Source organism: Manis javanica, chromosome 10 (assembly GCF_040802235.1).
Source record: "Manis javanica isolate MJ-LG chromosome 10, MJ_LKY, whole genome shotgun sequence".
NCBI lineage: Eukaryota > Metazoa > Chordata > Mammalia > Pholidota > Manidae > Manis > Manis javanica.
Window position 1 is genome coordinate 44663176 of NC_133165.1, and position 62965 is coordinate 44726140.

Genomic DNA, 62965 nt, shown 5'->3' on the forward strand with positions numbered 1-62965 from the left:
TAAAATGGAAGTCCTTTTGGCCAGGATCCTCATCTGACCCTAAACTACTTGATGATGTAATTGTAATTGGCCTACTGCTAGGCTACTGCTTCCACACCCTAGGCAATGAGTTATTATTGACTGAGTCACTATATAAAGAGCTCTGCCCAGTCCTCTGGGTAGAGGCAGAGACAGAGTTGGATTACAGACCCGCAAACTGCTGGATGCAGACATCAATCTAGTGTTCAATCTACAGCCAAGAGAATAAAGCCAGGCATAAAACCTTTTACCCCAAGAACGTTCCATTGTCATTCCTTGGTCTCACTTAATCCATAGTGAACTTGCTCAGGCCTGAAACCCTCAGACAAGACAATGCCCCTTCTCAAGTTGGGTGGGACAACACTGAGGTGTGAGTTCTCCTCTATCTCCCAGAACTGCCCAGTGGGGTTACACTCTAGGGGCTCACGGTGATGCCTCTGTTGATAATACACCATTTACTGGCTGCTTGCCCTTTCCCAGTTCACATCCCTCCCCTTTGGTATTTTCTGGGGCCACTCTTAAATAAACCTCTTTCATTCAAATTCTCATCTTGGGGTTGCTTCTGAGGGTACCCAAAGTTCTAGCAATATATCCTATGAATTACCCTTACACATATGCAAAAATGACATATTATCAATTTATTAATTCACCATTGTTTGTGAATGGTTGAAAATAATATATCAAAAGAAGAGAGATTAAATACATTATGATCCATCCACATGACAGAACAGTATGGAGTTGTATAAAAGAATGAAAAGTACTTTATGTCTTGATATGAAATAATCTGAGCAATACTATTTTTAAAAAAGCAAGATGTAGAACAGTATAAATAACATGCTAGTTAGCCTTTGTGTTAAAAAGCTTGTGTTTATGTGTGTGTGCACAGGCCTGTATTTTTGTGAAGGAGACCTACAAACATAGCCTTGACTGCCCTTTAAGTGGGACTTGAATGGCTGAGGGGACCAAGAGGGAAAGAAGACTTTTCACCACTTATCCTTCCTTGCACATCTTCAGATTTTTGGACTACGGACAGGTTTACCCATTCAAAAAAATAAAAGTAACAAAGTAGTAAGTAAATGAATAGATAAAGGGATATATGCCATTGCTCATCAGATCTTTGTAGCTCTAGCGTGGAATGGGTTGAACAGGCTGACCAGATATTGGTTTCAGCACATCTCCTCTCTGTGCTCCTGGCCCGACTGCACAGGCTCCCACAGGTCTGCATGCTCATCCACACAAGGAGGCCTCACTTCCTTCAGCAGTGGGAGGATCTGTTCCATTTCCCTTTACGTTCACCCATAAGAGCTGCCATCACCTCTGTCCCAGCCCAAGAAGTTCTCTTCTGCCTGAGAAGTTGTGCTGAAGGCACCTGTCCCCATGCAAGAGACATCTGCTTCACATATACAACTCACACAGTCATGAACATGCTGCGCACACACATGTGAATGGAAACCAACGCAGGTCTTCCTGAGTGAAACATCACCACTCCAGTCTCCTAAGAGACACATCCATCCAGCAGTCTGGAGACTTGCATGCTGGTCTAACCAAAGTCCTGCTTGAGGCAGGAGAGGCCACCCAGCAAGGAAGGAGCCACTAATGGGGTGAGGCAGCTTCAGGACCAGCTTCACTCATCATGTCCTTGTACTGCCGTTTGAAGAAGCCGAGCTGTGGGGGCAGAGACAGAGGAGTTAGGGACACTGAAGTCAGGGGTGCAAGTGAGAGCCATGCAGACCAGGAGGGGCAGAGGGACTAAAAGTCATGAATAATGAGGCAGAGCATAAAGAGACCTGTGGAAAGTGCAGCAGGGAGGAAGACAGCATCAATATTGGGCCAGGAAAGAAATATAAAATAGAAGGAGAAGCACTACTTCTTGTATGGTGGTCACCCTGTACCAGGGGACACTCTCAGGACACTACACATATTAACTCAATTAACTTCACAAAATGATATTTATATTTTCATTTTACAGCTGAATAAACTGAGACTCTCACTTGCTCGAGGCCACAACAGCTGGCAGCACTGGGGGCAGCCAACTCAGTTAGAAGAAGCCAAGAAGCAGCGAGGGTGAGGGAGCAGTGGGAAGAGGGCCTCAAGGTAATACCTTGTACAGTCCGGCGGCAATAAGAGCCAGGAGCACCAGCCCCCCGACTGAGCTGCCCACTATAAGCGGTACAGGGTCATGCACTTCCAGCAGCTCCACTCTGGTCTCTGTCTGAGGCAGAAAGGGTGGGTGCATCAGGAGAGATAGACTCTGGGTTTCTGCAGGTTCCCCAATCACACCTTGTGCCATCCCAGAATCCAAAATAACACCTCCCAATGCCCCCCAACCCCTGCCTTCAATAATCCCTCTGCATCTGACATGGATACCTGGGCCCTCAGAAATGCCCCCTGTTCTGGCAGCAGGGCAAACTTTGACTCATCAAACAAGATCTCCGCCACGCTCACAACCTGAAGGTGGTTAGGCAAAGTCTGTGGGAGAGAGAGAGGATGGGAGCTGGACCTGTGGGTCCCCAAAGTTTCACGTTTGTGCCCAGCTGAGCCTCAGACCCACACATACCTTAATATACCAGTCAAATGAGAGATTGCCTTTGAGAGTGACAGAGACTTTTTCCAGGATGTTAAAGAATGAGATGTCACACTTGATTCTCTGGCATACAGCAACAGAGCAGTTCTGGGGAAGGGAGGAGAGATGACTAAGGAAGCTGGGGCAGAAACACATATGCATTCAGCCTTCTCAGTCAAGAGACAGTCTCTGGCACCAATGAGGGGCAGTGCTGGACCTGTTTGTGGCCCTGAGGCCAGGGTTAGGCTTATTCTCACCAACACTGGGGTCTTCTTAAGCTCCTCCAGGAAGTTAGGTTTGGGGGGATCCCTCTTCTCAGAGTGGCACATACTGGAGAGGTTCTAAGGAAAGAGAGACACTGAGCAGAGAGAGAGACAAGGGATCCAAGGTTCTCAAGGAGGCGGTGTGGATCCAGGAAACAGTCAGAAATGGCTCCAAAGTCAATCAGAGGAAATAGAATTTAGGAAAGACAGGGACTGTGGAAGGAAGAGTTGGGCCAACTCCTCAGGGGCACCTGGGCTTACCTTGGAGGAAGTGACCTCCAGGTTGTCCCACACAGCAACCTGGTTCAGCTGGATGGGGACCCAGAAGACCACAGTGACAGGAAGGCTCCTCTGCCCCAAGTTGTTGAACTGCACAGTGAGGGGAGGAGGCAGATATCAGGCTTCTGGCCTTTCTGCCCCCACCAGAAACTAGACTCAGCCTCCCCTCTCTCAACAGCCAAGTGCACCTCCAAAAGGCATTACAGACCCAAGAATTCTCCCTCTCAACTCTTCTGTGAGGCAGTAGAGTGTAGCAGCTAAACCACATTCAAGAGTCAGACAGACTGGTCCTATGCAGAGGCTCTTCCTCTTACTAGTAGTGAGACCATGTGCAGGTTTTGTTAACCTATAAGTCCTAGTTTCTTTATCTGTAAACTGGGAATAACCATAGTACCTCCATCACAGAGTCATTATGAGGATAAAATGAATTTGTTATGCATGTGTGTGTACAAACATATGTATGTGCATGCTTATATCTGGACAGAGTTAGAGTGAGCTTAGAACAGAGCCTGGCACATAGAAGTCACCTGATGCATTTCTCTCATCATTATTTCTGCATTCCAATTACACTGATTTCCCTCCCAGCCTCCTTCCCAGCTCCCCACCTGATACTGATGCTCTATAATGTGGCTGGTCTTCTCTGAGGCTGTGAAGTTGAGATATTTGGTGGAGACCTCTTGGCTGATGGGAGAAAGAAGAAGGCACAGTGGTGACAGAACATCACAGGTGTCTGGGAAAGGATGTCAGGTTAAGTGTGTAAGGGTGAACAGCACATGGGTAATGCAGCCCTGAGAGGGTGCGAGTGGGATGGTGTGCAGTGAGTGATGTGTGTCAGACACACAGTATGTGCCAGTTTGGGCCACACACGCTCACAAATACATACCCATGCACACCTGTCCTCAGACACACACATAGGCACACATGTGTACAGACTCATACACAGAGATACACAGTGGGCCATGCCCAGCCCAGTGGTGAAGGCAGAGCAAAACCCTAGAAGCCAGCACCTGGTGACCACCAAGTAGATAGCATATTTCACAGGCAGCTCCAGCTGGAACTCAGTTTTGTTGGTCCTGGGCATGTTGTTCTCACTAAAGGGAAACAGAGCTCTGGTCAGCTCTTAAGAACTGAGAATCAGGCTTGCCTTCTTCTCCTTCTCCCTTTCCCTCACGCTCTACCTCCAACCAACCACAAAGTCCTGTCCTCTGCATCCCAAACACCACTGTGCTCTACCCCTTGCCCCTACCTAGCAGAGGCCCATCCCTACTCACCTGGACATTGGCAGTACCTTCTTATCACTGGTCCCCTGAATTCAAAACCACTCCTACCCCAATCCCCAGCCTCTTGGGGAGTAATCCTTCTGCATGCAAATATGATCATCTTACTCCCAGGTTAAATTGAAAATTTCCTAATAGCACCCATAAGTCATTTTATGACACAGCCCACATTTAACCAACTCCTTAAATCCTGCATTATGTGCTTAAAGCACACTTAAACACAACCTGTTCTTTCCATTTGGTACACACTTCCTTCTGTCTGTCTTCATGGCTACCCTCAATTCCTGTCTTTGCTTGGCTAACTCAGCCTGAATATATCTTCTTCAAGAATCTTCTCCAAACAGCAAGCTCCCAAGAACACTGGTCATCATTCATTTCATACTGTATTGTAATCACCAGCTTTCCTGTCTATCTTTGCCATTAAATTATAACTTCTATGAGGACAGGAACCATGTCTGTCTTATCCATTGCTGTCCCACCAGCACTGGGCACAATGCCTGGTATAGTGACTGCTCAGTCAGTATTTGTCATTCAAATGATAGATGAATGAATGAGCTGAGCTGAAGTGAAGACCAGTGGGGAGAAGGTCCCACTGGTTGAAGAAGGGGTTGGGGCCTCAGAGGGGAGGATGCCTGGGGGAGTCCAGGCATAGCACACCTGGTCACACTGGCCTTGAGGAGCAGTCTGTTCCCAAGGGAAGCATCAGAGCCCACATCAAATGTGATATTAAAGGTGACCTGGAGTTGGAGAAAGGAGACAGTGACAAGAATAGGAGAGAAGAAACAATCCAACTGTTCATCAACTGAAGAATGGATAAACAAAATGTGGTGCATCACACAACAAAATATTGTTCAGCAGTAAATAGGAATGAAGTACTAGTACATGCTGCAAACATGGATGACCCTTGAAAAACATTATGCTTAGTCAAAATACCCAATCACAAAAGACCACATATTGTATGACTTCATTCATATGAAATGTCCAGAATAGGCGAATCTAGAGATAGAAAGATTAGTGGTTGCCTAGGGTGAGGAGAGAGGAAGGACTGGGTCTGATGGCTGAGGGGAGCAGGGTCTTTTCTTGGGGTCTCAAATATTCTAAAATTTGTCATGGTGGTGGATATGCACAACTTGGTGAACATACGAAAGGCCATGGAATTGTATTCTTAAAATGGGTGAATTGTATGGTATGTGAGTTATACTTCACTAACGCTGGTTTTCAAAAAAGGAACCACTACTTTTAAAACAGAAGATGAATTCAGGAGAAGACAAAGGAGTAAAGGAGAGGAGGAGTCAGCAGCCTGACCTCTGAGTTGTTTGGGAAGATAGGGTGGTTTATGCTGCAGCTGCTGATCTTCAAGTCCCCAGACCCATTGGTGGGGATGCCAGACTCACAGGTCAGGCGCCAGAATCGCCCTGTGCGTTGGTTCTGGAAGGCAAGTGAGGCAGTGTGGTAATGTCACTTACCAACCTGATGGGGAAAACCAAGTCAGACAGAGCCTGTGGAGGAGTTGGCTACCTGGGCCTCTGATACCCTTCGATAGGACATGTCAGGTGGGTGGAAGAAGTTGACGTGAGTCCAGTAGGAGTCCTCACCCTCATTTCTCACTGTCAGTGTCACGTTGAAGTCCCGGGGACCACCCACCACCAGGGTGTCCAGGCTGTAGGAGGAACAAGTCAGGCTGTGAGATGCTGAGGGCCTCCCTTAGGCAAGTCTGCTTTGGTGGGAAGGAGGCCTGGACACTTGGAGAGAGCAGACAGTGGATGGGACAAACAGACAAAACTCCAAAGCAGCTGCTCTCTATTAGGCTTCCTCAGGAGCCAGGAGAAGTGCAGAGCACCAGGCTGTGGTGCAGGTTTGGAGGTCACAACAAGGAAAAGAAACTCACCTCATAAGACTGAAAGTGATGCTGAGGTCATCCTGGCAAATGCCATCACTACCACAATTCTGTTCAAAGGGAAACTACAAAAAAATAAAATATGATAAATGAAAGGAAATAATGAAGTGATATGAAATGAAACAATAAAATATTGAAATAAAATTATACGAAATGAAATTAAATGAGCTTCAACAATCTTGGCCTCTGGTTCCTTCCATACCCCCATAGGGCCCCACCTCCAGGACTCACCGAGGCTGTGAAGAGTCTCTGAGCATCCACAGCCAGCACTGGCCGGAGGTTCCCATAAGAGGCCAAGGGCTTCCCCACCAGAGAGAAGTTGAGAAGCAGGACAATGGGAGTCACTGAGTCCTCTACACAATACTGAGTAATGAGAGGGTAGGTTAGGGTTCTTCCCTGCTTAGCTTCCCAAACCCATCCCAGTCTTAAAGGATCCAGGAGTGTGGCCATCCCCTGCTCACCAATAACCGTAGCTTCAGGATCTCACACTTCTGACTCAGCCCCAAGGTCTGTGTCTGTCTGCTTGTGCTGTTCTTTGTCTCATCAAAGAAGACCCGGGGATGTAGGAAACTTGGGTCCAGAGCCAGGTCATAGGTGATAATGCTCTGGATTTCTCCTGAAGGAGCAGGGTAGCATAGTAGTGAGGAGCTCAGCTTTGGAGTCATATAGGTAGGAATATGCAGCCCAGCTCTGCTGCTCTCCAGCTATACAACTTTGGGCATGTTATCTGACCTCTTTGAGTCTTAATTCTTTATTTTTAAACCAAGGATAATAATTGCTCCTTTCCAGCTGTGAAAATGAAATAGTGTCTATAAAGCAGTTGACACAGTGCCTGCTGCATATGTACTCAAAAAATAGTAGCTATTCTGTTACATAGTAGGAAATCAAGTCTATTTTTCTAGCTTCCTTTAACTCTTTTCTCTTTGTCTTTGCTCTTAAGTTACTTGTGCCTTGGTTGGTACAATGCATAAGATTATATATGTTAGTATAATGTACTATGGCATGATTTCCTCTATATTTATCCTGCTTTGATTTAGTAGAGAATCTTGATGTTTTTCATCAGTTTTTGAAAATTCTTTACCACCATTTCTTTAACTGTTGCTTATTTTCTATTTTCTCTCCTTCTTTTGGAACTCCAGTTACATATTATACTTCTTTTACCATGTCCCATATATCTCTTATGATTAAAAAAAATTTTTTTTCATCCTTTGTTTCTCTGTATATGTTAATCTTGGTACTTTCAATTGATTTACCTTTCAGTTTGCTAATTCTGTCTTCTGCTAATGTGCTATTAAATCTATTTATTGTATTCTTAATTTCAGTCTGTATTCTTCAGTATTAGAGTTTCCATTTGATTTGATTTATGAATTCCAGGTCTTTTCTGAAGTTCTCCATCATTTACCTTTTTCTTGAAGATATTAATTGTCATTAATTTTTAAATTCCTATCTAATAACTCTAATTTACAAATTAGAAAATTCCTATCTAATAACTCCATTTATGGATCACCTATGGGTCTCCTTCTATTGTCTATTGTTTCCCTTAGTTGCTGGTCTCATGGAACTTGTCCCAATAGAAAGACCAAGGTTTAACAAGGCCCCTCTCAAAACTTTCTATCCCTCGCATTGGGAAGCTGCTGAACTTCTGCTCAACTCTTTAACTCTCCAGTTTCTGTCTTCTACTGAGTTTCTTGAAGTATTGACATGAACATGCATGGCCTTGGAGTCAACCAATGACTTGGTTGGAATTTTGTATATGGATTTGGGGGTACCTTCTCTGCAGTTCTCTAATCTCCAAGACTTTGTAGAGAATTGTTCTCTAGCTACTCCAAATCTGACTGCCCCAAACTCTGACTGCTGTCTCCTCAGCCCAGTAAGATTGCTAGAAACCTAATTTTATTCCCTCCCCCATTTGTCTCTAGTACCACCATTAGTATTCCCCATGCCAAGCACAATAACACTCTGAGAATAGAGACAAAGGAGGAAGTCAGGTTAGTTGTGATAAAATGCATGTCTGAATGCTTTGTGAATTTGTGTGGGGCCCTTGATTCTCTGTGGAGCTGAGAGAGTAAGGGAGTGCCACATGTTCACTTCTCTTGGGGGAGTTTGCTGGTCCTCCCCACCTAGTAGGGGAATTGCCTGCTCATTCCAGCCAAGCTTGGAGAAGGCTGTCAGAGTCTGTTAGAACTTTGCTCTGGACTACCAGAGGCAACAAAGACTGGGTTGGGCCAACCATCAACATCCCCAGTCATTTAACCTCTTGACACATACCCACCTACCCTCACCTTCCCTCAGCCGGTCCCGTGTGTTCTTGCGAACACGAAAGCAGATGTTGACCTCTCCAACATTCTGGCCTCTCACCACTTGCTCACGACACTCAAACACATTCCTTGCCACTTCCCTGGGTGTGAACTCCATGGTCACTTCAACTTTTAGCACAGGCTGGGACCTGTTAAGGACACCAGAGGGCCATTAAGGGCATTCAGACAGCAAAGCCCCTCCTTTCAGGGGAGACAGCTGGTGTGCTCCAAAAGAGGTTCTCACCTGAGCAGCAGTGCATGTCCCTGGGCCCCTACAGCCAGGTCCACCAGTCCATCCATTGTGAGGTCCTGGCCCCCACTCAGTGACTGACCAAAATACTGGAGACTGGGGGATAGCTGAGAGCCTGAAATCCTCTGAGGGTAGAAAAGAGAAGAGGAGAAAGGGAGTGGGAAGGAATAGGGAAATGTGTAACTCAATCACTCAGTGACCCAAAGGAGAAATTGTCTGGGCTCCACTCAAGTCTCATGTCTGGCAACTTCTTCAGGAATTAGGACAACTATTACACAAAACCTTGAGATGATACACAAAGTTTTCGTTAATTACCTGAGTTTTCAAGGGAGAACAAAAGTTTTTATAGGAAAGAACTGACATAGCATATTATTTGACTCAGCTGAATCTCATTTACATGGTCAGGATAATGTAAACACTGAATATCTATCTAACCAAAATTCTCATTTAAATACAAGGATGGAGGGGTGGGATGGAAGGCAGGTAATTATGTGGCAAGAGAGGTCTGAAAAAGAGCTCAGTCCTTACCAATCCAAGTGGGAAGTCAATGCTAGAACAAAAATCTAGAAGGAGCAAAATAATCATACCATTGGAAGCATGGAGAATCATTGAAAGAGCTGATAGTGGTTTCCTCAAGAGCAGGAAGAATGAAGAGGAAAATCACAGTGTGGGTGTGAAATTATTGTTTTTCATAATCAGCCTTTAAGAATGATTTTGACTCTTGATATGCAAGAGTAACACTGAAAGAATAACAGCCAAATAAATTTTAGAAGTACTTAATGCCACTGAACTGCATATTTAAAAATAATTAAGATGGTGAATTTTATGTCAGGTATATTTTATCATATTTTTTAAGTGACTTTATCAATGAAAAGGAAGGATAAGGAAGCATGGAATGTCAAAAATGTGCTATATCTCAATCTAGGTAATGCTTTTCTTTGGGTTCACATGAGGGACTTCATCACTTAAGATTTGTATTTCAAAATTAGGTATAATGTGGTAGTTTGGAGAGTCACAGCATATTTGCTTGTCCAAACACTTGACTACATCTAGCCCCATTCACAGGAAAAAGCAAGTAAAAAAATGCAAACAATAAGATAGCAAGTTTTTTTTGCATTTTTTTAATTCCAAAGTCTGTGGCATGTATGTATGTATGTATATGTGTATGTAAGTATGTACATGTGTATGTGGTGTGTGTGTGTGTGTGTATACATATAAAGTACCCTCCCCTTACCCTTCTTTCCCTTTGCAAGGTGAGTTAGGTACAGATAAGGGGAGGGAACTAGGGCTTTCACTTTTTATTTTAGATTTATAAATTATTCAAGCATGTAAAGCTTTTATAATAAAAAGAAAGTAAAACCAGAGCCTTCAAGTCCCATTTGCACAGAGAAACAACAGAAGCCAATTATAATACTTACACAATTGTGGAAAGAGGCTCTGAGAAACAGAGAGAAGTGGGTAAGGCAGTGAATGTATAACAAGTACTGGGGCCTACACACTTTCCCATTTATATGAACTTCTAGAATGGGCAAAACTAACTTATGGTGGAAAATAATTCCAATTCTGGAGAACAGTAATTTCCTCTGGAATGGAGTAGAGTCATAAATTGGGAAGGGGCAGGAGGGAACTTTCTGGAATGATGATGATGTTCTGTATCTTGAAGGACTGCAGGTTACCCAGGTGTATGCATTTGTCAAAATTCATTGAATGGCTAAGGATTTGTGCATTTCCTGCCTGTAAATTTTCTTTAAAATAACAGTAATAAAATACTGAATTCTAGTTAATGACATACATGCTGAAGTATTTAGGGGAGAAGTGAATTGATATTGCAACTTACATTGATATGCATTTGAAAAAATAAGATGGCCTGACGGACAGAAAAAAGGGTAAAAAAGAATAGATATGTGAGAGTGTAAATAGAGACAAATGATCACTATAGGTTCTAAATTGTAATATATGGGTGCTCAGTGTACAATTCTTTCAAATTTGCTGTAAATTTGAAGGTTTTCTAAAAAAAATTTGGGAAAACCTCTACTAATGCTTGGGGTCCTGACCCCAAACCGATTAAATCAGAACCCCTTAACAGAGGCCAAGCACATGTGTTTTTTACAATCTTCAGGTGATTTTAATGTTTGGTAGGGTTGAACCTCTGGCAGGGGTGATGACAACAGAGAGAGGAAGGGCACAAGAGAAATGTGAAGTTAGAAAAATTTGGAGACCAGAAGCTAGAAGAATGATGGCCTCAGCTGGCTGTGGTGAGAGAAAACCAGACTGTGGGGTTCCCTCCAGAGAGTGGGCTCCATTTGGCAGGGAACAGAGAGCCATTTTAGAGAAGAAACCAGTTGTGGTGACCAGAATTTTGAGTGACTAACCATCAGGATGGGCTATATCAAGTATTGCCAGGACCCAGTGCTAAAAAAAAAAAATATAGGACCCCTTACTCAAAAACTATTAAGAATTTCAAGATAGCAAGAGCAGAGCATTAAAACAAACACAGAGCACAAGTCACAAGTCATAAGACATGCAATCCTGGTAGCGAGACCAGCCATAGAGGTTTTCTGAGATGTAAGACTTTCAGTACTGAGACCAGACAGATGTGTGCAAACCAGACTATTGGTCACCCTACCAAGACTGAGATTGAGAAGAAAGAAATGCCTACCTTCCAACACTTCTGGCTTGCATTTACCACCTCTAAGCCTTAATTTCCTTATATGTAAAGTGGTAGTGATGATGCCCCCATGCACCTCTTATATTTCTGGTTTTTGAAGGTTCTGAAAAGGAGTACTGAGGGACTAGATCTGGCAGCTGTGGGAATGCTGAACTAGAAAGGGACAGATCAAGAAAAGTGCTACTGTTGTGACAGAGACAATACCTGGGCCTCACCTGGCTGTGGGAGGTGTTGATGCCCACTTCTGCAGTTCCATGAAATATGTAGACAGCACCCCTGTTCTCCTGCTCTCCTGGGGCCCCGATGGCCACGTCCGTCAGCTTGTCCCCATTCACATCCCCCAGCACTGTCAGGGCTGCCCCAAAGCGGCCCCAGGGCTGGCCCTGCACCCCATGGAGAACAGCCTCACACTGCCACCTAGCCCTCTGCAGAACAAAACCAGTATCAGGCCCTAACCTGGTCAGCCCGCACCCCACACCCAAACCCCACCCCACACCCAGCCCTCACCCAGCCCAGGCCCCATCAGGCACTCACCCCACGAGGCAAGGGGCACACAGACACCTGGCCTCCCCGGGTCGGCTCATAGTAATGGGGAGCCCCAATTAGGACCAGGTCAGAACTGCCATCTTTGTCCATGTCCACGGAACAGAGGGAGGCCCCGAAGTAGGAGCCAATCTACAAGAGATGAGGTCAGGATCACATATCTCTTCCCACCTAAAGCAGAGTGTGGGGTTTTCTCTCTGTGAAGAAAAATCATGCCTGCTGGGGAAAGCCCTTTGTAGAGGATGTGTTCCTCTATGATTCATGATAAATTCTTGTTTGAATGTGCTGCCATCTGCAGAAGCATATTATAGAGTTGGGCAATGGCTGAGGATTTGCCCCATATAGTGTTCTAGGGAGATGATTAAGGTATCAAAGAAGTTGGATTGGAAATAGCCTAGAAGAGCAGACATGATATCCTTTCAATATATTGGAATTTTTTAAGGAGGTAAAAAATCAAAGTTGGCAATCTGGCTAATAAGGAATCAACTTGCTTGGATTAAAAATAACTATTGGTACAGGAATTTTTGCATAATATTGGGAAATAATGTCTATCATTTAAAAGAATTTTAAAAGCATGCTAAAAAAATATGTTCAATATCAATACGTAGAACTCATTCACAGGATTCATCCATTCATTTACTCATTCATTCAACAAAGAAGGGTTTGCTATTTGCCGAGCATGAGACTGGGTAATATAGACAATGCCTTCCAAGGCTCTCAGAACAGCAGGGTGGAGCAGAGAGGAAGAGCAACAGATAAACAGGCAGAAGCATATGATAAGCCACAAGCTGGGGCAAGTTCTAGGAAGGAAAAGTGCAGGGGACATTAAGACATGACTCACTGCTATATGATTTCTGCCCCATGCACCACTGAGGGAGGCCTCTGATAGCCCAATAGAGGCATTTAAGCTTCATCCCAAAGTCAATGGGATTTTTTTGTTTCTAGGTCAAGTTTATTGGGGTATAATTTACATATAATAAAATTCAACCTTTTTAGTGTAGTTCTACAAGTTTTGATGAACACATAAAGTCATGTAACCACCACCAGTCAAGATATAAAAGTTTCTATAGTTTTAGAACACCCCCAAAATATTCCCTCATGCACCACTGTAACCAACCTCTTCCCTCAATAATCAGCCCCCTAGCAACTACTGATCTGTTTCTATCCCTACAGTTTTGCCTTTTCCAGAATTTTACATAAATAGAATTATATAGTATGTAGCCTTCTTTCACTACAGTTCTGGCTTCTTTCACTTAGAACAATGCATTTAAGATTCATCCATGTTGTTGCATGTATAAGAAATCCTTTCTATTTTATTTCTCATTAGATTGTATGGATATACCAGTTTGTATATCCATTCTCCAGTTCAGGGACATGTGGGTTGTTTCTAGTTTGGGGTAATTATGGATAAGGCCACTAGAAACATTCACATGTATATTTTTATTGAATATCTATTTTTATTTCTCTTAGGTAAATACCTAAAAGTGGGCTTACTGGTATTGAGCTTTGTAAAATATTGACAAACTGTTTTCCAAAGTAGGCATGCCATTTTCCATTCTGACAGCAGTATATGAGAGTTTTAGTTGCTACACTTCTTTGCCAATACTTGATATTGCCAGTTTATTTTCTTTCTGCATTAACCATTCTAATAGGTATACAGTAGTATCTCATTGTGGTTTTAATTTGCATTTTTCTATGATTAATGACATGGAGCATGTTTTCACATGCTTATTTTCCATCCATATACATTCTTTGGTGAAGTGTCTGTTAAAGTATTTTACTTATTTTGAACTGATATTTTGGCTTCTTACTGTTGAGTTTTGAGAATCATTTATATTATCTGGATATAAGTCCTTTGTCAGACATGTAATTTAAAAGAAAGAAGGAAAATTTGCAAATACTTCCTCCCAATTTGTAACTTTTCCATTCATTCTCTTAAGAGTGTCTTTCACAGAGCAAAAACTTTTTCATTTTGATGAAGTCTTATTTATAAGATTTTTCCTTTATGCATCAGACTTCAGTGTTATATCTGAGAACTTTTTGCCTAATACAAGATCACAAAGATTTTCTCCTATGTTTTCTTCCACAAGAATTATAGTTTAAGATTTTACATTTAGCTCTATGTTTTATTTTGAATTAATCTTAATACGGTACAAGACATGGGTAGAGGTTTGGTTTTGTTTCATTTTAGCTTATTATTAAAGATGTCCAGTTGTTCTAACACCATTGAACTCTCCATTGAATTGTCTTTGTGCCTTTACTGAAAATCAGTTGACCATATATGCACAGGGTGAGCACCTATTTCAGGCCTCTTCTTTTCCACTACCTGCATGTCTATCCTTTTGCCGATACCATACTATCCTGATTACTATAATTTTGTAGTAAGTCTTAAAATCAGGAAGTGTATGAATCCTCTACTAAATAGCTACTGGTATTTAAGTTCTCTTTCAAAACTGTTTTGGATATTCTACTTTCTTTGATTTTCCATATAAATCTTACAATCAGCTTGTCAGTTCTACAAAATAATTGGATTGTGCTGAATCTATAGATCAACTTTGGAAGAATTTTGTAATTTTCAGCACACAGATATTGTGCACATTTTGTTAGCTTTATGCCTAAGGATTTCATGGTCTTTGGTGCTATTGTAATGGTACTTTTTAAATTTAATTTTCCAAATTTTCATTGGTAATATAGAAATACAACTAATTTTTCAGCAGTAGACTCATAGACACTGAGAAGTGACTAATGGTTATCAAGGGAGAGGGGTTGGGGTGGGTGGATGCAGATGGTGAAGGGTATAAAGAGGCACAGTAATTTGCAATCACAATATAAGCTGGTCATGGGGACAGTAGAACAATGTGAAGAATATAGTCAATGATTCTGGGACATCTTTCTATGTTGATAGAAACCACACTAGAGGGGATGAGAATTTAATAATATGGGTAACTATTGAGCCTTTGTGTTGTACATTTGAAATGAATATAAGATTGTATATCGATGATACTTCAATTTAAAAAAAGAAATACAACTGATTTTTATAGTTATCTTGCATCCTGAGAACTTACTTTTTTTTTGTATGTATTGTATGCTTTTTTGTAGATTCTTTTGGATTTTACAAGTTTTATTTTTTCCTTTCCACCATGTATGCTTTTTTTTTTCATGCCTTTCTGTAGTGGCTACATCTTCCAGTACAATATTGAATAGAAATTATGAAAGCAGGTATTCTTGCCTTATTTCCAATTTTAGGAGAAAAACATCCTCTTTAAAATATGATGTTAGCTGCATATTTTTTTGTAAATGGTCTTTCCCAGGTTGAAGTTCTCTTTTGCTCCTAGTTTGCTGAGAACTAAACATCAGGAAAGATGTAATATTTTGCCAAATTTTTTTCTGTATCTATTAAGATGATTACACTTTTCTTCTCTAGTCTGTTTTTATGGTGAATTACATGATTGTTTTTTTTTCCAGAATAGCTTTTTTAATTGATATAAAATTTACCTAACATAAAATTCACCTTTTATACTTTAATAAATATATTTTTTAGTAGATTCACAATTTTGCATAACTATCACCACTAATCAGAACATTTCCACCACTCCAAAAAGAAACCTTATCTCCCTTAATAGTCATTCTGAATTTCCCTCTCCCTCCAGTCCCTGGCAACCACTAATTCACTTTCTGGCTCTCTGGATTTGTCTAATCTGGACATTTCAGATGAATAGAATCCTACAATATGTGGCCTTTTGTGACTGGCCATAAAGTTTTCAAGGCTTCGGGTAGGTCCAAGATGCTGATATAGAAAGAGCCTGCCCTGTACACACCAAATCTATACCTATACACAAAGCAATTCATCCTGAGAAAGTACTGAAGCCTGAGTGAATGCCTTCTTCACAAAATGGGATTAAAAAAAAAGGCTACTTAAAAAAATGGCAGGAGAGAGGAAGACATGGTAATGGAGGGAGCCCCACCCCCAGTGTGGCCCTGTTGTAGGAAAGGATGTTACTAAGCTCCTGGAGTACAGATTCACATACCTTGGGGCACAGACAAAAAGCTGGGAGGTAGATGGTTTAAAGCTGACCATGACTATAATTGAAGACAGTTGATTTTCAGAACTGAAGCACCCGCCAGTAGCAGGTGAATAGCTGGAACTCTCTCCAAGACAAGAGGTGCTAGTGAGCTCCATTGTTCACGTTCCCTGAGACGTTGCTAGTGTGGACAGGGTGAGCACCATTATTTACATTCCCCTGACACTGCTGGTACAGATGGGAACAGGGTGCGCACCATTGTTTATGTTTCCCCCAGACACTGCTAGTGCAGACAGTAGCAGGTGCACTCAGTTTGTTTATGTTTCTCCCAGACACTGCTAGTGCAGTCAGTAGCAGGTGCACGCACATTGTTTTTGTTCCCCATGAACATTTACAGTGTGGACAGAGCAGGGTCAGGATGAACACACCAGCTCAAGACTTGACAGAGGCAGCCTCCCAGCCCATGACCACATCCAAAAGATCCAGACTGATTACTGGTAATGAAATTGAATTTGTAAAAAAAAAAAAAAACTTTCAACAAACAAATGTCCAAAACCAGACAGTTTCACAGGAGAATTATACCAAATATTTAAAGAAAAGTTAATACTTATCCTTCTCAAATTGTTCTAAAAAATTAAAGAGTAAGAAAGCTTCTAAAAGCATCCTATGAGGCCAGCATCACCTTGATACCAAAACCAGAAAGACACTACAAAATAAAATAAAATTACAGGCCAATATCCCTGGTGAACATAGATGCAAAAGTCTTCAACAAAATATGAGCAAACTTATTAAAAAATATATTAAAAGGATCATTCATCATGACCAAGTGTGATTTATTCCAGGGATGAAAGGATGTCTCAATATCCATAAATCAATAAAGGTCATACACCACATTGGAAGGATATGGTCATCGCAATACATGCTGAAAAAGAATTTGACAAAATTAACACCTATTCATACTAAAAACTCTTAACAAAGTGGGTGTAGAGGGAACATACTGAAAACTTTTCCTTTAAAATCAGAAACAAGACAAGGGTTCCTGCCCTTATCACTTTTATTCAATATAGTACTGGTAATCCTAGCCACAGCAATCAGACAAGAAAAAGGAATAAAAGGTATCTAAGTTGGAAAGGAAGAAGCAAAATTATCACTATTTGCAGATGATATGATAATATATACAGAAAACACTAAAGACTCCAGAAAAAAACTATTAGAATTAATAAATGAATTCAGTAAAACTGCAGGATACAATATCAATATACAGAAATCTGTTGCATTCCTATACCAACAGCAAACTAACAGAAAAATGAGGAAATTAATCCCATTTTTAATTGTATCAAAAAGGATAAAATACATGGAATAGGTCAAACCAAGGAGGTGAAAGACCTGTACGATGAAAACTATAAGACATTTTTTATTGAAGTATCATTGATATACAATCTTAGTTTCAAGTATACATCACAGAAGTTCAACAGCTACCCATACTATTAAATCCTCACCCCAATAATGCAGTTACTACCTGTCAACACAAGAAGATGTTACAGATCATTGGCTATATTCTCCATGATGTGACCAACTATATTATGATTGAGAATTTTTATGCCTTTATATCTCCCTCCCTCCCTGATGGTAACCTCCAGTCATTTCTTGGTGCCTCTGAGTCTGCTGCTGTTTTGTTCATTTTTGTTTTGTTTTTTTTTTAGATTCCATGAATAAGTGAAATTCTATGGCATTTGTCTTTCTCTACATGGCTTATTTCACTCATTATAATATGCCCTAGGTCCACTAATGTTGTTGCAAATGGCAGAATTTCTTTCTGTTTTATGGCTGTATAATATTCCATTGTGTATATGTACCACATCTTCTTTATACATTTATCTATTGATGGACACTTTGGTTGCTTTCATATCTTGGCTATTATAAGAAATGTGGCAATAACATAGGGGTTCATATAAATTTTGAATCAGATATTTTGTTTTATTTGGGTAAAATCCTAGAAGTAGACTCACTGGGTCATATGGCACTTCTACTTTCAGTTTTTTGAGGAACCTCCATACTGCTTTCCATAGAGGCTACACCAATTGACATTTCTACCAACAGTGGAGGAGGGTTCCCTTTTCTCCACAGCCTTGTCAACACTTGTTATTTCTTGTCTTTTGGATAGTGACCATTCTAACTGATGAAAGGTAATATCTCATTGTGGTTTTGATTTGCATTTCCCTGATGATTGGAAATGTGGGATATCTTTTCATTTGCCTGTTAGCCAGTTGAATCTCTTCTTTGGAAAAAATGTCCAGGTCCTCCACACATTTTTTAAATCAGGTTTTTTATTTGTTGGTGTTGAGTCATATGAGTTCTTTATATATTTTGGATGCTAACCCCTTTTGAATAAATAGTTTACAAATATATTCTCCCATATTGAAGGTTGCCTTTTTGTTCAGTTGATGGTGTCTTTTGCTGTACAGAAGCTTTTAGCTTAATGTATTCCCACTTGTTATTTTTTTTATTTTGCTTCCCTTGCCCAAAGAGGTGTGTCCAGGAAAAAATTGCTCATGCTTATGTTCAAGAGATTTTTGCCAATATTTTCTTCTAAGAGCTTTATGGTTTCATGTCTTACATTCAGGCTTTAATCCATTCTGAATTCATTTTTCTATATATAGAGAGATAGTAATTCAGTTTCATTCTCCTGCATGTAGCTGTCCAATTCTCCCAACACCAGTAATTGAAGAGGGTGGCTTTTCCCCATCATATATCCATGGCTCCTTTATCATACATTAACTAGCCATATATCCGTGGGTTTATATCTGAGCTCTCTATTTTGTACCATTGATCTACATGTCTATTCTAGTGCCAGACCATACCATTTTGATTACTATAGCTTTGTAGTATAGTTTGAAGTCAGGGAACCTAATACCCCCAGCATAGTTCTTTCTCATGATCGCTTTGACTGTTTTGGATCTTTTGTAGTTCCATATAAATTTTAGGATTATTTGCTGTAGCTCATTGAAAAACGTCATTAGTATTTTGATAGGAATTGCATTGAATCTGTAAATTGCTGTGGGGAGGATAGCCATATTGACAATATTATCCTCCAATCCATGAACATGAGACAAATTTCCATTTATTGATGTCTTCTTTAATTTATCTCATCAATATCTTACAGTTTTCAGAGTACAGATCTTTCACCTCCTTGGCTAGGTTTATTTCTAGGTATTTAATGCTTTTTGATGCAATTATAAATGGAATTGTTTTCCTGATTTCTCTTTCTGTGAGTTCACTGAATCCAGTCATTAGTTCTAAGTTTTTGGTAGAGTCTTTAGGGTTTCTGTATATAGAATCATGTCATCTGCAAATAGTGACAGTTTTGCTTCAACCTTACCAATTTGGATGCCTTTTATTTGTTTATCTTGTCTGATTGCCATAGTTAGGACCCCCAGTACTATGCTGAATAAAAGTAATAAGAGTGGACATCTTTATCTTGTTCCTGATCTTAGAGGAAAAGCTTTCAGATTTTTGCCATTGAACATGATGTTAACTGTGGGTTTTTCATATATGACCTTTATTATGTTGGAGTACTTTCCCTCTATGCCCACTTTGTTGGGAGATTTTATCATAAATGTATGGTGAATTTTGTCAAATGCTTTTTCAGCATCTATTGAGATGATTGTGTAGTTATTATACTTCTTTTTGTTAATGTGATGTATGACATTGATTGATTTATGAATATCATGCATCCCTGGTATAAATCCCACTTGGTCATGATGAATGAAGCATTTTTAAAATTTGGTTTGCTAATATCTTATTAAGGATTTTTGCATCTATGTTCATCAGGGATACTGGTCTAGAATTCTCTCTTTTTTTTGTAGTATCTCTCTGGTCTTACTTAGAGGGTTGCTGGCCTCATAGGATGAGTTTGGAAGTATTCCCTCCTCTTCAACATTTTGGAACACTTTAAGAAGGATGGGTATTAGCTCTTCTTTAAATGTTTGGTAAAATTCAGCTATGACCCCATCTGGTACTGGGTTTTGTTTGTTGGGAGTTTTTTTTATTACCAGTTCAATTTCGTTGCTGGCAATTGGTCTGTGCAGATTTTCTGTTTCTTTCTGGGTCAGTCTTGGAAGGTTATACTTTTCTAGGAATTTGTCCATTTCTTCTAGGTTGTCCAATTTATTGGCACATAATATTTAATAAAATTCTCTAATAATTCTTTGTATTTCTGTGGTATCTGTTATGACTATTACTTTTTTGTTTCTGATTTGATTATTTGTGTACTCACTCTTCTTGATAAGTCTGGCTAGGAGGTTGCTAGTTCTTAGTTTTGTTTATTTTTTCTATTACTTTATTCTTCCCTATTTTATTTAATTCTGATCTTATCTTTATTATGTCCCTCCTTCCACTAACTTTGGGTTTCATTTGTTCTTCATTTACTAGTTTCTTTAATTGTCAGTTTAGACTGTTTATTGGGATTAATCTTGCATCTTGAAGTAGACCTGTATTGTTATGTACTTGCCTGTGTACTCTTAGAACTGCTTTTGCAGCATACAACAAAATTTGAACTATCATATTTTCATTTTAATATGTCTCCATGTATTGCTTGATTTCTACTTTGATTTGTTCATTGGTCCATTGATTATTTAGAAGCATGGTGTTTAGCCTCCATGTGTTTGTAGGCATTTTCATTTTCTTCATGTAATTTGTTTTTAGTTTCATATCATTGTTGTCTGAGGAGTTGCTTGATGTAATTTCAATCTTTTTTGAATTTATGAGTCGCTTTTTGTGGCCCAATATGTGGCCTATCCTGGAGAATGCTCCATGTACACTTAAGAAAAATGTGTATCCTGCTGCTTTGGGGTGGATGTTCTATATGTATCTATTAAGTGCTTATGGTCTAATGTGTTGTTCAGTGCTTCTGTTTCTTTATTTATTTTCTGTCTGGTTTATCTGTCTCTGGATGTAAATAGTATGTTAAAGTCTCCTCATATGAATGAGTTGCAGTCTATTTCCCCCTTTAATTCTGTTTTATATATTTTGGTGCTCCTTTGTTGAGTGCATAGATATTTACCATGGTTATATATCCTCTTGTTGGACTGAGCCCTTTATCATTATGTAATGTCTTTCTTTGTCTCTTGCTACTTTCTTTGTTTTGAACTCTATTTTATTTGATACAAATACTGCATTACTCCTGCTTTTTTCTCCTTATTATTTGCATGAAATATCCTTTTCCATCCCTTCACTTTCACTCTGTGAATGTCTGGGTCTGAAATGAGTTTCTTGTAGGCAGCAGATAGATGGGTCTTGTTTTTTTACCCATTCTGCCACTCTATATTTTTTGATTGGTGCATTCAGTCTATTTACATTTATGGGAATTTTTGATAGGTACATACTTATTGCCATTTTATTAATTGTTTTCTGATTGTTTTTATAGTTCCTCTCTATTCCTTTCTTCCTCTCTTATACTCTTCTCCTGTTATTTGATGGTTTTCTTTAGTGATGTGATTAGATTTCTCTTTTTTAATTTTTTGTGTATCTAATATAGGCTTTAAGTTTGTGGTTACCATAAGGTTCAAGGATTGCTTTCTAACTATGTAACAGACTATATTAACTTGATGATTGCTCTATTTCAAGCACAACCTAAAAGTACTTCTTTTCTTTTCTTCTTCCTCCTCTGCATTTTATGTATCATGTCATAATCTCCATTTTTTGTGTATCCCTTGACTGATTTTGTGTATTATTGGTTTTACTACTATTGTTTTGTTTTGTTCTAATTTCATACTTGCTTGGTAAGTAATTGGTCTACTACCTTTACTGAGAGATTATTTTCACTGGTGAAAACCATTTAGGCTTAAGAACATTTCCATCTACAGAAGTCTCTTTAATATATCCTATAATGCTGGTTTACTGGTTGTAAATTCCTTCAGCCTTTGTTTATCTGGGAAAGTTTTAATCTCTGATTCAAATTTGAATGATAATCTTGCTGGGTAGAGGATTCTTAGTTGAAGGTCCTTCTGTTTTAGTACACTAAATATATGATTCCACTCCCTTCTGACCCAAAAAGTTTCTGCTGAGAAGTCTGCTGATAGCTTGATGGGGTTTCCCTTATAAGTAATCTTTTTTCTCTTACTGGCTGCTTTCAATACCCTCTCCTTATCCTTAATCTTTGTCCTTTTAATTGTCACATGGCTTGGTGTTGTCTTCCTGGGATTCCTTTTGTTAGGGGCTTTCTCACTTCCAGGACCAGGGTGTCTATTTCATTTCCCAGATTAGGGAAGGTTTCAGCAATTATTTCTTCAAAGAGACTTTCTACCTGGTTGACTCTCTATTCCCTTCTGGCACCCCATTATGCATACATTGTTTTGTTTGGAGTTGTCACACAACTATCTTAGCAGTCTTTTATTCCTAGAGATTCTTTCTTCTCTCTGTTCCTCAGCTTCATTGTTTTCCTCTTCTCTAATTTCCATCTCATTGATTGTCTCCTCTACTTGTGGCAGTCTATTTTTCATTCCCTCCATTGTATATTTCATTTCAGTTTCTGCAGTCCTCAGCTCTTAGTGGCTCTTTTTCAGCTTTTCTATCTTTGTTGAAGTCCTTCCGGGATCATCTGTGCTTTCCATAGATCAGTGAACATATTTATGACTATTACATTGAAATCTTTATGAAGAAGATTGGTGATATCCATTTAATTTAGCCCTTTCTCTGGTATTTTATCCTGTACTTTTATTTAGAACACATTCTTCTGCCTCCTCATTTTGTCAGGGTTTCTGCTTTCTTCCTTTTTATTAGATATATCTGCTATGCTTCCTCGTCTAGAGTGTAATGGCTTATGAAGAAGGCATCCTGTGGTACCCAGAAACTTCAGACTCTTTACTCTCCAATGCCAGTTCTCTTTTGCAGTGGAATCATAGTTGCTGTTGGTGGGCTATGGGCAGGGCTGCCTTTCTGACTGTCTGCCAGCAGTGGTATATCTCAGTCCCCTGTGGATAGCAGTTCACTTCAACCAGCTCTTTGTGAGTTGAGTGGAGATGTTTCTGCTAGGATCATTGTGGGCAGAGTAGCCCTCCACCTGCCTTACATAAATGGTAATGGTAGTACAGCTGGGCTAAAAGGGTGGGTGGGGCAGTTGGGCAGCTCTGGGGCAGGCTTGCGGTAATTGGGCACTCAGTTGCGCAGTTCTACAACATGGTGGCAGGGTGCCCTATGGCAGAGCACGTGGCCACAGGGCATGTGGTTGCATGGCAGCAGGTCATGCAAATGTGCAGCACCATGTGGGCAGCCCACAAGGAAAAAGGAGTGCTTGGAGATGGTTCCCAGAGGTACATCCCCAGTTGGACTGAGATAGAGCTGAGAAAAATGAGAAAGTCTCCCTCTGCCTGCCAGGCAGCAAAGTTTGACACTGCTGGGCTTAGAGGGCTGGGCAGATGGTCAGGTGAGCAGGAAGGTGTGCAAAGAAGCACCTTGGGGCGGAGCCACCTGTTAAGAGAATGTAGTGTTTGGGGCTCCCACAAGGGCCCAAACTGTTGGGCTGAGGAAGGGCTAAGGAAGTGTCATCCACCTGCCCTTTTTCCTGTGGAGAGAGCTTTGTCCAACCCTCACCCCTCTAGCACCCTTCCCACTGTTGGTAAATCTTTCAAACTGCTGTCTTTCTTTTGGGTCTCAGCAGGACCAATGGAATGTTCCTGTCCTCCACAAGTGGCTGGGTTCTCAGCCTCTCAGAGTGCTCCAACTCTCTCCAGTGTCCAGCCCCATTAATCACCAAAGCCCAGTGCAATGTGAACTTGTGTTCCCAGAGCAGATCTCCACAGCCAGTTGTGCAGAGTTCCTGACCACTTATTTCCTGATCACTCCATTCCTCTTCCTCCCATTTGTGGAATGGAATTGGGGAAGAACTTGAGTCCTGATTGATCATGGTTCTGCCACTTTACCCTTCTCTGTGTGGTCTTCTCTTCTTCCCCAGGTGTAGGCAGTCTGTTCTGAAGTCTTCAGGTTGTTTGCAGAGTTATTTGTATTTGCTGTAGGTGCTTCCTTGGTGTGGGGGGATGAGGTTTCCATCTTGCCTTCCTACTCTGCCATCTTGTTCCCCCACCCCCAAAACTATAAGACATTGAGGAAAGAAATTGAAAAATGAATGGAAAGCTTTTCCATGTTCATATATAGGAATAATTAATATTGTCAAAATGGCCATACTGCCCAAAGCAATTTACAGATTCAGTGCAACCCCCATCAAAATGCCAGTGGCATTTTTCACTGAACTACAGCAACTCATCCTAAAATTTCTATGGAACCACAAAATACCCCAAATGGCCCAATCTTGAGAAAGGAGAAAAAAGCTGGGCTATCATGCTCCCTATTTTCAAACTACACTACAAAGCTACAGTAATTCAAAATAGTGTGGTTATGGTACAAGAACAGATACACAGACCAATGGAACAAAAGAAAGAGCCCAGAAATAAACCACATATACATGGTTAATTAATATGTGACAAAGGAGGCAAGAATATACAATGGGGAAAAGACAGCCTCTTAGGTAAAAGGTGTTGGAAAAACTAGACAGATACATACAAAAGAATGAAACTGGATCAGTCTTACAATATACACAAAAAGAAGCTCAAAATGGATTAAAGATCTAAATATAAGACATGAAACCATAAAATTCCTAGAAGAAAACATAGGCAGTAAATGCTTGAACATCAGCATTAGTATTTTTCTCTGGACGAGTCTCCCAGGCAGGGGAAACAAAAGCAAAAATATACAAGTGAGACTACATCAAACTAAAAACCGTCTGCACAGCAAAGGAAACCATCAACAAAATGAAATGGCAATGTGTATGATATAATATATTTTCAAATAATATATTTAATAAGGGCTAATATCCAAAATACAGAAAGAACTTATGTAACTCAACATCAAAATAAATAATAATCTGATTAAATAATGGGCAGAGGACCTGAATAGACATTTTTCCAAAGAAGACGTGCAGATGGCCAACAGATACGTGAAATGCTTAACATCTCTAATCATCAGGGAAATGCAAATCAAAACCACAATTAGGTATCACCTCTCACCAGTCAGAATGTCTCCTATCCAAAAAACAAGAAATAACAAGGGTTGGCAAAGATGTGGAGAAAAGGAAACCCTCATACATTGCTGGTGGGATTTCAAACTGGTGCAACCAGTATGGAAAGCAGTGTGTAGGTTTCTCAAAAACCTAAAAATAGAAATACCATATGATCCAGCAATTCTACATCTAGGAATTTGCCTGAAGAAAACAAAATCACTAATCTGAAATTACTATGCACTCCTATGTTTATCACAGCATTTTTTAGAATAGCCAAAATATAGAAGCAACCTAAATGTCCATCAATAGATAAACGGATAAAAATTAATGTTTTAGAGTCCATGAATAAGTGAAATTCTATGGCATTTGTCTTTCTCTACCTGGCTTATTTCACTCATCATAATATGCACTAGGTCGAATAAATGTTGTTGCAAAAATATACAAGCGAGACTACATCAAACTTGTTCAACCATTAAAAATAATGAAATACCCATTTGTGACAAATTGGAGAGACCATGAGGGCATTACACTAAATTAAATAAGTTGAACAGAGAAAGGCAATTAGCATATGATTTCTCTTATATGTGGATTCTAAAAAACAAAACAAATGAACAAACAAACAATATTGACATATAAACACAAAGAACAGACTGGTGGTTGCCACAGGGGATGGGTTGTGGGGGTGGATGAACTACATGAGGGGGGAACAAAACTTGTAAGAATGTTTTATATCTTGATTTGGGTGCTTTTTACATGAGTATATATAGACATGTCAAAATTCATCAAGTTGTACACTAAGATTCATGAATTTTATTGTATGTACCTCAATATAAAAACATTTAAAAGAAATTAAAGGAGATACCCATAAATGGAAACACATCCTGTGCTCATGGATAAGAAGAATTAATATTGTTAAAATGGCCATCCTGCCTAATGCAATCTACAGATTCAATGCAATCCCTATCAAAATACCAGCCAACAGCATTCTTCAACGAACTAGAGCAAATAGTTCTAAAATTCATATGGAACCATAAAAAACCCTGAATAGCCAAAACAATTCTGAGAAGGAAGGATAAAGCTGGGGGGATTATGCTCCAAGACTTCAAGCTCTACTACAAAGCCACAGTAATCAAAACCATTTGGTATTGGCACAAGAACAGACCCATAGACTAATAGAGCAGACTAGAGAGCCTAGATATAAACCCGAGCATATATAGTCAATTAATATATGACAAAGGAGCCATGGACATACAATGGGGAAAAGACAGCCTCTTCAACAGCTGGCATTGGCAAAACTAGACAGCTACATGCAAGAGAATGAAACTGGATTATTGTCTAACCTCATACACAAAAGTAAACTCAAAATGGATCAAAGACCCGAATGTAAGTCATGAAACCATAAAGCTCTTAGAGGAAAACATAGGCAAAAATCTCTTGAATATAAACATGAGCAACTTTTTCCTTGAACGCATCTCCTTGGGCAAGGGAAACAAAATAAAAAATGAAATGGGGCTATGTTATGCTAAAAAGCTTCTGTACAGCAAAGGACACTATCAGCAGAACAAAAAGGCATCCTACAGTATGGGAGAATATACTTATAAATGACATATCTGACAAGGAGTTAACATCAAAAATATATAAAGAACTCACACACCTCAACACTCAAAAAGCAAATACCCTATTAAAAAATGAACAGAGGATATTAACAGACAGTTCTTCAAAGAAGAAATTCAAATGGCCAACAGGCACATGAAAAGATGCTCCACATCACTAAAATATCAGGGAAATGCAAATTAAAACCATAATGAGATATCACCTCACACCAGTTAGGATGGTCAACAGAGAAAAGACAAACAACAAATGTTGGCAAGGATGTGGAGAAAGGGGAACCCTCCTACACTGCTGGTGGGAATGTAAATTTGTTCAACCATTGTGGACAGCAGTGCGGAGGTTCCTCAGAAAGCTCAAAATAGAAATACCATTTGACCCAGGAATTTCACTCCTAGGAATTTACACTAAGAATGCAGCAGCCCAGTTTCAAAAAGACATATGCACTCCTATGTTTATCGCAGCACTATTTACGATAGCCAAGAAATGGAAGCAACCTAAGTGTCCATCAGTAGATGAATGGATAAAGAAGATGTGGTACATATACAGAACGGAATATTATTCAGCCACAGAAGAAAACAAATCCTACCATTTGCAACATGGATGGAGCTAGAGGGTATTATGCTCAGTGAAATAAGCCAGGTGGAGAAAGACAAGTATCAAATGATTTCACTCATCTGTGGAGCATAAGAACAAAGAAAAACTGAAGGAACAAAACAGCAGCAGAATCACAGAACCCAAGAATGGACTAACAGTTGCCAAATGGAAAGGGACTGGGAGAGTCAGTGGGAAGAGAGGGAAAAGGGGAATAAGGGGCATTACGATTAGCACACATAATGTAGGGGACGGCACAGAGAAGGCAGTATAGCACAGAGAAGACAAGTAGTGACTATAGGATCTTACTACCCTGATAGACAGTGACTGTAATGGTATGTGGGGGGGACTTGATAATGGGAAGAATCTAGTAACCACAATGTTGCTCATGTAATTGTATATTAATGATGCCAAAATTAAATAAATAATAAATAAATAAATAAAAATACTGCAATATAAAAAAAATTTTAAAGAAGAAATAAAGTTTTCAAGGTTTGTTCATGTTGTAGCATATACCAAGACTTCATTCTTGAAGTACAACATAGAGAATATAACCAACATTATTGTAATATCCTGGTATGGTACCAGGGGATAACTACACTTTCTGTGGCAAACATTCAGTAATGTATGTAATTATCAAGTCACATTATTATCTGAAACCAATATAATATTGTATATGAACTATATCCAATAAATAAATAAATAATAATTCATTCTTCTTATGGCTAAATAATATTACATTGCATGGATAAATCACATTTTGTTTATTCATAAGTTGATGGACATTTAAGTTCTTTCCACTTTTTGCTTATTATGCATAATGCTGCTATGAAAATTCATGTCTGAGTTTTTGTTTGAACACCTGTTTTCACTTTGGGGGAGGAATGGAATGCCTAGGAATGGAATTTCTGGGTTATATGGTAAGGCTATATTTAACTTTTTGAGGAACTGCTAACTTGTGTTCCAAAATGGCTATATTATTTTACATTCCCACCAGCAATATATGAGGGTTCTAGTTTCTCCACATCCTCATGAATATTTGTTATTTATTCATTTGTTTAATAGTCATTCTAGTGGTATATCTCTCTTATCATTTTTATTTTCATTTCCTTAATATCAACTTTTCTCTGAACATCTTTTCATGTGCCTTTTGGCCATTTGTATATCTTTTCTGGAGAAATGTCTATTTAAATCCTTTGCTCATTTTAAAATTAGATTATTTGTCTTTTTATTGTTGAGTTGTAGGAGTTCTTTATATATTCTAAATACCAGACCTTAATCAGCCATATGACATATAAATAGCTTCTCCCATTCTTTTCATTTTCTTGACAGTGTCCTTTGATGGTCAGAAATTTTTAACTTGATGAAGTCCAATTTTGTCCTTGTTACTTGTGCTTATGGTTGTCATATCTAAGAAATCATTGCTAGATCTAAGGTTACAAAAATTCACCTCTTATTCCTTCTAAGAGGTTTATAGCTTTGGTTCTTACATTTAGGTATTTGACCCATAATGAGTTAATTTTTGTATATTCTGAGATAGACATGCAAATTTATTCTTTTGCATGTGGATATCCAGTTGTCCCAGCATCATTTGTTGAAAAGATTATTTTTCCCCATTAAATGAACCTTTATCAAAAATCATATGACCATAGATATATGGGTTTATTTCTGGACTCTCAACTCTATTCCATTATCTGTAAGTCTATCTGCATGCCAATACCACACTGTCTTGATGACTATAGCTTTGTGGTAAGTTTTGAAATTGGGAAATGTGAGTCCTCCAACTTCATTCTTCTTTTTCAAGATTATTTATTCTGGGTGCTGTACATTTCCATGTGAACTTTAGAATCAGCCCTGCATTCCTGGGATAAACCATCTTTGGTCATAATGTATTATTCTTTTTTTGGATTGCTGGATTCAATATTGTTGAGAATTTTTAAATCATTATTGGATAATATTGGTCTTTAGTCAACAAAAGGCCTTAAACTGAAGACTGACATAAACAGTTTCTCATTTAGAAAGTTCACTCTCGCACTATAGATTAGAGGAAGGCAACATGGGCCTCCATGAGACCAGTTAGGAACTATAGCTAGATCCACAGGAAAGGTAATGATGGCCTGGGCCAGTAGAAATGGAAGGAGTAACACCATCAACAAAACAAAAAGGCAACCTACAATATGGGAGAATATATTCATAATAACTCATAAATGATTCACCCAATAAAGGGTTAACATCTGTACTATATGCCTCAACACCAAATAAACAAATAACCTGATTTAAAAATGGGCAGAGGAGCTGAGCAGACCATTTTCCAAATGAGAAATCAATATGGCCAACAGCCACATGAAAAGATGCTTCACGTAACTAATCATCAGGGAAATGCAAATCAAAACCACAATAAGATATTGCCTCACACTGGTTAGAATGGCCACTATCCAAAAGACAAGAAATAACAAGTGTTGGTGAGGATGTGGGGGAAAAGGAACCCTCCTACACAGTTGGTGGGAATGTCAACTGGTGCAGCAATTGGAAAGCATTATGGAGGTTCCTCAAAAAACTGAAAATAGAAATACCATTTGACCCAGCAACTGCACTTCTAGAAATTTACCTGAAGGAAACAAAATCTCTAATTTTAAAAGATATATACACCCCTGTGTTTATCACCACATGATTTACAATAGCCAAGATAAGGGAGCAACCAAAGTGCCTATCAATACACAAATGGATAAAGAAGATGTGGTACATATACACATGGAATATTATTCAGGCATAAAAAAGAAAAAAATCCTGACATTTGCAACACAGATGGACCTAGAGGATATTATGCTGAATGAAATAAGCCAGGTGGAGAAAGACAAATCCATAGGGTTTCACTTATTTGTGGAATCTGAAAACAAAACAAAATGAACAAAACAGCAGTAGACTCAGACACTGAGAAGAAATTGGTGGTTACCAAGAGATTGGGGTGCATGGGTGGGATAGGTGAGGGGGATAAAGAGGCAAAAAAATTCTCAATCATAATACAAATTAGTCATGGGGATGAAAGCACAACATAGAGAATATAGTCAATGGTTCTGTAACATCATTCTGTGTTGACAGTAACTGCACTGACTGGGGTGAGCATTTAATAATGTGTGTAACTGTTGAATCACTGCACTGTATGCTTGAAACCAATATAATATTGTATATCAACTATACTTCAATTAAAAAATGAAATGGAGGGAGTAGATATGAGATGAATCTGTTTCCTATCCTTCTTCCCAGTGTTTTCTCCTACTCCCTCTACCCCAAATTATGTACACTCTGAACTCTGTCTCATGCTCTTACCTCCTCTGGCCCTTTTTCTTTCCCCACTCTTCACTTTTCTAGTTCTTCTACCTTAACTTTCACTTCTTCCAGGAAGCTTTCCCTAATGTCTTGTGTGGGTGCCCATCCCAACTGCTCTCATAACATCCCAATTGTCCCAGTTTTCAGTATGTACCACCTTGACTGTAATCTGCATGTGTAATACCTGTGTGTGGTGGGGAGTGACCAGCCAGCCTTCCCCGTGTGACCCTAGACCATACACACAAAACAGAGAAGTAGCATCACATCCATACCTGACCTCCTGGAATCACCCTACACATTCCTTCCCACCCCACCCTTTGTATGTGCCAGAAACTGAAGCCATCCACAGTGAATGTGTGTTGGCAAAACTTATGTAAAGACCGCATGAAGAATTTGACTACTGACAAAGAATGATGACAAGCTGTTCAGGTATCAGAACAAACTGGTTTCATCCATATATGATGCATTCATTGCAGGCCAAAGAGAACCACTGGCAAAAATTAAAGGAATACACACAGAACTGGAGGCACAATATCATGTGAGCAATCCTATTTCAGGGATTTTCAAGGATAATTTTGACTGGAGATTTTTGCCTCACACACCATATAAGATGCAACCACATTGCTTTTGGCAATAGTCAAAATATTGAATTTTTAGGACTGCTCAGGCATGAACAAGGGGCTTACCTAGAATAGGTCCTACAAGTTCCCTGAGGTCCCCTGCCTGACCTCATGGTTGCTGGATCATGGGGAAATTCAAAGAGTACTAGGAAAGGGGCCAGAGTGAGTGGGGGAGGCACCTAAGGGAAACAGATATTTATTGACAGATATGGAATTATTTCAATATATTAATAACTAGTATGGCTATACTGGTTATGTACTGGTCAAATACGAGCTCTGTGTACAGGTAGACTTGTAGAGAGCTCTGTACTAGTTAAGTGCTGTTCATTGTTTTACAAAACTGAGAACAAATTCTCAAATGCAAAACTGATCCCATGAATCTCCAGCTCAAAGCTCTCTGAAGGCTCTTTTACAAAATTGCCATGTGTGGCACCTGGAGATGCCTATCCTGAAATCTCTCAGCCCCCAAGATTCCTCTGTTTGTACATTCATGCACCACATGCTCTGCACTCACCTGGCTGCCCTTGATAACTGTGTTGGTCTCCCAGGCACCAGCATTCTCTCTGAACATCACCACCAGGCCAGTGTGCTGATATCGAGGCGCTCCCAGAACCAGGCTTTGCACCCGGCTCCGCAAGATGACTTCAGCAGCATAACCTGAAGATGGTGATCTAAGAGGATATGTGCTGTCCCATGCAGACCCTGCCCCCTCTAGAAGGTCTATCCCTTGAGTAGGGGCAATGGGGCATTTCCCAGACTTGTTAAGTTGGAGTAACTGGACCCTGCACTATATTCCTCTTTGGCAAATAATTAAGATATAATTTTGAAATTTTAGTATTGAAAGCTATCCCAAGAGCCTATGAAAGATCCAGTGACATCTACAATAGTTGAGTTATACCATATTCTTACCCCTTGTTAAGAGTAATCCTGCCCTCTCCACTTACCCAAGTAAGCATCACTCATGTCTGAGGCTACCCTGTTGATGAAGGTGAATTTATTCTTTGACTTATGTAGAAAGGCACCACCAGACCAGTCAAAGCTCCCCACAGCACCCAGCAAGAGGCCATTCTGGAAAAGAAGGTAGAACAGGATTCAGCAATCTAAAGCTTCAATGCAACGTTTGTATTTAACTACAAAAGACCCTGAATAACTAAAGCAATTTTGAGAAAGAAGAACAAAGGTGGAGGCATCATGCTTTCTGATTTCAAACTATGTTTCAAGGTTATCATAATCAAACAGTATGGGACTGACATGAAAATAAACACAAAAATCAGTGGAACAGATAATATAGCCCAGAAATAAAGCCATGCATTTATTTCAGAGCCAAGAACATACAGTGGGGAAAGGACAGTCTCTTCAATAAATGGTTTTGAGAGAACTGGACAGCTACATGCAAAAGAATTAAACTGGACCACACTGTCATATACCACTCACAAAACTCAATTCAAAGTGGATTAAACACTTGAACATAGACCAGAAACCATAAAATTCCAAGTAGAAAACAGCTCCTTGACATTGGTCAAGGGGATGATGTTTTGGATTTGGCAACAAAAGCAAAGGCAACAAAAGCAAAACTAAACAAGAAAGACATCAAACCAAAAAACTGCACAGCAAAGCAAATCATCAACAAAATGAAAAGGCAACCTATAAAATGGAGAAAATATTTGCAAATCATGTATCTAATAAGAGGTTAATATAAAAAATATAAAAATCTCATACGACTCAAATAGCAAAAAAAAGAACAACCCAATTTAAAAAATGGACAGATCTGAAATGACATTTTTCCAAAGAAGACATACAGATGGCCAAAAGGCACATGGAAAAAGTGCTCAGTGTCACTAATAATCAGGGAAATGCAAACAAAACCATAATGAGAAGTCACTTCACACCTGTTAGAACAGCTTCATCAAAAAGACAAGAAATAACAGGTGTTGAAAAGGGAACCCTGGTGAACTATTAGTGGGAATTTAAATTGGCACAGTCACTGGAAAACTGTGGAATTTCCTCAAAAATTAAAAATAGAACTACCATATGACCCAGTAATTCCACTTCTGGGCATTAATTTCACTTTCTGTCAGTGAAAACACTAACTCAAGAAAATATCTGCCCCTTCATGTTCATTACAACATTATTTACATAGCCAAGACATGGCAACAACCTAAGTGTCCACTGACACATGAATGGATAAAGAAAATGTGGTATCTATATATACAGATATAGATATAGATGTAGATATAGATATAGATATATAGATATAATATTATTCAACCATAAAAAAAGAAGGAAATCCTGCCACTTGTGACAATGTGGATGGACCGTGAGGAAGTCAGAGAAAGACAAGTACTGTGTGATCTCACTTACAAGTGGTATCTAAAACAAAACCAAAAATAAGTGAACTCACAGACACGGAGAACCCAGATTGGTAGTTGCTGAAGGAGACAGTTGGGGTGTGGATGAAATGTGTGAAGGGGGTCAAAAGGTACAAACTTCCAGATATAAAATAAATGAATTCTGGGGTTATAATGTACAGTGTGGCAACTATAGTTAATAATACTGTATTGTGTGTTTGAAAATTGCTAAGAGAATAAATTTTAGAAGTTCTCATCACAAGAAAAAAAATTGTAACTGTGTGACATGATGGAATTAACTAGACATATTGTGGTGATCTTTTCACAATATATGCACATATATTGAATTATTATATTGTACACCTGAAGCTAAAATCATGACTTATGTCCATTATATCTCAATAAAAAAGAAAGAAAAACAGGACTGACAAAGAAGGGAGAAGAGACCACTACTGCCCATTAAAGAAGTACCCTCAATAGAGAAAAGCCCCCAAACCCTTGTGCATCTTTCTTCTTTTCCCTCACATTTACTAAAACCACTTACAGAGGTGATGGCAGCACTGAAGCCTTCCTGAGACATCTCATACTCAAAGGAGCTGGTACTTCCTGTATGAGTACCTGTGGGGAGGAAAACTTTTTACATTAAAGAAAGCAAGAAAGCCCAGACTAGGTGCCAGAAACTCAAATGCTGTGGTAGCCAGACAAAAGAGATTCAGATGGGAGCTATGTTGAACTAGAAAGCATATGACCCTTTTGAAAGGATGGTGGCTACTCAGCTCCAGCTACTCTTTGCCAAGTGGGAATGGGGTTCTCAAGGTGTCTCATATACCAACTTTTCAAATGAAGCCATAAATCCAGACTGTACATGAACCTTTCCCCAATTTTTAAATTATTTTTGTCAACAAACATTTATTGAGCACCCTCTATGTACCAAGCACTATTCTAGGCACTGGAGATACAAACAAATAAATGTTGGCAACACATCCTATTTTTTGGAAAAGTACCATATGGGATTTGGCTCCCTTCACCTCCAATTTTTCAGCCTATAGCCAAGACTTGCCGAGTTATAGATAAAATTCTAGGTCCTTCAATTTCAAAGGAACTGGAGGAAGTGGAGAGGGTTAATGCTGAGTGTCAGGATACAAAGGGTTAGGAAGTTCTAATTTCTAGAGAGAAAAACATGTTTTGGGTGAAGGCCTGCCTCTGGAGCTGCTTCAAGAATAGAGAACCTTAGCTCACCCTCAATTGCAAAGATCTTTTCCTGAAGCTGATTCTGAATGGTCTTCAGAGCTTCAAAGTTATTCACCCGAAACACATGATCACGAACTGGCTTGGATGCAATGATATTAAGCTCTTGGCGGGATCTCAAACTGTTAAAGGCATCTCCCACCTGTTACCAAGGAACAGAGGCCAAATCAAACACTCTCTGGGGGTAGTAGTCTCATCCAGCAAAGAAAATTCTGCAGGAAAAGAATCTGAAACAATATGAAATGAGGGATTGCACTAGAAAGCCTCTGGGACAGGGCTGCCAAATGTAGTAAAGCAAGTAAAACATCTGATTACAAACTCATGAATGAGCCTAGCCAAGATCATAAAAAGTGCTGAGCTGATCTACAGACTCACTTACTGTTTTAAGCCACTGAATTTTGGGATAGTTTGTTACATGGCATCATCATGACAACAGTTCACTGATACAGGTGCATATATGGGGTATTGCAGTGACATCTGCCGTTTTGATTTCATTGATATTTGCAAATTCAAGGGAGGGTGTATCCAAGCAGAAACCTTCCACAGAAGCATTCAGAGAGCCACATATCCTACCCCAATGACATAGCGAATGACCCCCGCTTTCTCTGCTTCAGGGATGACATCCTCATACTCTAAGGGATCGCCAAACTTTTCTCCATCTGTGATGACAACTAGGATCTTAAGGGCATTCTCCCGGGCTCCACTGCTGCTGTGAAACAGTTCTCTTCTGTCCAGGGAAGAGGAGGGAAAAGTCAAATGCAAGCGGAGATACTTTTAGTTTGGGAAGGAACATCAGCAGTCACAGACTCAGGTGCAGCCAGGCACTGTCTAGGAGGAGCTTGGGCTCTGCTGAGGCAAACACTAAGATGTGGCTGCTCCAAGACCTGGGAAGACAACAGGAGAGGGGAAAAAAGTGGAGGGAAAGGATGCCTTTACTGCCTTTATATACTTTTGCATAAGTTGATTTTTTTAACTGAGTATTATTCCTTTTAAATTAAAAAAATTTTAATAGGCTTAACTGGGCCCGCATCAAACCTTCCTGGTTCTTTGCAGGGGCTCCCTTGCTCATCTTCCCAAACTTTTGTCCCAGCTCCCACCCTCATCTTTACAAATACGCACACAAAAATCAAAGCAAACTTTCCAAAACAAGTGGTGATGTCTCCCCACTGCTTAAAACCTTCAATAGATCTCAGTGACTTTTAAGTTGCCTTTAATGATTTGGCCTCAACTTATCTTTCTAGCCTCCCTCCAGCCTTCCCATCACTTTCCACTTTTACTTCCACCTTTACTCACAATTTATATTTCATAAACACATCATGCCCAATCTCTTGTCCACACCTTTACCCCTGCTATTCCTTCTGTTAGAAATCCCTGCCTGAACAACTCTCCTCACTCTGCAAACCCAGCTAAAAATATCACCTCCTCCTTCTACCCTAAGCAAAGAGGGAAGAACTTACATTACTTTGAGGATTCCTGTGGCAGTATGTGTCCTTCCAAGCAGCTGTTTTATTGGCCTCACCAGCGATCCTGGGTTAGGGTTTTTCTTGAAATCACTGAAGGTGAAATGAGTCTGGAATTCTTCAGAGTACTGCATCAAAGAGAACTGGGAACAGGTACCTGGCATTACACTGGAGAAGGTGCTCTCCACCCTCTTAACCATCTGCCAGCAACACCTAAATCAATCTTGAAACACTGCCACCTCCAAATCCCTCCAAATTTTGCACTGCCCAATCCTTCTGCCTCACCAGGACAGAAATCTGCCATCAGATCTCTCTCCTCAGTAGTAGAACTCAGCCAGACATAGCACATGGATTTCATCCCCTATGCCAACTTTCCTGAGGGCTAGAACAATGCTGTGGCTGCGTCCAAACAAAGCAGGAAAGATAATTATGAAAGAAAACCATGATCAATTGGCAATTTGGCAGTCTGCAATAGAAATAGGAGAGAAAAGTGGTGGCCTGGTTGGCATGTATTTGCCATTCTTATGTGGGCTGTCCTCTAACCTACTCATTGACCCTCACCAAGGTTTTAGACTTTTTAAATTGACTCATCACAGTTGAGACAAACTCCTTCATCCGCTGAAAGTCATTCGGGATGATGCTACCAGAGCCATCAATCAAGAAGGCGATGTCACTCTCTTGCTGAGGGCACTCTGGGGAAAGGAAAAAAGAGCACGAATTGATTAATCTCTAGAGACTTGGGGTACATTTTTTGCATGTCATCTCTCTGCTGAGAAATGAGAATAAAAAGTAAACAAGATGCAACTTATGCTCCAAGCTAAATTAAAACACGGACATGGTCCCAAGATGGCAGCCACCACGAAGAAGACAGCTGCAGAGGTCAATGTTACTTTTGAAAAGCAACAAAATATAAACAAATTTTCACAGAATACAAGTAGAATCACATAGCTGAAGGAAGAAACAAAAGAAAAACTAAACAACTCCAAAATTTAGAAGATGCTTGAAGGACATGCTTGCAGATGACTGCTTAATGATACTTAATTGAATTGGTCATATTTTCATTATTATTCTCAAGAATAAATTCAAGAAATGTTAAAAGAAGCAAAGAAATTTTCAAGAAGAAACTGACACCTTAGAATCCAGAGTGAAATCAATTCAACAGTTCTTAGCAGATCTGAAAGCTCAGTTATATGCAAAATTTGGGAGCAGCAAAAACCTTAGAGCTAGCAAAAGTTAAACATTTTGCAATACTTTTTAAAATGTGCTTAATAAACTCGAATGTTGTTCAAAATGATTTTTTAAATGGACAAAGGTGTATGGAAAATATGGTTAATTCTGCTCAAGGGAGTCAAGGAAAATGGCCATATTACAGTTACCTCATGAAGAATGAGAAATAATTTGCCAGAAATACAAAGGCAGAAATAGTTTACAGGAAAAAAAGGAATAACACATATAAAGGTATGCCCCAAATCCATTTGCTACCCTCCTCCAGTCAGCTTTGTGGCCTGAGATGTCAGCCTACATGGACCACATCAACAGGGCTCCCTCTGGCTTCTAGTTGGATTTACCCAATTAAGAGCCTCAACAGAAGAGTGGAAAGAGGGAGGAGAGTGAAAGTAGAGTATTCTCCCTTCAGCCTCCTCCCTGCAAGGTTACTTTGGGCCAGCTAGGCCCATCAACAGTTCACTGCTCCTCTCAAGGGGCCACATGACTCTTTCCCTTTCCAGATTCTGGTGACTTCTCCCTCCCCTTGTCTCATCAGCCTAGGGTAGTAACAGCTCTACTGCTACTCACCCTAGATTTCTGCACCATCTTGTAGTTTCCTTAGACCCTACCACACCTTTATTAGTCCCTTTGTAAATAAACCCTCCTCAAATTATGAAAATTGGAGTGTGCTGTCTATTCCAGTTAAGACCTTGACTGATACAAAGGGGATAGGCCTAAAATGATTCTGGCAGGACCAAGGGATGGAAATGGCACTCTGAGGGTAAATCTATGTTACGGGATTGAGATGAGGCTATGGCATTAAGCAGAGAACAGTTGGGAAGAGCCTCTCTAATCCAAAAAGCAGTTTGACTTTATCCTTTAGGCAGTGGGAGCCATAGAAGGTGCTTAGAAAGGGAAGTAAAATGATCTGTTTTATGTTTTAGAAAGATTGCCTAGCAGTGAAGAGTTTCTAGCAGCTCTATTCATGATTGACAAACATCAGAAACAACCCAAACATCCTTCCATGAGCAAGTGGATGAATTAGTGAATGGGACTGGTAACTCATGCAATGGAATACTACTCAGCAATAAAAAGGAAAGAACAACTGGTACACACAACAACATGCATTATGCTACTGAAAGAAGTCAATCTCAAAAGGTTACAATTCCATTTATGTAGCATTCTTGAAAAGACAAACTATACACAGTGATGGAGAACAAATCAGTGGGTGCCAGGGACTAGGGGTGATGGGAAGGAGGCAAGTAACTATTAAGGGATAGCATGAAGGATTTTTAAAGGGGTGATAGAGTTCTTTTGTATCCTGTTCATGTTTACATAAATCTATACATATCTTAAGTTTGTGACACAAAGTGAGAGTATAGGTATGTAGGTGTTTATAAATACATGGAGTAGCACCAGAGGAAGACATAAGAAACTGGTGATGTGACTGCCTCCCAGGAAAGAAACAGAAGGCTAGGGATCCAAGAGGGAGACATTTTTACAGTATATCCTTTAGTGGCTTTTGAATTTTGAACCAACTGCATGTATTATCTATTTTTAAAGAAATGAAAAAATTTTTAAAGAAGAGTTTTGAAGTTCTGAGAGTGAGGACTTTAGAGAAAAATTGGTGATGTGGGGAACTGAAGTCACAGATTTGGATATGATAAGGCAGGAAGAACACATGGACAAGAATAGAAGCTGTGACCCAGTACTCCTAGGTAGGTGAGGAGGACAGCCTGGAGATGAAGCTTAGCATAAGCCCTCAGTAGAGGGATAAGCAAGAGAGAAAGGGGAGGAGAGGAGAGACAGGAAGGACAGGGGAGAGAGGGAGAGGGAAGAGAAGAAAGGAAGAGATAATTTGAAGCCAAGGTGTTTGGGGAAGAAAGAAGATCTGCAGGTCACTTCAGAAAAAGTGAGTGAACATGAGGATAAAAAGAGATTTTGCATTTAGTTATTCACAGATGTCATTCTTGCAAATCTATAGATCTGCAAGATCTATTTGATGGGTGGCCAGATGCCAGATACCAGAAGGTGAAGAATCAATGACATGGGGGAAATGGAGACAAGAAGAGGGAACCATTTCAAGAATTTTGGTGGTGAAGTGCAGGAGAGACGGCAGAGGATGGGGAGGAAACCAGGGAGAGGGAAGGCTATTTTATTGCAGTCAATTTTAGGGATTGATTGTTTTTGAGATATGGGTAGCATGAACATGTTTACATTCAAAGGAGGGGGAGAAATTTAAGAAGATGATTGAAGATGTGGGCTTCGGAATTGGTGATGTGAGAAAGCTTCAAGAGACCAGATGGAAGAATTCCTCATGAAAAGGTAGAAAGACAGGACTTCCTCTAAAACTAGTAAGACATTGGTACCACTGTGGAAATTTGAAGAAGGAGAAGAGGGGAGTTGAGGGCATTCATGCCCTGACAGCTGTGGTTTTCTTTGTGAAGGAGGGAAAGTTATCCATTGAAAGCAAACTACAAAGGACATAGCTTTAAAAAAATCTATAAAAAGAAGACATACCTGCCCATGGTTCCAGAACCAACTTGGAGACAAGCAAAAAGCCCAGCAATAAAGAAATCAGTGGCAGAGAGCAGCTTGAAAAAAGATTCATTCACTGACTCATTCTTTTTCAATCGACAAGTATTTTGGGAACAAGGATATAGTAGGCAGTCACCATAATGGTCCCCAAGATTCTCACCTCCTGGTAATAACACTTACATCCCTCTCTCTTGAGCATGAGCTGTACTTTTGATTCACTTCAAAGGAATACATTACAGTAAAAGTAATGAGCTGTTACTTCTGAAATTAGATGACAAAAAGACTGTGACTTCTGTCTTGGATGCTTACTCTCTCTTGCTGTCTCAGTCCCTTGTCACTCACTCTGAGGGAAACCAGCAGCTCATGGAAATGAAGTGCTCTATGGCCCATGTGATAAGCAACTGAGGGAAACCTCCGGCCAGTAAGGACTCAGGCCCTCAGTCCAACAACCTTGTAATTGAGCTTGGAAGTGAATCTTCCTGTAGTCAAGCCTTCAGATGAGAACACAGCCCTGGTTTAACAGCTTAACTTTAATCTCATGGGGCAGAGGCACCCAGCTAAGCCATGCATAGATTCCTGATTCATAGAAACTGTAACATAATTAATGTTTGTTATTTTTAGCTGCTAAGTTCAGGGGCAATTTTTTAAGCAGCAATAGAGGCAAGAGTGTAGAACCATGAAAAAGCTAGACAACATCCCTGCTATCATGGAACCTCCATTCCAGAGGAAAGGACAGATAAGAAACAAGTAGAATATAAATAGATATGAAATGGTGAAATAGGATGAGGTGGTAGGGAGTAATGGTGGGAATAATTAAACAGGCTACTCAAGGAAGGTCTCTTTGAAGAGGTGACATTTGAGCTGAGATGACAATAATGGGTTGTCAGCTGAAATCTGGAGAAAGAGCATGCTAGGCTAAAGGAGTAGTATGTGCAAATGCCCTGAGACAAGAGCAGCTTGATGTGATTCTTGGAGAAGAAAGGCAGCCAGAGTGGTCATACCTAGAAGGGATGAGAAAGAAGCTGGAGAGGTGGAAAGGAGCCACACCATCTAGAGCCTCAAAGGCTATGGCCAGGAGAACAGGTACTTACTCTAAGAACAATGGTTGGAACATCATCTCAAAAAGATGAGTAGCTATAGCAGGACTTTTCTTAAACTGAAAGACCTAACATCTCCCCCCAGCTTCTCTCTATTGGAACTCTGTTCCCTCACCCTTCTGCACCTAGACCTCTAAGTCACCTCCCAGACCACGAATAGTACCCAGCCCAGTCCTGGCCCAGCCCTCTGGTCTCATGCTGCCTATATGTACTCACTACCAAAGGCAACCTACCTCTGAGGACCTCTGGGAATTTTTGGGGCTGCTGCAGTAGGTTGGACCCAAACAGGAAGCAGAAGCCATTCACATAGGTGTTTTCCTTACAAGTTTGGTGCACAGTGGGGCCACAGGCCTGGGGATCAAGTACAGGTGGGAGGGGCTGTTTATTCTTTCTCCCCAGCATTGCCTCCCTCTGCAGACCCCAGCCCCAGAAACCTTGGGCCCCCAACTCCCTCCCTCAGGATACTTCTGTGACCCAGGGTAACTCACCAGCAGCCGGAAAGGTTTGGTGGCAAATGCCAAAGAGAAGCCCAGGGACATGTTCACAGCCTCTGGGGGAACTGAGGGGACAGATAATATACATGGTCATCCTCGGGGAGAAGAAAAGGACAGTTAAGAGCAGGACAAGGGTCACCTTGGCCTGGGTGACACAGAGGTTTGACAAGTCAAGGAGGCACCCAGGTCATGGAAAAGAAACAGGGAAGGGGTGCCTGAGGGTGTCTAGGTAATCTGCATACAGCACAGAGACTGGGGAGCCAAACTCCTGGGCTCCCACAACAGACCCCCAGAACCAAGGCAATGCCTGGCAAGTCCAGGTGTATGTGTAGGTGCAACCCTAGCCCTGGGTCCCAAGGCAGGGCAGTGACTCACCCTGCAGGTGGATGGGTTCACACGCGGCCATGCTGTAGTCACACTGGTAGAGGCCACCTGTTTGGTTGACAGCCTTTATCTCCTGGGGGGCTCCAACCACCATCCTGTGGGGGCAGATGGGAACATATAACCATGGGGATAAGAGAAACCTCTGCCATGTGGGGAGAGGAAACCATGGAAGTCCTGCCACCCAGAGGAAAGTGGGGGAGTCAACCCACACGTGGATTTCCCAACACCCAGAAAAAAGAGGAAGACTCAGCAATGAAAAAATTGAGAGAATTAAATCTTGGAATGGGAAGGGCCTAAGAATGACACAAAACCTGGAAGACATATAAAAATGAATACACTCAGCTACACAGTCATTTAAAATAAATGTATGTGATAAACTACCATAGACAAAGTCAATGACAAATGATAACTGGGGGAAGGGAAATTAGCAACTCATACCCAGAGTTTCTTTCCTCAATATAGTCAGAATTCTTACAGACCAATAAGGAAAAATACAAACAAACGAACAATAACCCAATAGAAAAATAGGCAACAGAGAAGAAAACATTCACAGAAAAGAAAATACATCTCTCAATTAAAAAGGAATGCAATTTCAAGCTAAATTGAGATATATCATTTCTCACATACTCAAATTGCAAAGATCAATAAGTTTCATAACACAATGGGTTGGCAAATGGGTGAAGAAATAGATATTGATATAAATTTCTGGTGTGAGTTTAAATTTTTGCCATCTCTGTAGAGAGTAATCTGGGAAGATCTGCTGAAATTACAAATTCTTATGTACCCTTTGATCCAGCAATTCTAGTTCCAGTAATTTACTTCCAAATATAGTTCACATATGTAAAATTTGCATATATACATTGTTTATATAGTAAAAAAAACCATCTAATATCCGTTAAGAAATTTAAATGTAATATAAATTGTAACACCTTCAAATAATAGAATATGATGCAAGCATAAAAAAGAATGAGTAAGCTCACTATACACTTTTTTGATAAAATCACCACACCTTAGTAAGAAAAAAAAATGCACAGGACACCATACAGCAGAAGTCAGCAAACTTTTCCTGGAAAGGTAATATTATTTCCATATTATTTCTGTAAAGGTAAATATTTTAGGCTTTGTGGGCCATATAGTCTCTGTCACAGCCTCTTGATTCTGCCATTGTAGCTCCAAAGTGCCATAAACAGTAAATGGGGAGTTGGGGTGAGGAATCAATATAATTCATTTACAAAAATGGGCAGCAGGCTGTGCTACAAATAGTGTGAAGGGTGGGAAAGTTAGGGAAATGTGGAGGTATATACAGTGTAGAATTCTTCTGGAAGAACACAAAAAAACCATTTACCAAGGAACCTCCTGGGAAGAGAATTGGGGGAAGGGAGTGCAGAGGAGGCTTCTTTTACTGTCACCTTCTTTTATATCTTCCAAATTTAGAACCCTGTAACTGTATTGCCTATTCAAAAAAAATCAAGGAAATTGTGATTTTTTTTCAGGTGTTGAACTCTTACAGGGAAGACATGTTGAGACAGGGAGGCCATCTGCAACCCTTACCTGGATCCCTCAAGCTGGACCACGCTGTGCCCAAAGCCCCTTGCATTCTCTTGAAAGATCTTTACAGTTTCAGTGTCCAGGTTGAACCCATGACATAAGGCCAAGACTGGAGAGAGAACAACAGGGGGTGAGGGTCAGGTGGAAGTAGGTAGCATATAGTTAAGAAAGCAGTTTGCCCTCCTGTTCCATACATCTTTGCTGCCGGCATTCAACCTATCCCAGCCTGGAGATGTCTGCCTCCCAATCCAGCCCTGGTAGCCAGGGGCAGATATTGGCACACTTTTTCTATAAAGGGTTAAATAATAAATATTTTAGGCTTTGTGAGCCAAGAGACAAGTAGAGTATATTACATAGGTACTTACATAATAAGAGAGAAAATGCATTTCTACACATTTTTCATTTAGTAAATTCAAAATAAAATAATTGAGTGTATTTTTTGTAATAAAAATTTACTAATGAGCAAAAAGCAAATAAGCCAATTAAAAAATGGGCAGAGTAGCTGAACAGACACTTCTCCAAAGAAGAAATTCAGATGGCCAACAGGCACATGAAAAGATGCTCTACACCGCTAATCATCAGAAAAATGCAAATTAAAACCACAATGAGATATCACCTCACACCAGTAAGGACAAAAGACAAACAACAACAAATGTTGGCAAGGATGTGGAGAAAGGGGAACCCTCCTACACTGCTGGTGGGAATGTAAACTAGTTCAACCATTGTGGAAAGCAGTATAGACATTCCTCAAAAAACTAAAAATAGAAATACCATTTAACCCAGGAATTCCACTCCTAGGAAATTACCCTAAGAATGCAGAAGCCCAGTTTGAAAAAGACATATGCACCCCTATGTTTATCACAGCACTATTTACAGTAGCCAAGAAATGGAAGCAACCTAAGTGTCCATCAGTAGATGAACGGATAAAGAAGATGTGGAACATACACACAATGGAATATTTTCAGCCATAAGAAGAAAACAAATCCTACCATTTGCAACAACATGGATGGAGCTAGAGGGTATTATGGTCAGTGAAATAAGCCAGGTGGATAAAGACAAGTACCAAATGATTTCACTCATCTGTGGAGTATAAGAACAAAGCAAAAACTGAAGGAACAAAAGAGCAACAGACTCACAGAACCCAAGAATGGACTAACAGTTACCAAGAGGAAAGGGACTGGGGAGGGTGGGTGGGAAGGGAGGGATAAGGGGGAAAATGGGGCATTACAATTAGCACACATAATGTGGGGGAGGTTGTTACAGGGAAGGCAGTATAACACAAAGACAAGTAATGATTCTATAGCATCTTACTATGCTGATGGACAGTGACTGTAATGGGGTATGTGGGGGCGGACTTGATAATGGGGGGAGTCTAGTAACCATAATGTTGTTCAAGTAATTGTACATTAATGATATCAAAATTTAAAAAAAATTTTTTTAATTTACTAATGAGACAAATAGAATTCTTTGGGGGAGATAACAGTTCACTTCATTGGGATTCAAAGTTCTTGTCCCCTATCATGAAGTCAATTCTAAATGTTTATCTGGGACCTATGGCTCACAGTTTGTACAAAAACGGGTGGTAAAATTTTTGCCTACACCCACAGGCCACCGTTTGCTGACCCCTGGTCTAAGGACCACCAACTTGAGGTGCCTTCAGCCCCTCTCCAAACTTCACCCTGTGTTCCCTCCCCACTGATTTGCCCAACAATCAAGTTCCTAAAGACTCAGTTAGGCAATTTCCTTCCTATGTAACTCTCAAGCATTTCTTTCTCTTTGACTCATTCTCCACAAAACACAGGATTAAAAGGAAATAAACTTGAATTATTTTGAGCAGTCAGTCATTCAACAAACATTTATACCCTGGGTCCTTGGAAAATAGAACGGGAGGCAAAGTGGAGGTGGTGAGATGGAATTCAAGAAGAAACACTCCAAGAGAATACCTGCTGTGCCCCCTTAGCCACGTCATTGTACCTCTTTGGGCACAGTATCGGAGTCTGCGAAGTGAAGAAGCCAGCCAAACCCCCTGCATAGTCTATGAATTTAGTCATCCAAGTTTCTCTGGCCATGACTCTTGGTCTGGCTCTACTCTGCTTCCTGAATCCCTTCCCTAAACACCCTTTGTCTCTCCCTGTCTACCTCCTGGATGGTCTGCACCCTTTCCCTCTGCTCACAGACTCAAAATTTCCCTTCCTCATTATTCTGAGGGCCCCCCACCAGGCCCCTGGCTCACCTGTTAACAGAAGAACTTTATGAATCATAGCTGGAGTGAGCAGGAACAGTGGGGCTACACACACTGCCGAGCGAATTAAAGGAAGCCACCAAAGCCAGGAAGGACAGAAAAAGAGAAGTAGGAGGCAGAAATCTGGCGAAGAGTCAAAGGAAGAGGGCGGCGGCTCAGCGAACACACAGCATTGTTGACCCTTCTGTGGCTATACACAGCCTGTGCTCCCTCCCTACCCAATTTCCTGGCCCAAACCATCAAAGTCACTATCCCAAAGGTATCATCTGTTTGCCCACCTTAATCTAAGGGCAACTCAGGTACAGAGAAACCCAGTGCTTTTTTAATATTAATTTCCTTTAAAAAAAAAAAGCTTCAAAAAAAGCCCAAGAATTTTCACTTCCAAGAATTTATCCTAAGAAACAACTGAGAAGTATAGTCAAAGGTGTATATGCAAGCTTGTTCATTGAAACATTGGTTTTAACAGTGAAAAACTAAAACAACCTAAATAATCTAACAACAGAGGAATGGTTGAATGCTGTCTCACTATAATATATCGTTACATCCATCATGTTAGTCACTTCTAAATCTGTTTTTAAAGACACAGGTGCATACTTTCATGGAATGTGATTGTTAACATGATCCCCAAGCTAATGGTTTTTTCACTATTTCCCGAACACATTTTCACTTGCCTCTAACTTTAGTTTCTTAATAACCAGAGCAAATAAATGTTTGCTCTCCATAAAAATTCTCTATGTGTGGTTTTAAAATTACCTATTTAAAAATATGTGTATGTAGGAAAATCAAAATGTTAATAATGGTTATCTCTACATGGTAGGGTTACGTGTGTGTTCTCATTATCTACTACTGCAATAACACACCACTCCAAATTTTAGTGACTTGAACAGCAACTTACTGTCTCATAGTCCTGTTGATTGTCTGGCTCAGCACTTCTCACTAGGGGATCTCACATGGTTGCAGCCAGATTGTGAATGGACCTAGAGTCATCCAAGGCTCAGTTGGATTGGACTTTCAAAATGGATCACTAACATGGCTGGGTTGGTGTTGGCTGTAGGTGGGGAAGTCAGTTGAGAATGTCAATTGGAGGATGTACATGTGGCCTCTCCATGTGCTTTAGGCTACTCATAGTGTGCTGGCTAGATTTCAAGAGCAAGTTTCCAACAGACAAGAATTGAAAGTTTTCAGTCTCTTAAGTGTTTGATCTGGAAACTCACAGAGTCACTTCTACCATATTCTATTGGTCAAGCACTCACAGGGCTCATCTATATTAAAGGAGAGAGGACATAGATCCTACCTCTCAAGGGAGGTGTGTCTAAGAATTTGTGGTCAACTTTAATCAGTCACAGGATGATTTTAATTTTTTTCTTTTTTTTGTATTTAAAACTTTTATATAGAAAAAAGAATAACTTTTATAATCAGAAAGAAAAGAAAAGCACCAGTAAATAACTTAAAACAACCAAGTGACTATACTTGTTAGCAGGAAAAAGGGTTGAGGAAAGAGAAAAAAGGTCATGGGCCCAGGAAGAGAGAATACCAATCAGGGTGTGGGGGAATGGTTTAAGAATAAGTTGGGTTTCTTTTGATAAAAGCTATAACACTCTGACCACCACAAGAAGCTGTTCTAGCTTGGACACCACAGCCCCTCCTAGCTCTGAACAGTAGCAAAGGGCCCACTCTCTATAAAGGCACAGGCAAAATTTCAGAACAGCTACCCAACTCACAGAACCTTTCTCAATGACCCACCAATGGGTGTGCACCTGAGCATTTTGCTGCACACTGGCTTCAGCCATTCCCTCCCACCTGTCCCCACCCCCACATTTCATAAAATCTAGCTTGAGTTCCCCTATAAATGGACCCTCAAACAAAGATTCAAGCACAAATAATTTATCTGGGAGATGATCCAGGAAACCCTAGTTAGGAAGTCAGGATGGAAAGGATCCCATAAAAAATGCATGATGAAACAAGGTACTGCTGTAAATAATTGGAGCTCAATACACTGAAGAACCCTGCAAGGCAGTGTAGAAGATACCTCAGAGTTACCCACCTGAGGGGCAAGGGAGCTAGGTTCTTATCCACAACTCAATTCAGCTATTAGTTGAGGGGTGCTCTCTAGGGAAGCCTTAATTCTCTGGTGCTCCCAACTGTTCCTGCACCAAGGTAGAAGAGGCCCCAAGAGTCAGAAAGTACCCTCAGGCAAGCACTTGCAGGTGCTGGCAGCTGAAAATCTGGCCAGCTTCCATGAGAATGTTAAATGCAGATGGGACATGAATGGGACAACTACAGTGTCTGTGTTATTCAAATACTTTTTCATAACATTTATCATTACATGAAATTATATTGTCTATTTAATTTTTCTATTGTCTGACTTCCCTACTAGAGCATATAATTTCCATGAGAGCTGAGATCATTTTTTTTTTAGTTATTGCCTTCCTTTACTTTTTTTTAATTGAGGCACAGACAATAAAGTATAAATCTCTGTACATCTTGATGGATTTTGACATGTGTAGAGAGCAGAGATTCTTGTCTGTCTTGCTCATCACTCTACTTGTGCACAGAAGAGTACCTAGTTCATAACAGAGAACCCTAAAAATTAACTGAATCAGACAGAATTCTGGGAAGATGGCAGAGAAGGAAACACCAGGAATCCTTTCCCCCACCTAGACAGCAATTGTACTGGCAGAATCTGTCTGATACTGCTATTTACCTCTGGAGTCTATTCAAAGACTTGAAGTTAATTTCAGCTTTTAGCACTGTAGCACCTACCAATCCTATTCCCCCCAGCCCTGGGGCAGGAACCTGTGCATGCATTCCAGGAACAGCCTGTATGCAGCCTGCAAGAGCCAGAGTAAGCAATAAGACCCCAACTTCCCAAATACCAATTATCAGTGCTCTGACTGTTGCTTGTAGCTTCTGATCTCAGAGGTTCAGACACAGAGGCAAGCAACCATTGCTGGACCACCCTTCCACCACCACCAATTGTGAAAGCCTCTCCACTCCTAGCTGAAGCAACTCCTAGGGGATAGAAACGGCCAGTCCCTTCCCCTCCTCACCCTTCATTTTCTCTTTTTTCTCCTTTCGGATGCCAAATGTTTAAGAACTAGGACATCAAAAACATAAAAATCTAGAAAGTCACCACACATGTTCTAAGAAGACATTAAGACCTCAGGCTGATCCCTGGCAGAGAGATAGACTACAAAATGGAATAACAGAAAATCCTGGGGAAGGGGAAAAATCTGATTTCCAAAGCTACTATGTTATTAGACTTAAATGTCCAGTTTTCAACAAAAACCACCAGACATACAGAGAAACAGGAAAGTATGGCCCATTCAAAGGAAAAGAGTAAACAGTAACTGTTCCAGAGAAAGACCAAATGACAGACCTTTTAGAAAAAGACTTAAAATAGTCCTTAAGATGTTTAAAAAAGTAAAGGAAGACATGAAGAAAGTCAAGAAAATGATGTATGATCAAAATGTATGATCAAAAAGAAGAAATCAAAAAAAATCTGGAACTGAAAAGTACATTAACTGAAATGAAAAAATCACCAGAGGGATTCAAAGGCAAGTTTGAGCAGGCAGAAAAGTGAATCAGCAAACTTGAAGGTAAGACAATTGAAGTTATCGAATCTAAGAAACAGAAAGAAAAAAGACTAAAGAAAAGTGAACAGAGCCTAAGAGACTTGTGGGACACCATAAAGCTGACCAACATATGCATTGTGGGAATGTGAGGAGAGAAAAAGAAGGGTCAGAGAGGTTATTTGAAGAAATAATGGCTGAAAATTTCCCAAATTTTATGAAGACATGAATACAAATATTTCAGAAGCTCAACAAACTCCAAGAAGCATGAGCTCAAACAGACTCATACCAAGACATGTTATAACCAAACTGTCAAAAGCCAAAGACAGAGAGTCTGAAACCAGCAAGAGAGAAGCAGATCATCAGATACAAGGGATCCTTGATAAGATCTTCAGCAGACCTCTCATCAGAAACTTCAGAGGCCAGAAGGCAGTGGGCTGATATATTCAAAGTTCTGAAAGGAAAAAAATTGTCAGCCAAGAATCTTTTATTCGGCAAAACTGTCCTTAAAAACTGAAGGAGAAATCAAGACATTTCCAGATAAATAAAACCTGAGGGAGTTCATTACCACTAGATCTGCCCTGAAAGAAATGCTAAAAGGAGTCCTGCAGGTTGACATGAAAGGACTGTAGACAGTAACTTAAAGTTGTATGAAAAAAATTAAAACCCCAGCAAAGGTAAATACATGCAATTATAAAAGCTAGTATTATTGTGGTAATAGTGTGTAACTACTATTTTTGTTTTCTACATTACTTAAAAGATTAATGCATTTTTAAACCATTAGTCTTAAAGTTAGTATTATTGTAGTTTTTATTTGTAACTCCACATTTTGTTTTATACATAATTTAAGAGACTAATTTTAAAAAACAATTAGTCTATGTTTTTGGTCATATAATGTATAAAGGTGTCATTTTGTGACATAAATAACTAAACAGGGATAGGGAAGGTGCTGCATAGGAGCATAGTTTTGTATGTTATTGAAGTTAAGCTGGTATAAATTCAAATTAGAATGTACAACTTTAGAATGTTAAATTTAATCCCCATGGTAACCAAATGAGATAATTTTATGATATACACAAAAGGAAATGAGAAGGGAATTAATATGTTTCACTGCAAAAAAAATATCAACACAAAAGAAGACAGTAATGTAGGAAATGAGGGCTATAAAAGTTATAAGGCAATAGGAAATAAACAGCAAAATGGCAGAAATAAGTCCCTCTTTATCCATAATTACATTATATGTAAATGGATTGAACTCTCATCAAAAGAGAGATTGGCAGAAAGGATTAAAAACATGATCCAACTATATGCAGCTATAAGAGACTCACTTTACATATAATAACACAAACAGATTGAAAGTAAAAAAATGGAAAAAGATATTCATTCAAATAGTAACCAGAAGAGTGGGAATGGCTATATATCAGAGAAAATAAACTTTAAATCAAAATACAGTTACAAGAGACAAAGAAGGACTTAAATATTACTAAAAGGTTCAACAAATTAAGAAGATATAACAATTATAAACATTTACATACTTAATAATAGACCACCAAAATATATAAAGCAAAAATGGTCAAAATTTAAAGGAGAAATACAATCTTATAATAATAGTTGAAGACTTCAATGCTTCACTCTTAATAATGGATAGGACAGCAAGACAGAAGATAAGTAAGGAAATAGATGACTTGAAAAATACAATAATCCAACTAGATCTAAGAAACATACAGAATACTCTACCCAACAACAATAGAATACACATTCTTCTCAAGTACACATGGGATGTTCTCTAGGATAGACCATATGTTAAGCCACAAATTAAGTCTCAACATATTTTAAAAGAAAGATATTATATAAAGTATCTCAATCACAATGGGATGAAGTTAGAATAAACAATAGAAGGAAAACTGGAAAAATCACAAATTTGTGGAAACTAAATAACACACTCCAATAAACAATCACTGGGTCAAAGAAGAAATCACAAGGTAAGTTTTAAAATATTTAGAAATGAATGAAAACAAAAACACAATATACCAAAACTTATGAGATGAGGCAAAACAGTGCAAAGGAAAAATTTACAGGTATAAACATGTTAAAAGAAAAGAAAGATCTCAAATCAACATCCTAACTTTATAATTTCAGGAACTAGAAATTCAAGTGAATTTTCCATACAGACTATGAATTTCTTTCCAGTAAGGATAGGCTAGGTTATCCTGCAGTAACAATACCAAAATCTTAGTGCCTGATATAGCAATATTTTTGTTCGTCCCAAATTCACTATATGTCTGAAAAACTCTCCCAAGCAGCCATCTTCCATGTGTTTCTCAGAAATTCTGTCTGGTTTGGTGGCACCAATGTTCCACATTAGCATGTGCCTCCATGATCACCAAAGCAGAACAAAAAAGCATGAATAACCATGCACAGGTTCTTAAATTCTCCTAGCTGAAAGTGACACACATTATTTCTGCATATATTTCATTGGTCAAAATCATAAGTCCGTTCCCAACTTCAAGGAGCAAAGAAGTGGAATTGTCTCCTGTGCCTAGAAGTAGAGAAAAATATTAATGATCATGGAATCCTAACTACAGAATCTTCAAAACTTTAATTTGGGTGAACCAGTGCTCTTAACATCAAATAAACCTAAATAGGACATAAGGCATCTTGCCGCGGGTTCAGATAAAAACAACCACCATTTGCCTACCACCTTACAAGTTATTTTCAGACATAATCTCTTCTGATACTCATGTTCAAACTATGAGTAAGATGCTATTTTTAATTTTAGTTGTCATTTCTCTTGGGCAGAAGTTCTTATGTTTAATGAGGCCAAATTTATTATTAGCACTTCTTGTGACTTGCTAAAGAAATCTCCAAAGCTAGAAACCTTTAACTGATATAGTCTCCTCAAATATTTGTTTTATTCTCATTATTTAATTTATGACTTTGTGTAGATTTTTTGTCTTTTATTTTTGCATATGTGGTGTGAAATAGGGGATCCAATTTCACTTTTGTCCATATGAACAAATAATATTCCAGTTCCATTTGTTGAAATTATTTTTAAATAAGCTATTAGAAGGAAATTTTACTTCTCTACATTTGTCCATTTTTTTTATTGCTCATCTGTTCTCTACCCAAGTCAGTATAAAGCAATGTTCTAGTATTACATAGCCCCACTGGTGCAATTATTTTCTTTTTGAGTCTCGTAAATCTAGATGCCCACAATCCACAGCCTAACTCTGCAGACATAGCTAAGAAATCACTTCGAAGGGAAGAATTACTCTGATCCTTTTGTTGCCTCCCCAAGAGCAAAAATGATGGGCAGCAGTTACATCCAGTCATAACTCTATTTCCTATCTGAGGCAGGTTCAGTGGACAAAAAAGGCATTATTTGCAGTATCAAAATCCAAGACCATTAACTGACCACTTGTTAGAACTAATCTTATTCAGTGAGATCAACATATAAAAATTTAATCCACTTCTTACTCAACTAAGACTGAATAATTTTCTAGAAAATATAATTGGAAAAACACCATTCATAATACCAAAAAGCTATAAAACACCTAGCCATAAATCTTACATGAAATATGTAAGAACTACATTTTTTTTTAACTAGGCTCCTCCACCTGCTCCTTCAGTTGTCCAAGCAGGAAGACAAATGTCAGACAGGTCAGAAAAACAGTCCTACCATAGGCTTTGTGGAAATCTGGGTGTTTTCCAAGATCACTCTAAGAGCAGGGTTGGCCAGAGGTCACTTGCAGGGCAGGGTCAGCCATACACTGCCACCACCCTGAAATACTTCCTCCTGTTTCCCATCCTTGAAAGCAGAAGTAACTCAGGACCTGACCTGAGCAAGACAAAGGAGAAAGCTACTAATTACTAGAATAGGACAGAAAGGAAGCTATACTCCCTTCACACAGGGAGAATAGGAGAAAAAGAACCACAAACTCTTTTATCTGGATTCTTTTGCTTATAGGGATGAAGGGGATAGGTGCAAATGTCAAAGGGCAACAACCTCTATCCAATCCCAAAGAACAGGTCATTTCTGGAGAGTGGGTCAGATGGGTCTGAAGATATCTGACTCTGTTAACCCCTGAGAGTTTGAAACAGGTCTAGGTAGCCACTATAATTTTTTCCTCCGAATTATATTAACTATACAAATGGGGAAGGTTTCAACAATTATTTCTCCAAAGAGACTTTCTATCCTATTGTCTCTCTCTTCCCCTCTGGCACCCCTATTATGCATAAATTGCTTCATCTGGAGTTGTCACACAGCTCTCTTAGCAGTCTTTCATTCCTAAAGATTCTTTTTTCTCTCTGTTCCTCAGTTTCATTGTTTTCCTGTTCTCTAATTTCCATCTCACTGATTATCTCCTCTACTTGTGGCAATCTATTTTTTCATTCCCTTCATTGTATTCATTTCAGTTACTGTGCTCTTCAGCTCTGAGTAGTTCTTTTCCAGCTCTTGTATCTCTTTGTTGAAGTCTTCCCTGGGATTGTCAATACTTTTCCACAGATGAGTGAACATATTTATGACTGTTACATTGAAATATTTATAGAGAAGATGGGTGACCTCCATTTCATTTAGCCCCTTTTCTGGTGTTTTATCCTGTACTTTTGTTTGTAACGTATTCCTCTTCTCATTTTATCAGGGTTTCTGTTTTCTTCTTTTGTATTATGCTTCCTTGTCTAGAAAGCAATGGCTATGAAAAAAGTGTCCTGTGGTGCACAGAAGCTCCAGATTCCTTACTCTCCAGTGCCTGGTTCTCCTTTGATGTCGAACCCCAGTTGCCGTTGGTGGGCTATTGGCAGGGCCACTTTCTGCCTGTCTTCCAGCAGTGGTCTTTTCAGGCCACCATGGTCAGCAGTTTGCCTCAGCCAGCCCTTTGTGATCAGAGCAGCAGTGATTTTCCTGGGATTGTTCTGGATGGTGCCACCTTCTGCCTGCTCTGTGGTGGGCAGGGCAGTCACACAGCTCTGGGCCATGCATCCAGTGGCAAGTCACATGGTGGCAGGGTGTGTAGGCACATGGTCACATGACATTGGGACACACAGCACCTGGGCTGTGTGCTCACAAGGAGGAAGATGCACTCAGAGCTGACTCCTGCAGGCACCTCTCTAATTGAGCTAAGACAGAGAAAGCTGGGAAAGCCTCCCTCTGCATGCCAGGCAGCAAAGTCTCCCTCTGCTTGCCCAGCAGCAAAGTCTGATGCAACTGTGCCAGGCCAGGCAGCAGACAGATGCACAGGGAAGTGCCTTGGGACTAAGCTGCCAGTGAAATGGTAGGAGCATTTGGGATCCTGAGAGTATCTGACCTGTTGGGCTGAGGGAGGGCTGTGGAAGTGTCTTCTACCTTCCCTTTCTCCTGCAGAGAGAGCTCTGTGTCCAACACTTACCCCTCTGGTACCCATCCTGATGCTGGCAAATCTTTCAAATGGCCTCCTCTGTTTGGGGTTCAGCAGCACTGGTGGGACATGCCTGTCCTCCACAACATGCTGGAGTCTCAACCTCTGAGAGTGCCCAAACTCTCCCTGTTGTCCAGTTCCACCAATCACCAGAACCCAAAGCAATGTGGACTCATGTTCCCAGAGCAAATCTCCAGGGCCAAGTGTCCAGAGCTCCTGAGCACCTATCCCCTCCCAGCTCCATTCCTGTTCCTCCTACCTGTTGGCTGGGATGGGGAAATGGATGTGTCCTGACTGATCGTGGCTCTGTCACTTTACTCTTCATGGCATGGTAGGTCTTCTCTTCTTCACCAGGTGTAGGTGGTCTGTCTTGCAGTCTCCAAATCATTTTCAGGGTTAGAATTACTGTAATTGCTTCCTTGGTTTGTGTATGGGACAAGGTTTCCTCCTTGCCTTCCTATTCCACCATATTTTTAACAGCTCCTGGATGCAGTATTCTTGGTCATAGGCTTTTTTTCCTTTCAACCCCTTTAATATATCATGCCACTACCTCTGACTTGCAAAGCTTCTGCTGGAAATCAACTGCTAGTCTTATGGTGGTCTCTTGTATGTAACTAGTTGCTTTTTTCTTGGTACCTTTAAGATTCTCTCTTTATCTTTAATTTTTGCTGTTGTAATTCTTATGTATCTCAGTGTGTATCTCCTGGAGTTCATCATTTTTTAGGTTGTCTGAGCTTTCTGGACCTGGTTGTCTGTTTCCTTTCCCAGGTTAGGGAATTTTTCAGCTATTATTTTTTCAAATATGTTTCTTCCTTTTTTCTCTGTTCTCATTTGGCCACCCCTATGTGAATGTTAGTATGGTTCATGTCCTAGAGGTCCATTAACCTATCCTCAATTTTTTTTTTTTTTTGCCATTCAACTTGAGTGATTTCCACTACCCTGCCTTCCGGATCCCCTCATCATCCTTTAATCTGCTGATGATTCCCTCTAGTGTAGTCTTCATTTCAATTATATTCTTCAGTTTTCATTGGTTCTTTTTTCTTTTCTATCTTTTGTTGAAGTTCTCACTGAGTTCATCCATTCTTCTCCCAAGTTTAGTGAACATTTTTATAACTATTACTTTGAATTCTTTATCAAGTAGTTGGCTTATCTCTATTTCATTTAGTTCTTTTCCTGGGGTTTTTTCTTGTTCTTTCATTTGGAACATATTCCTGTGTCCTCATCTTGTCTGACTCTGTGTTTATTTTTATGTATTAGGTAGATCAACTATGACTCCTGATGTTGAAGGTAGTGGCCTTATGGGGCCAAGTAGCACAATCCCCCCAACCCTCAGTACCAGTTGCCCCAGGGGTGTTCCCTATGTACTGCACATGCCCTCCTGCTATGACTGGGCTGGGACTGTTGCAGGGACACTGGTGGGCTGAGATGGCCCCAGGATGGCTGCCTGAGGGACCCAGCTACTGCTTCTGAGAGAGTGCTGGGGAACAAAGGTGGGGTCTCCCTCAGGGTAGGGGTTGCTTTGGAGGGGTGCTGGTCTCAGCTAAGGCTGCCTGCTAAGTTTTGCAGGGCAGTAGCTGTTTGGGGGCATTTCAGGTCTTGACTGAGACTACTCACAAGGTCTGGTGAGAAGGAAGCCTTGCTGGAGGAGCACCTGCTGGGGTGGGATGGATGGGCAAGGCAGGTTCACAGAGGAAAGCCAGGGAGGGGTGAGAAGTGCTATCAAGGTAAATGGAGAGTGCCAGAACTAGTGACTGGCAGTGTCTGGCCAGCCAGACTGAAGGAGAACAAAAAGAAATGGTGCCTGCCAGCACTTCCATTACCAGAGAAAGTTCCTACACATCTCTGCCCCTCCAGCACACACCCTAAAATTAATCAATAAATCTCCTTCACATATGGCCCAGGCATTTTTCAAACTCTTGATTCTGCTGGGTCCCAAAGCCAGAAGTTATGGGGGTTCATCTTCTCAGTGAAGATCCCCAGAGTTGAGGGTGCCTGAGGTAGAGTTTGAACCCCTTGCTCCTCAGAAAGGACCTCTTCACCTTTGATATCCCTTTGCTTGTGGATCACCATGCCAGGAGTTTGGTTCCCAGCCAGACCACATCTCTGCCACTCCTATTCTCAATGTGCTTTTTCTTATATCATTAGTTGTGGAAGAGCTATTCTGCTAATCTTCAGGTTATTCTCAGAGAGAGTTGTTCTATATGTAGTTGCAGCCTTGGTGTGTCCGTAGGAGGAGGTGAGCTCAGGATCTTCCTACTCTGCCAATTTCCCCTCCTAAAACACAGCATCTCTCTGAGACTGCTTTTTCAACCCTCCCTTCCATCCTATGAGCCACCCTATTTCCTTCCAGTATATTCCATTTTTGTTAGCCAAAGTTTGCTTCTCTTGTTTTTGCCCAAAAGACCCTAGCTGATCCACTGCTCAACAAAAATTTTATAAGGATTAAATTAAATAATGCATGTGAAAAACTTAGCACAGTGCCTGGCATGTAAGATGTACCTGAAAAATGGTAATTTGTATTGATTGAGGCTGAAGCTAAACTGCTGTAATAAGATCCAAAATCACAGAGGCTTCAGCCAGACTGTCCTGTTGACAGTCCAGGGAGGTAATAGAGGCTCCACAGTGTTGGAGAGCCAGCTCCTTCTAGGAGATTGCTCTGTCACCCCAAGGTATTATCCTCATCCACCTAGTCAAAAAAGTCCCACCACTATATTCACCTACCAACTGGCTGAAAAATAGAAGATGTGGTAGGTCACACTTTTAAAGGAAAGGTGTGACCCAAAAGTTGCACATATTATTTCCCCTCTTATTTAACTAGCCAGAACTTAGTCACATGGCCATACATAGCTGCAAAGGAGTTTGGGAAATCTTGTCTTTATTCTAAGCAATGATGTGCGTAGCTAAAATTTGGAGCTGAATTACTAAAGGAAGAAGAAGAAAACAGAAAACAGGAGACAACTAGCCATTTCTGCCATATTATCATTACCATTACACTACTCTGTGGATCTGGTAGAGTTTGACAAAGTAACCATGATCCTTGACTTCATCCTGTATCATTACTCTCACCTTCAGCTTCAGAGCCTCCATATCAAGGTTTTATAGGCCTTTGGGTTTGGGAAAAGGTCACATGTGTAAGAGACTTCCTCCAGAAAAGTTTTGTGTGGCTTAAATAATACCAAGAAACAAAGATATGGGAACTTCATGGCTCCAAATGAAGGAATACAGGTTAGAGAATGGGTTAGGCCTGGAGAGGCCAACTAAGATGAGTATTTCCCCCTCCATAGGGCTCCTGAGGAAAGAAGGGGACTATGGTAAAGTTAAGTATCATCCCCAGGAATACCTTGAACTTCAGATCCTGAAGGACCCAGCCTATACCAGAGTGAGACTAGAAGCACCTCTGAAGCACTAGAAGCAGGCAGCCAAGCATGAGAGGAGCCCTATGCTATTTCTCCAATTCTTTCCTCCCAGTCTCTCATCCTGGAGGAGCTGCAGCCAGAAGGAAGAAGAGGAGAAGGAGGAAGAGTAAAAATGTGTTATCATACCCCTGTCTCCTCAAAGTTCCAGAGCCAGAAATAGACCTTATATGATGTGGTAAATCACGTATATGTCTATCTCTTCCTAAGACTATTCATTCAACAAATAGTTACTGAGTGCCCAGTATATGCCAGGTGCTGTTCCAGGCACTGAAGATAGAGTTGTAAACAAAAGAAGGAAAATCCCTACTGTAAGAGAGCCTATGTTCTCGGGGGATAATATACTATACCTTAATTGAAAGCAGGGATCATATCCTGTCATGGCTATCCCAGGGCCCAACACTGTATTTGGCTGAGGCTCAGTAAGCATTGTTTAGTTGAACCACATCACAATTATTTTGATTTTGTGTTAGATACTTATGGTTGTCTCCCAGCATCCAATTTCCCTCTCCCCAGCAACTCTCAATTTTCATTTGGAGGACTATAGGGTTTGGGGAAAATTGACTTCACTCATTCCCAGCCCCAAGAATGTAACATGTGAATTAAACTAAGCCAATCCATGTACTCCATAACCCCTGGCTTCAGTAATTGGTTTAAATATGGGCATGTGACCTAAACAAGAACAATCAAAGCGGATCTGAGGATGAAGATGCCTTTCTCTTTCCATTGTAATGTAAAACCTGGAACCACTGCAACCACTTTGCTACTGTGAAGAAAGTCCACCTGAGGATGAACCAGATTCCTCCTGAAAATGTGAAACTCTGGATCAAGTCACACCTGTAGAGAAATTCTCTCTACATCTGGACTCTCCAGTCCCAGGAGTTAATAAATTCTTCTCATTGCTTAAGTCATTTTGAGTTGAATCATTTGCAACCAAAAGCATTCTAATTGATATACAGATATTAAGTTTCCCATAGTAAAAGAATATCCAAGCTGACATATAACACAGACTAACAGCTCCAAAAAGCAGTTCAACACAAAATGAAAGAATTGGATGCACATAAATCCACATGTGTTTTTAAACAGCCCAAAGAAAAATCAGAGACTATCAGGGGCTTATTTAAACATATTGGATAGCTCTTGCTGCCAAATTTAGATAAGAAGAGACAATTTAATCCTCTAGGTGCCTTCTTAAAAACTTCAATATTTCCCCATCACCAAGAGTTAGAAGCCAAACTCTTTCACTCCAGACAATTTAGCACATAAATGACTTTCAGTCTCATGTTTAACTATTAATAGCCCAAGCACACTAAATCAGTTACAATTAGTTTGCCTTATGTGGCAGCCAGCATTTGATCCAGCCCACTAGAACCTTCCTCTCCTAAAAGTCATAACCTTGTATTGTACCTTCTGCACTGAATCAAGGCTGACCTGTGTGACCAGTAGAATACAGCAGAAGTGAAGATGCGTGACTTCCAAGGTATTTCAGCTTCAGCCTTGCTTCCATGGATTGCCCTCTCTGGACCCTGGAGGAAGTCACCCACCATGTCAGGAGGACACTCAAGCCACCCTGTAGAGAGGCCCTGTTGGAGAACTGAGGCCTCCCAACCAACTTGCCTTCCAAGTGAGCAGACCCCTTCAACACCATTGAGGCTTTCAGATGACTGCACCCTGGCTGACATCTGACTACAACCTTATAAGAGACACTAAGTCAGAACTGCTCAACCACACCATCCCCAATTCCTTGACCTACAGAAATCATGGGAGCTAAGAAATAATTACTGCTGCGGTTTGGGTTTGTTTTTATTTTTTAATTAAGCCTTTACTTTTTAAAGCAGTTTTAAGTTTACAGCAAAATTGAAGGAAAGCTGTGAACATTTTCCATATACCTCCCACCCCCCATAGGCATAGTCTCCCCCATTATCAACATCCCCCACCAGAGTGATCTTTATCCTGTCTCCATAGTTTTGCCATTTCCAGAATGCCATGCAGATGGAATCATTAAATATGCAGCATTTTAAAATTGGCTTCTTTCACTTAGCAATATGCATTTAAGTTTCCTTCATGTTTTTTCATGGCTTAATGACTCATTTTTTTAAGCAAGTAAATAATATTTCATTGTCTGGATGCATCACAGTTTATCCATTTTTTAGTGAAGGATATCTTGGTTGCTTCCAAGTTTGTGGAATTGTGAATAAAGTGAAAAAAGCTGCTATAAACTATCTACGTGCAAGGCTTTGTGTGGACATGTTTTCAGCTTCTTCAGGAAGGTACCAAGGAGTGCAGTTGCTGGATTGCACAGAAAGAATATGTTTAATTTTGTAAGAAACCATCAAAGTGTCTTGCAAAGTAGCTGTATGCACCTTTGCACCAGCGACGGCCTTTGCACCAGCCATGATTATTGTTATTTTAAGCCTCTAAATTTGGGGTCATTTGTTTTGCAGCTTTAGATAACTAATACAGCCTACTGCTGAACATGTCTAGAATACCTTCATTATGCTTCCTTTTGTCATCCTTAAAAACTCCTACTTGTCCAAGGACCAACTGAAGCTGTCACTTCTGAGAATTCTGCCCTGATTTTCTTAACCCAGATCCAAGCTCTCTTGCATATAACTCAATCAGCAGTTCTCACACACTGTGATCTCATTAAGTGCCTATGAGGTTATTTCTTCCACTATAGTTTATTGAAGGCAACAATTGTGAATTATCCAAATGTATATTCCCAAGACTGAACAAAGTGCATGCCACATTAAAAAGAGCTTAGCAAATGTTGATTGAATAAATGACTAACTGAAACATCAGTTCTGGACAAGACAAAGAATGCATTGGTCTGAGGAGCATACACAGGGTTAAGAAAGAAGGAAATAATGAAGAGAAGGGCCAAAGACATTATTGCATGACTGGCCTAGCTCCTAGCTCTTTTGTTCACATTGAAAACTCCCTTACCTTATCATAAAAATGCCAACGTAGCCTTGGTAAGCTGTAGTGGGTAGTTGCATTCTTTTCCTCTCAAAAATATTAATCTGCAGATAGAAACCATTGCAACAGAGAACTGGGGCAATAACGTGGCCAAACACTGAGTGGCAGGACCATGGTGGGGAAGGAAAGGAAGCCAGGTATTGACAGCATCTAGAAAGGAGGAACATCTGGTCTGTGATACTTCCTGCTCAAAGGCACAGCAAGAGGAACTGTGGTTTTAAAAGAGGCCCACAGATGGGGCTAGAAAAGCCAAGGGCTGGGCATCTATTTCCAGAATCTTGATAATGAAAGCTATCTGAGGAGTAGAGAACAGAAATGTCTCAAAAGTAAGACACTGAATCTACAAACAAACTGAAATTTGAGACGTTGGAATGATGTCCAGTTAAAACATAGTAAGAAGAGGTGGATCTTGTAAAGATTTAGTAAGTAGAAATGGAGGAGAAATTCAGATTTATCTATAGGTATGGGAATTAAGTAATTGATCTGAACAACAACAAATAAGATAGCATTAATAGATATATGTGGAAGACTAACTTTCAGAGATAGAATACAGTTTTTAAGCACTAAAGGACATTTTATAGAAACCATTCCGATTTTATACAACAAAAGAGCAGAAACTACAGTATATTTTGGAGGGACTGCTATAGGTGGAAGTTTTCCTAAGTGTATTTTGGAGGGACTGCTACAGGTGGAAGTAGTTCCTTAGGAACTATTTCCTAAATTGTTGTCACCAGAGGTAATAAAACCACAGTAAAGAAAGTAGAACAGTTAATGACTAAGCAAATGCACAATTAAATCAACTGCCCCAAAGTCAGTCAAGGGATAGACAAAGAGTACAGAATATGATACCTAATATATAAAGAATAGAAGAGGAAGAAAAAGGAGGAGAAAAAAAAGAACCTTTTGATTGTGTTTGTGATAGTATACTAAATGAGTTAAGTTAGACTGTTAGATAGTAAGGAAGTTACCCTTGAACCTTTGGTAACCATGAATCTAAACCCTGCAATGGCAGTAAGTACATAGCTATTGATAATCACCCTAAATGTAAATGGCCTGAATGCACCAATCAAAAGACATAGAGTAACTGAATGGATAGAAAAACAAGACCCATCTATATGCTGCCTACAAGAGACTCACCTCAAACCCAAAGACATACACAGACTACAAGTGAAGAGATAGAAAAAGATATTTCATGCAACTAATAAGGAGAAAAAAGCAGGAGTTGCAGTACTTGTATCAGACAAAATAAACTTCAAAAAAAAGAAAGTACAAGAGACAAAGAAGGACATTACATAATGATAAAGGGGTCAGTCCAACAAGAGGGTATATCCATTATAAATATCTATGGACCCAACACAGGAGCACCTACATATGTGAAACAAATACTAACAGAATTAAAAGAGGAAATAAAATGCAATGCATTCATTCTAGGAGACTTAAATATTCTACTCAGGCCAAAGGACAGATCAACCAGACAGAAAATACCTAAGGAGACAACGGCATTGAACAACACATTAAAAAAGATAGACCTAACAGATATCTACAGAACTATACACCCAAAAGCAGCAGGATACACATTCTCCTCAAGTACACATGGAACATTTTCAAGAATAGATCATATACTAGGCCATAAAAAGAGCCTCAGTAAACTCAAACAGATTGAAATTGTACCAACCAGATTCTCAGACCACAAAGGTATGAAACTAGAAATAAATTATGTAAAGAAAACAAAAAATCTCACAAACACATGGAGGCTTAACAA

At 40.0% G+C, this 62965-nt stretch overlaps 1 protein-coding gene and 1 pseudogene across 1 annotated transcript; one reads left to right on the forward strand and one right to left on the reverse strand.

The window, feature by feature from the left end:
- Positions 1-635: 635 nt before the first annotated feature.
- ITGAM (integrin subunit alpha M) lies at positions 636-45959 on the reverse strand. Its single transcript, XM_017666245.3, has 30 exons — positions 45835-45959; positions 43605-43710; positions 42045-42148; positions 41664-41734; positions 41409-41526; positions 36896-37026; positions 36332-36477; positions 35448-35601; positions 34866-35016; positions 34171-34244; positions 32223-32346; positions 31793-31935; positions 12047-12187; positions 11728-11937; positions 8839-8969; positions 8580-8743; positions 6759-6913; positions 6529-6660; positions 6289-6362; positions 5919-6060; positions 5706-5828; positions 5058-5137; positions 4131-4214; positions 3729-3804; positions 3106-3213; positions 2839-2922; positions 2576-2689; positions 2386-2487; positions 2120-2230; positions 636-1683 (listed from the first exon to the last, which is right to left on the reverse strand). Exons 1-30 carry the CDS (start codon positions 45860-45862, stop codon positions 1612-1614), a joined length of 3453 nt encoding a protein of 1150 aa, XP_017521734.2. The 5' UTR covers positions 45863-45959; the 3' UTR covers positions 636-1611.
- On the forward strand, positions 37034-38165 carry LOC108400696 (prefoldin subunit 4 pseudogene; annotated as a pseudogene).
- Positions 45960-62965: the final 17006 nt, after the last annotated feature.

Excerpts from the sequence above, each read along its gene's own strand:
- ITGAM (XM_017666245.3), bottom strand. The coding sequence starts at position 45,862 with ATGATTCATAAAGTTCTTCTGTTAACAG. Across the intron at positions 34,245-34,865 it reads AAAGATCTTTGCAATTGAGG|GTACTCATACAGGAAGTACC; the intron begins GTGAGCTAAGGT and ends TCCTCCCCACAG. Across the intron at positions 1,684-2,119 it reads TTGCCGCCGGACTGTACAAG|CTCGGCTTCTTCAAACGGCA; the intron begins GTATTACCTTGA and ends CTGCCCCCACAG.